Source organism: Platalea leucorodia, assembly GCF_965183815.1.
Source record: "Platalea leucorodia genome assembly, chromosome: 4".
NCBI classification, from domain to species: domain Eukaryota; kingdom Metazoa; phylum Chordata; class Aves; order Pelecaniformes; family Threskiornithidae; genus Platalea; species Platalea leucorodia.
Window position 1 is genome coordinate 86,541,629 of NC_138826.1, and position 72,089 is coordinate 86,613,717.

Here is a 72,089-nt window from a genome sequence, read left to right on the forward strand (position 1 = left end):
GACAGGGACATTTAAAAAAAAAAGGAACAGCAGACAATCTGAAGACAATTTTCCTCTAGCAATTATAGCATGAGCATTGTTTCAAGCTCAGTTAAGACTATATTTGGTCATGAGTATATCTGAAAGTGATTTCAACCATTATTATTATCAGTCACTGTGCAGTGACAAGGCCAATGTGTCAGCAGTGTGGATGGGAGAGCAGGACATTTTTTTTCCCAAGAGACGTACATCAGCGTCTCCAAGAGAGGAGAAAAGAGAGAGTGAAATATTTCTCAGACTGTTTTTATTTGATCTATTTCAGACTTTGATATACAGAAGGAATGAGTCAGTGTTTGGCTTCCTGGAACTATCGCAAGAAAAACCTTTCACTCTTATCTCAGATTATGTTCAAATTACAGCCAGACAGCAATGAAATGGAAAATCACCACAAATGAAGAAGAATGGCTTGGAAGTGAAGATATGAAGGGGAAAACTATTAAAAATGCAGAGCTTAATTATGCCTAGTCTCTCTCGCATCAACTTATTGTCCCTTAAAGTCAAACCTGGGGAGAGATCACTGCTCAGGTTAAAAAAATTTCAGTGGAAGAATGAAACATCTTGAGCAATAGAGACCCTGTTTTGAGAAGTATTTACAGATAAATTTCCGGATGACGTGACTGGAATAGATTGACAAGTTTTTATTTTCTCCAGAACTATTGCATGTTTTCTGTAGAAAGTCTGACTTTATATGACAGTTATGCATAAATTAGTGCCATACAACTATTAAATGAATAGTTATGAAACCAGAGTTTACCAAATACTGAGAATTAGTCTACATTTCTGTGACTAAAAAGCGATTTGTTTCTGATAAATATCTGAAATACATTCCTATATTCAGACCCAGCTATGCCTCCTGATTAAGCTCAGAGTAAGAACAGCATCACCTGATAGCCTGTAGGTAAGCTATATAACTTGTGTACAGGTACATAGCCTGGCAGAATGGGAACAAGAGAGAGTTACTATGCATGGGGCAACCCAGTGCCCTGGGAGTACTGAGGGAATGTGAACATCCAGACCAGGATGCAAATATAATATAATTGATTTGCCTGCTGTATAAAAGGGGAATTAGAAACCATATGAACTTTTTTATTAGCAGGGTGAAACGGTTTTGTACTGTCTTGTCTTGGCATTCATGTATTAACGCTTTGCTGGAATGACTACAATAGTAGATGCTTTCTATACGATAAACCTGGTCAACTTCTTTCCACCAAACCTGTGGCAGTATATCATAAAACAGGGTTTATGCTGCAGTCTTCTGAGGATACACAGGCATTATGGTCTCTGGGATTACAAAACTGATGACACAAGTGCACTGCTCTTTGCACACACATGCACAGGGATCTGACAAGAATAGCACAGGTCATCCTGACAGCTCACACTGTGAATAAAAGAGAATGGCCACTTTTCCTTCTTCATCTCCTTCAGGGGAATTGGAACATTTTACAAAATCTTCTGGCAGCAAGAAAATCTAGAAGCCATTATGTCCCTCTTTTCTGCCTCCCAAATGCTAGGAAACAGTTATGGAGACAGATAGCCTCTCCTTATTGTGAAACATCTCCCAGGGGAAAAGGTTGGCTGAAGGCAGTGGTCACAGCTACTATTTTGTTTTAGTCTGTCAGCTGTCTGTGGCTTTCTCTCAAATAACAAAACAAACCCCAGCCCAGAATACAACTGTTTTTCTAAAGTAAATAATTTTTTAATGTTCTAGCTTCATGAACTTAGCATTATCCTTCACAGCCTAGTTTCCAGAGTTCATTATGATTATGTCAGCATAGATGGCAAATAAGTAAGCTGAATTTTTCCATAGTAACAAATTAGCATCTAGGAAGTCTCCATTGGACTTCTGTTGTATTTTTGGAGGTATGAATTATTCTTTCAGCAGCGAAAAGATAAATTACTTCTGGGTTCCAAATTCACCCAGTCTCATCCCTTCTCCAAAATATGTTTCCACAGTCTTGCGATGAGAAATGTAAACTTTTTATGCACAAGAAACAATCTAGCAGAAATCTGTACCAGGAACATAACTTCCATGGGAAATGTCAAATTTCCATTCAAAAGATAAGTATTCTCCACTACATTTTTAATGATCTTCAAATAAAAATTATTTTAAACATGTGTGTTTGCCACTTCTGGGAAAGCCACGATAATCATGTTTGGTTGCTATTAAACCCAGTTGATTTCATTTCTAATTAAATGCCATAAGAATTTTCTGAAAAGAAACCTTAAGAATTTGAGGAACCAAATAAATAAACTATTATTAAATATATTTTTTTCCTATTCTTTTGGTAGCAGATAATAAAATATGTAGCCTCTGTATTATAAATACTCTGCTGTTATTTGAGTAAAGTATTTATGATGATGTATTCCCTCAGGTATTAATTGCAAGACTATTTGTTTTATATAAACCATTTAAATGTAAATTACAAACATTAGTTTGCTCTTTTTCAATTTTTTACTGGTAAAATGCAACCTACACTGTGAATACAATTATGATGGTAATCACTGCTACATTTCTTTTTTTCCGAGGTACAGTTCTCCTTGTTTCATATTTCTGAGGACTTATTTTTATGGCACTGCTCCTTATTTTTGTATATCCATGATATGGAGTTATCTATTTCATGTTATATGAATTCTATTTATATCTGTCAGTTTTTGTTGGATGAAGGGGCTAAAAAATTCATAAATACGCTTTAAAAAAAAAAAAAAAAAGACATAGAAAGATAGATTGATTTTCTTTTCCCAGGAGGTTTGGCAGGTCTACATTAAATCTGAAAATATTTAAAGGAATGCTGTCTGTCACTAGCATTTGATTTTCCACTGGGCACTTTCAAACACAAAACAAGTAAGAGTTCTCTTAGCTATGGGCAGATCATTTTGTATTTAGCAAGCAGAAAGCACATTGTCATTTGTTTCTGTCGTATTATTCCACTGGGTGACAAGAATAAATTCTGATGAAGCACTAAAGAAAATGAACCTAAGATATGTACTTTAGCTCTCATCAAGGAGCACTGGATTATTTTGTGAGTTGCAATAAAGTGGTGCCTATGTACAACATAAACAAAAAAGGACTGTCAAAGTAATGTGCAAAACTGGAAAAAGACAGAGTTTGGCAATTCCTGTATTCCCAGAGAGTTGTGAGTAGTCATTATCAACTTGACTTTGCTTTCTTAATCTTTCCTTCCTTCTGCCTGAGCAAGACATTGAATCAATAAATGGATTCTTAAGGAAAAACTGTGAGAATAATGGAAATATCAATATAAAATCAATACACCAACTTGGAAGGTAAAAGAAATGTTTATAGACTAATCTTAAATCCCCAGGACCAATGATACTATCACTTATTAGGCCTTTATCCTCATTACAGGAATCAATCCTCAACCAATTGAAAAAGTTACGTACCATTTCATTTTTTATAAGGGCTTTTCCTTTTACATCCAGGTAGCTTTAAAGTCTGTTGTGGTTTCTTCATCATTCACTGCATAAAGGTGGCAAATACAACTTTTAGAAAGTAAATGACAGTCAAATTTACAGATTTTACAACTTGCGATTGTAAAATTGGTTTTTGTGACAACCCTTTAAGGGCTAAAATAAAACTTTTATTCTGCCAAATATAGACCCGACATGCCTTCTTTTGCAAATTGGAATTCATGAAATCAATTAAAATATGAATAGGTATTACAAACTGAAATTGGTTTGCATTTTGAGCAAGGAAGCCTACACGAATACAGGAATACTGCAATAGCTCTCTTAGAAAATATACTCTAACATTTAAAAAATGTGTCATTTCCCACATGATTAACAGAAGCTAGACTCCAAGAATGCATACATACCCTGGCATCCTGTGTTAGATTTAGAACAAATGCTATGCACAAACAAAAATCTTTCCCCAAAATTGCGCTCTGCCTAAACAATAGTTAGCAATACTGATCTTAACAAATATGTCTCCCTGAACAGTATACGACTCAAAGTTTCTAAGATTTTGCAGACAGTGAAGCTGGACAGAGATGCAGTGATATGGGCAAATGACTTCATAACCCATGAAGAAAATCATCCACCTGAAGTCTGATCATGTTTGTACTGGTAGCACAGGTTAGAGTCCTCAGAGGCAAGGGGAAGAGGCAGGAGAGTATGGGAGTCATTAGATGCTGCTTTGTAATGGGGCAGAAAAGTGTGCAGAGCCTGTTTCCACTTGCTAAAATCTACAAAATGTTATGTTCACATGATGGAAGATGGAGAACTGTCCATCTTATGCTTTAAAAAAGCCCAGTCTGCTCATTCTGCTCAATGCTACAGGGGATACATTGTCAGAATGTCATATATTTTGAAGTAATTTTTGTGGGATATCTGAAAAGCCAAGGACATGTAGTGAGCAACCCAGACTCAGACTATGTGGACTTAATCTGCATTTAACGCAAGAGGAATTCAAGGATGCTGCGAAGGTCGACTGCGGTTTGGAAGACATGAAACAAGCAGATTAAGAGGAAGAAACTATTGGCTTGCAATGTTGAAAACAAGATATGGGAGAAGCGGGCGGTGCGTGTGAACTATTGTTATGAACGAATCAGAATATTGCTAGTAGCGCATGAACAGCATATTGCCAAACATAGTTAACCAATTAGCGATAAGTTTATGCATGATTAGGAAGGCAAGAAACTATATTAACTAAGCTGTGTATGTAATAAACCGACATTTTGCTTGATCATATTGATCGTGCGCTGTGTCCGTGACTTCCGCGTCAGCAAATTTTAACTTTCTCATAGGGCTTTTATTTACCCTCAGAACAAGAGGACACAATTTGACACAGGTAAAATATACTCTAAACTATATTTAAATAGGACTTCTTTTTCTTGCAACCGCGAGGACATGGTCCTGTAACCACAAAGGATGTGCAAAGAAGTAGGTTGTCAAACATCATTGCATCAGGAAAGGGAAGGCTCATTTCTCTCTGCTTGCAAATGAGAATTTTCAAAGCCCTAAAATACAGATTTTGTTTTGATTAGACGGATATAAACCATGCTATTGTCACGAGAAAAATAAGAATATGTTTTTATATTAGAGAAGGCCATTTTTTTGTTTGTTTTCTTTTGTTACAAGGAATTGCTAAGATACATCAATAAATGAATCTCTGTTGTTATTCATTGTAATACAATAGTGCCACAGAACCTGAGAGATACTGCAGGTCCATAATACTAGGCATGAAGAGAGCATATATTGACTTCTCCAGCCTCAGGAACTCACTGTCTTAAAATAAAGCAGAGAAAAAGGTGACATGGAAATTCAGGGAGGTGAAGGGACTCTGTTTTGGCCCAGCAGCAGGCTGATGACAAAGGCAGGAGTAGTGCATAATGGATTAATCTGAACAATGTCAATGAAATTTTTACATTTCTGGAATCAATGTTAATACAAGAAAGTCATGCTCACTGATTTATTGTTTGAAAAGAAGGCATGACTGTTTTAACTTTCCTCCAGAGATTCAATGATTACCATAATTTCTTTTATTTGCTAGATATGTTAGCAAGACATTTTTAATGAATGTTTTTATTTTACATTTTCTGTAGTTCTCAAGACTAGAAAATATTTTATTATAGAATTATGAGTCAGTATTATGTCTCACTGCAACTGCTGACATTACTCTATCTGACAAAACTCCTAAGGATATGCGTTTGTGAGATCAAGCAGTTGAACTTTTAGCCCGACGTGTATGGATCAGACCTATTTGTCCTCCACCCTTATTCCTCATTTTTTCTTTTTGTCTTTTCCTATAGAAATCTCTCATCAAAACTTAAATACAAAAGAAATATAGGTGTGAATAATCCTTTCTCCTTTCAGTTCCCCATGTGTTAGAGAGGAAATGACCAGAGTTCTGATTATGGTGTGTAATAATCCTTTGTGCCTCTAATGTCTCTGCCGAAAAGCTTCCTTAGCAAGAGACTAGGGTTAAAGAAGCACATTTTATTTCATCAGAAGTAACGTTATTAGCAGTACCGTCACAGAACTTATATGTAGGTAGGCAATTTCCTAATACCCTTCCCTCCGAGGCAAGTATTTTGCATGCCTCACATCCCGGTGCCTGGTTTCCTGGAATGGGAGATTATCTCATAAAGAATCACTCACGGTTGGCAATTTGCAGTAAGTCTGTAAAAGTTCAAAAGGCCAAACTCAAATTTGAATAGTAGGAAGTCACATATTTTTGATGCACTGTGAGTACATTAAGCTAAAATGTCCAAGTAGGATATCTTTCCTACTCCTTTTCTGCTCTCCCAGAAAGGACCCTGAAAGCAAAATTTTATGTTAAAAACATTACGTTCTTGAAAGAAAGTAATAGAAGTTACCTTTCAAGCCCAGTATCAGGAATGTAATTCTGAGACAAAATCTGCTAAGTAACTTCAAACTTGGAAAGCACAAAACGTGTTTCATGCAGTGGACAAAATAAGCACTTTCTCCCTTAAAAAAACGCACAAAATCACACTATTTTTGTCACTCAGGCATTTAATTAGAATTTCAAAAATAGATTAATTGTAATTGAAAATGTAATAAACTATAGTTTGGGATTTTTTTTCTAGGGAAATCTAAATTAGCATAGTTAATGAAATTACTTTACTTTTTTGCTTTGTCAGTAAACTAAATCCCTTCCACAGCTTTCCATTTGAAAAAAAAAAACAAATAATCTGCTAAAGCAAATGATCTGCTTTTTCACCCAGGGATTACAAAAGCTATTAAGGCAAATTCCAGTGAACTACATCAACAGTATTTTAAAATGAACTTTTAACACCTTACAAATGTTATTTTGTTGGAAAAAATGACACCAGTTTCTGTAAATGCCAGAGAGATTTAAACTGTGGTGAGCTAGAGTCAGTGGTTTTATGAGTGTATTATCTTCTGGATACTGATTTGGTGAAGATTTTAAAACCATTCTCTCTCACTAAGCTCACAAAGTAATGCTAAGAATGCCTGTGAGCTCATTTGAAGCTGATATGTAGTGCAATAAGGAAAACTAATATATTTTCTGTTAACTGTCAAACTAACATGAATCAACTAAGCCACTCTGGACGTGTTTGAGGAATGTGGAAGCAGCCTGTAAAGATCAAACAGGAGTTTGCTTCTAAAGATACAGTACCGGGCAAATACATGTGAACCGGTTCTTGTACAATTCTCTGTTCGACGCCAATAGCTCATCAAGGAAGATTCTCCCTCCCCATCAGTTCTTCAGTGTGTCGAAAGTGAAGTTGTCCATTGTTGTGGCTACATTGGAGCAAAACATCATTGTTACAGTGTGTGTGGGTGTGAGACTGTGCAAAATGTGGAGGGATTCTAGGTGTTTTTCTCGATTCCTCAAACATTCAACAAAATCTAACTTCAAAATATTGAACAGGGTATAGAGAGTAAAAAAAATACTTAAACATTTCAGAAGGCACAAAATGTACAGCTAACTAAAAAAAGAGCTCAGTTAGCATTTCTTTTTCTAAAAGATTTTGATTTCATTTTCAAAAATCCATAAAACTGTATGTTTCAAAAAATGCATTCAGACTGGTCTTGGATCAAAGCATTTTGTTTCAACAGAATCAAAGCATTATATAACATTGAACGTAAGAATAATTTAAAAAATAACATTAAAATGTTTTGTTCGCTTAATGTCAAGATAGGATGAATATTTTGTGTCCCTCTCTTTTTTCCTTCTAAGTGACTTCTTTGAAAAAATTAACATGATTCCAGAAAGCTTATTTATTTTCACATCAATAGGAAAATGTCATCAAAGATTTTCTGACCAAGTCTAGGAGACATAATTGAAAATATGATTTTTAAAAATATGAAGATAACATTAATTTCACTGCAGATGTCTCTCCTTTTTTTTTTGTGGCCAGTTTAGCAATCAATTTTACTCAAATTTCTATCCTTCCTTACTTTTAATAGAGCTTTTGTTTTTTCTTAGCTGACCATGCTATTTATTCTCCTTATAATACTACAGTTGTTACCCTTGCACATTTTTTTTTTTTTCGGGGTAGTCTGAGTACAGGAAAAAATCAACATGTTTATGCAACATATTATATACATCTTTCATGTATAGAAGAGGTCAAGATATTATCAAATCCCTTTTCTTTTGATAGATTTTCTGATTTAGTAGTTACAGTAAGACATTTGTCACCTCTTTAAATGAAAGTACACAGTCTTATTGGTTAACACATTTGCATTTAAATTATTTGCTAATACAGACAATACATTACTGTGAAAATTTCTGGTTTTAAACTAAGTCTTATCATGAAATCTGACATTTTTATGGTAGATCTATCAAATGACAAATGATTGACATGAAAAATGTGTGCTGTTATTTGAATTGTAATCATTTCATCTTAATCTTACTTTATTAAAAACAAACAAAAAAACTTATTAGGTTAGATATTGTACATGGAGAGTCTATTTCAAATCAGACTGCTGGGAATCCTATTTGAATATTTCCAGCAGAGAACATCATTTTCTAAATTAGTAAGAAACAAAGATTTTTTTAATGTATTCAGAACAAACGAAACAAAAACAGAATTCCAACTGGATTTATCATCAGAAACACAACTCTGTGACTGAGTAGCTGTGGGGTAGATAACAGCACATTTCTAAATGAATTAGCAGGAAACATTACTTTATTTGATGCTTCAAGTAAGCTTTTTTTAAAAGATAGATTCATTTGCTTTGAATATTTTAAACTTCACATCACTAACATTTTGACATTGTGGGTTTTTTTAGAATTTAAAGTGTCTGAAGGCTTTAGTTTAAAGGCAGAGCTCTAGCTTTATTTTTTTATTTCATAATTCAAATTACTTTTATAAAGATAAGCAGTAATATTGTTATTTTACATGAAAATTGCGAAAAAGTCTAGAAGTGCCAAAGGTAAGAGATGTCTAGGGATTAGGCATGTGTTATTGGTTATGGAGGAACTGCTAACATTTTTACAATGAAAATGTGGGGACCATGTCTGTTTTCAGTGGCATATGGCTTATTTATAAAAAGAAAATATGATTTGTGGTGAAATACACACAAGTTTATTATTGACTCTTATTTATCTACTTTTATGTCTTCTAGTATTGTAAAATCATCTCATTTCCCAATCATTATGACTTTAATATCACAATTAAATGGAAGGATAGGAAACATTAATATTGTAAAATTTAATATATTCATATATAGGAGACTGCTGCAAAGAACTTTAGGCTTTCATTTGTAAAAGATCTGCTTATATAATTTTTAAACTCTGCCTATAAATGCTTGGCCTTAAACTTACACAGACCGTATGTAGTAAAAAAATAAAATGAACCCAGATCTTCTTCAGTTACCAAACTTAAAAGAAGTCAATTCTCTTTACCTTGTGCTTTCATATGTTCATAAAATAATGCCTTTTTTAAAAAAAGTTGAGAATTTAATCAAACTTGGAGAAACTATGGGAAAAGAAATTAAGAAAGAACATGTGTGTATCCTATCTTGTGAATAGAAACCTGTATCCTTTAGTTGGTGATAAAAAGTCCATTATTTGTAGTCAAACTACAGCCCTAGCTGCTCACTCAGCAAAGGCTCAGAAGTGTGATCAGGAACCTTTTCTAACTGGTTGAGCTGATTTTATGGAAAATCTGAATTTTGACAGTCTCTCTGAACATTCACACTTACATTTGTTCATCTCTGACATCCTGTACATCTTTATTGTGCCCTGGTGATGTACATGAAAAGATTAATAATCTGCTTTTTTGATAGACTCTGCCAATATTGTTTAATGCTAACACAGTGCTTTTGAAGAAGTTACCGAGAGTGCGATTAAAATCAAACTTTAGTTGAGACACCCAGCTTATTCTCATTCTGATCTCATAAGTTTTCATTCACATGTGACACATTGCCAGCTTACAGTTCTTGTAATAAGAACTTGTAATAAAAGGTAGCCCAATGGGAAGATAAAAGCCAAGATGAAAAGAGCTTATTGCTTGAAATGAATTCAACATGGGACTGGTGGCTTTTAGCAAGATAAGTAGCTGAGACTGCTCAATGACAGCAATCTCTTATTTATTTACAGTAAAATCCTATTTATCTGAAGGTCTCAGTGCACAGCTTAAATTCATAGTTAACCAGAAGGACTTGGCACACAGATCTGATCATCAAGATTGCTCTGTATATTTCAAAGTGTGACAGTTAAAGAATTCATCTTTCCTGCACAACTGGTAAAGAAGAGGACACGAACTCTCACAAAGCTCAACCTGGTAGGTCCCAGAAGCTGCTCTTCCCCAAGGCTAGAGTCAGTACTCAATACAGTCAATTTTCAAATAGTGAAGTGCACAGATAAATCCTGGCATAGTCATGCCCCCTAATAGCACTACATAAGAAACTTAGAAAGACTAAATAAAAGGATACTTCATTCAAATGAAATTGCAAGGAAAACCTTGTACATAGAACATAAATATCCATGCTTCACTACAATGTATCAAGCTCTATTAAGACAGTGCCCTGTAAATCTTTCTGCTGCTTTATTTCCCCTCCAGGTAGCCACCTGTTGTAAGTCTCTCAGCCTACATTTTCCCCTCTGTTGTGACTTTTCTGCCTTTGTCTCTGTGATTCATGGCAACTTCGCTACCATTCGGGCATCTAAATGCAGTACTACAATTAAGATTGCATCTTTAACATTTCTATTAAAATAGTGTTCAAGATTTTCTCTGTTTCTCTAAAGCATCTATACACCTTTCAGTACTGACAAATAGCTATGACTCAGGTATCCATTCATATACCCCTGAAAGTAAAGCAAACATTAGACTGTCCTGTTAATGTCTAGGGCTGAATTCAAGCTAATAAACTGAAAAGAATAGTATTTATAAATCAAAATCTGGATAGAAGAGTTGTCCTCACAAATATGGTTTTGCCAGCTGCCAGGACTAAGGAGGATTGTGGCTGTGGCAGACATTCTGCAAGGTGCTGTATATAGCTGCTTTGCACCTTTGGTGGAGTGATGCTTGCAGAGATGTCTGGAGTAGGCTGATGCTTTCAGTGATCTTGCCTGTCACAATGGAGGGTCTGAAAATACCACCCTCCATGGAAACAAACTAAAGGTGATCTGAGACAAGCCATGACTGCAGCAGTCCTTTGGCTTAAGACTAGATAGCTGTATCTACCAGCATTGGTTTTACCTTATATGAACACAATATTCCTTATTCTTTTAAATCCTACAAGAAATCATGCTGTGTTAAACTCTTTTCTCTCCTGTACTATTTCACTGTTCCTGTCTGTGGTTAGTTTACTACAGCTAAATCTTCAAGCTACAAGAACATCACAATCTGAGATGGTGATTTTTCTGTGAACAACCAGATTAACTGAACATATTGTTCAATGCAGTATTGAAAGTATGCTATCCTTAATTTCTTAAAAGAATTGAGAACCACTGTAAAAGGTTAGAAACTGTTTTGAATAAACTAATTAACAATGGCCAAGTCAGATCCTGGCCTTGTACAACTTCTGCAAACAATCTGGTACAAACTTCTGCAAAGTGTGAAATGCTTTTTGAAGCACAACTTTAGCAGTTTCATGGATTCTTCCCTCAAAACTTCTGTAAAGAAATCTGGCTTAGAAGGAAAGAATAGCATCTGTATTAAGAAGAGAAAAAATAGTCTTCGAAATCCACCTCTAAAACAGAGCTCAAAATCTCCATCACACTTGCTGTCATGATTTAATAATATGAACAGAGACTTCAGTCTTGGTATGTGGTAAAACCAGCAGGCTTATCATTCTTCCTCATTTTGGGGCTATGTGGATGCAGGACTTCTCAACGACAGTCAAGTAGCACTGAGGGATCCAGAGCCTTCAGGATCAAATCCACTTACAGGGTTGGGATGTAAGGTGTTACTCTTACACCATTTTGACATTGGGTTAGTACACAGCATCAACAGGCAAAGTTTTTTTTATCTACTCTGAATCCTTAATACTTCACATTTTAGATGTACAGAAAATGGAAATCAAGTCAGGCTACCAAGAGGACAGAACAAACATGTAGGGATAGAAATTAGACACATCAAAACTTAAGAGAGAGGAGAATGGTAAGAGACGTCAGAGATTCTGAAAATTCATTCCAGTATGTTAGTCATGAAAAGAAGAGCAGAGGTGCTAGTCTTTTACTCCATGCTTTGGAAATATGTTGCCATATGATATTGAGATGTCTGGTGGTGTTTACCAACCTTTTTGCATCTGCCTTTACTGAAAAATCATCACATGAAAGTAGATCATATCAATCAAGCAAGTAAAAGGCTATTGCAAAAAGTAAAGGAATAATCTGTTCCCTACATATTGTGGTAGGTATGACAGGTAGTAGTGGGAACTTTAACTGTAGCAGGAAGGATTCAAGTTAGGAAGCAGAAAAAGCCTTGAAACACTAGTATGGATAATGAGGGACTGGATTAATTTGCCTGGGGAAATTGCGGAGTCTTCATCTCTGGACCTTTTTTAGGACAGCTCAGGCAATCATTTGTCAAGAATAGTTCATGATGATAGGAATAACAACTGTCACAATCTGACTCTGCCCTGGGGCAGAAGGAAAGTCAAGATGATGCTCTTGAGGCTCCTTCAGTTCTTATTTTTCTATGACTTTTATAGTTTACTCTTATTCAGAGAGTTAATAAACAAGATTGTAGCTACTGGCTTTTTCTTACATTCATACCTGCAATCTCCAGAATTCCTGATTGCCTTTGGGAAGAATTATATGGCTATTGTAGCTACGTCAATAATTTTTACATCATCTGTGGGACAAGTTAGCATTTGTAAACAAATATATTGTGAGACAAATTGAAATCAGTCTTTCCTTTGACTTCAAGAGCAGCTCAATTGCATCATGTAGATTCAGGCAACTAAGTTGGCAGCTGGTCTCCCAAGGCTCCCTTTCTAGTCAGTGCATAGACAAGCACTTTCAGGGAGCAACTGAGAGCATGAGACTAATTTATGTGCTCTGAAGACTAGTCAAATAACTGAGCAGGTTAAGTAAATTGAAACCAGTAGTTGGACAGTGTTAATACTCTCCTTCCATACCTTCATAATGCTTAAATTACCAAGCAAGTGGCTCTCATAAATAACCAATATTTAAAGAGAAGATATGAAAATATATTCTGGAAAAAAGAGCAAGAAATTAATCGCATTCACAGAGTTTATAGATTTTGCTGCAGTCTCTTCTCCCATTTCTGTGCAATAAATAATATCAGGACAAACTAATTGTTTTCCCTAACAACTCAATGTGAAAAATCTCTAAAATAGGCTGGTTATGTAAATATCTAGTCAAGAGTAAAAGAAAGCAAACCTATTCTATTTTGCCTCCCACTCAGACTGGTAGTAAAAATAAGATAGTGTTAAAAAAATATGTTTTAGGACTTTTTAGAAGTGTTTTGTAAGAAGAATAAAGTAAACCCACTCAGCATAATTTCTTTGAAGGCTTTTTTGCAATATAAATTCCCATTTTTAAGTGACAGAGTTAGAAAAAAATTAAAGAACACAGAATAAGGCGTATCTAGCCTTCAACTTCCCGGTATGCATCAATTAAAATTATCCTAGGAATAAGAGTTCTCTTGTTTCCATCCATAAGGTTCAATATTCTTTTCTTATCTAACAAGGTCTAGCTGAGTAACTCCTTGACAGTGAGGGAATGAGTGACAAAATAACATTTTCTTCTTATTATCCACCAAAACAATCACTTAGAAGACTGTCAGGTAGCATTCTGCACATGGAGGAACTGTGTAAAGAGTAAGGATCAGGTTGTGACTGAACGGCACAAGAAAGAACCCAGGGCTGCCTTGTTTGTTTGTTTTTCACAGGATAAGTGTATCATCATTTGATCAAATTTTAAAATGGTTATTTATATTCCATCTCACTATTTCAACAGGACATCACATTTCATTGAAACCTTTATTCAGCACAGCCTCACTACACCTCTGAGTAACCAGTGCCCCACTGAACAGTAAAAATTGACAGAGTTTAATAGAAAAAAAAAAATGTTTGCTACGTATAAATAATGGGAAAGCCCACACAATTCTCAGGGACTACAGTTGGAACTGGGATATTTAGAACTACTAAGTACAGCCATGAGACAGTTTTGACCCATTTAATTAAAAGGATATGTGCCATATTAATACCGTCATTACTGTGTAAATTAATCTAAACATCCATATTTATTCTGTCATAAATACTCCTTTAAATATACAATTCATATAGATGTAAAAAGATTTTAGCTTGCAGTATGAAATGCAGTAATAAAACTGCAATATTGGTTTTTTGTCAACCAGACTGTGAAGTCTTTGTCACAATGGCAAAAGTATCTTCAATAGGTTTTCCCTTTGGGGTCTCCCTGGTGCTAAGGGGGCTCAGAGTCACTTCCACAGGCACCAGAATACAAAGTGCTGCTTATTGAGGGTTTTATTGCACCCTACTGCTACTGCAAGGGAAGGACTGCTTCTCCCCAAGATCTCTCATAAAAGGATATCACTTCTGGACTGCTGAGAGGAATGTTTAACACTGCCCATGCTAGTGCCCTGCAGAGTTATGGAGGTTAACAACTTCCAAAGCTTAGATAATGCTGCAGGAATTGGTGCTGAATAAATAATTCATGTCTGCTTTTTCATGATTAAAAAAAAAGAAAAACTTCTGTAGCTTGAGTCAATTTGAAGCTACTGTTAAAGTATTTGATTTTATCATAAATGTCATTTTTGCCCATTTATTTCTTTTGGCAGCAGGGCCTCTTCCAGAGGCTTGAGAGCAGTATAATGGAAAGTTAATAAACTGATCAGTACATTGTTTTCATTCTTTCCGGATGTTTCCTTCATTATGCCATACACATTACTTCCTAAGCAGAAAGCTGCAAAGAGTGCAAATTTTAATACCTCTTACAAGACAAGATGTACAGTTCAGAAAACAGCATGCATCCTTGTTTGTCTGGAAGAAAATAGTTTCCATGATGTTTATTCTGGCTAGAATGGGATATAGATCAATAGACACACCCCCAGGAAAAAAAAAAAAAAAAGTCATAGGAAGGACTTCAAAGAAACCAGATACAGAAAATCTCATGATATGTGCTTTTTATTGTAGATGGGACAGCTACTTTACTGACTACTACTTCCTGACATCCACAGGTATCCAGCAAATGCATTTGGTTAGTGCTGCTTACTATTGTATTGCTACCACTAGCTGTTTTAATCACAGCATGCTAGACAGAAGCAACGTTAATAAGCACTCTGTAAAATCTCATTGTGTCTGAATTTAGAGTGTAGTTGCTGTTTTATAGGGTCTGGATGTGAAACTGTAAATGATGTTCGCTACTGAATGATGGAAAAAAGGATTATACAAGAACATTCAAACCTTTAGTAATGAATTGAAGAGCCTGGGGCTCATTTGCTACAACAATTAATAAAAACAAAAGCACGAATAAGCTTTATTTCCTGCCTTTGTGCTATGTTATGTAACCCATTTTCTATTTAGAAATTAGGCCATGAGAAGTTACTATATTTCGAAGTAGTGCAGCTAGCATTTGCACATGAATATAGAAACACCAGCTATACTAACCTATTAGTACAGAGGTTACTTCAAAAGTCCTGTTATTATCTTCTTGTATGGTTGTCATAATGTTTCTTGATATAAATATATGGGATGAGTAAAACCATTTTAAGAAGATTGTGAAAGAGTTTTTCTCCTTTCAAAGTTTGCTTATCCTGAAATGCGCAGCTTTAAGCCAGGTACCTATTTTCTCACATGAAATCTTTAAATAGTCTATGTTTGTCACCTTCCTATTTTATTGAGGCTTTTCTGTGCAGCCCTGGATTTTTGGTTTAACCTCTTAGAGTGAAACCTGCAGCCTTATCATTTCATTTCATTCAGGAATATAGAAGCCATCATTCTACAGAGCTGGCAGCTTTTCTGCTTCAGAGCTCATGTAATTTTGTTGGGTTCTCTAATAGGTTTATATTTCATATATGCGGAATACACCCTTTATGCTTGTGTTACTCCTCAGAGAACTTACAGATGAAAATAGTTTATTGCATAAGGAATAGTGACTGTATTGGCCATTAACCTCAATAAGTTGCACAGACTATAGTGAGGCATATAAAATACTCACAGCAGTGAGATCTGAATCAGTACAAGATGTTTATTCAAGCTGAAGTATTGTTTCTAGAAAGCAGCCCACAGGTATCTGTAAAATTCTATGCTACCATCTTCTCCAGCCAGGTAATTTGTGTTCTTCTATGTACAATATTTGAATGTCATGCCTCAGGCAGCTTATTTTCTTACGATAGTTTCATCTTCTCCTACAAAAATAGTACTGAAAAAAAATGTTATGCAAAATACCTGCTGTGCTATAATTAACTTATAAATGAATTTTTGTCCATTAGTATTGTACTTACAACTTTAAATGCAATCATAATAAAATAACTAGTGGGATATACATTATACTGTTTATATGAAAAACAATTATCTAAAAATTAAACCCATTTAACATTCATTTTGCATGTTAGAACATACTTAACTTTTTATTTTTTAAAACTTTTTAAAACTATATTAGATTTTCAAAACAAGAAAAAGAACGCTTCCATGATCAACTTCCAAGCCTTTGATTGAATGCAAATATCAGTTTATCTTTTTCTAAAATTTTATGTAAATATATGCAACTCCAAAATGTTTTGGAAAATTGAATTATCTGCTTAGAGCCCAGTGATACAAATGCTCTGTGCTGCTAGGTACTCTTCCAAATCAGGCAGAATTGGACTTTTTATAGATAATACTTTAAAAAAAAATTACTATCTGAAAATATCATTGTGTAGATTATAAATTCAAACATTCAGAATTTTGGAACTGACAGTTTAAGACAGTTAAATTCACTCTCTCTTTTTTGTACATTTGCATGATAACGCAGGCAACTTCCCTGGTAATACACGTCCTGGTTTCGGCTGGGATAGAGTAAATTTTCTTCCTAGGAGCCCTGTATAGTGCTGTGTTTTGGATTTAGTATGAGAATAATGTTGATAACACACTGATGTTTTGGTTCTTGCTGAGTAGAGTTTACACTGGTCAAGGACTTTTCAGCTTCCCGTGCTCTGCCAGGTGCACAAGAAGCTGGGAGGGGGCACAGCCAGGACGGCTGGCCCAGACGGCCATGGGATGGGGGAGAGCAAGGAATATTCATTACAAATCCCTTTGTGGGAGAGAATGAGTCTTGGGCTAGCCTGGTCTAAAGATGGAAAGACGGGGATATAAGCTTGTTCCTAAGGCTCGCAGGATTCAGATCCTGGGAAACAAGGAGTTTGAAAACCAAGGCCCCAACCCAGCACTGCAGGAATTTAAACACAGGCTGGATTGGGCTGTGGGCCTTAAATCTTGAACTGGCCACAGCATACAGTGGGACGTCCTCATACAAATACCTCACCCACCTCCAAGAGTGGTGATGTGTCTCAGTGGCACTTCACAGCTTCACAGGTAAAACAGCAGGCTTAGTAGGCTCTTTGTCAGTTTTGTTGGTCTGTTAGTTTTTCCCCATTTTCAGTTTTCTGTCAGAGCTCCATAACATCCAACTCCTTTTGGATTTAGATCTTAAAATGTGGACAGACTCAACTGGAATTCTCTGATGAAACTGGTCTGCACGGGAAAAAAATCTAAATTATAAAAACTTTAATTTTTCAGAGAAACGTGTTAGTTTCTTCTGACAAAACACCACAGAAGACAGCTTTCTGATAGAAACCTGCTGATTGCTTGCCTGCTGTTGGGGAGCTCAGACTCCCCACCTGTGGCTCTGATGTAACCCCGTCCCACGAGAGCTCTGGATCACACAGAACACATGCTTTGCCACAGAGACTGGCAATCAGCTTTGAATGAGTTGAAAGGAGTTTTGGAGCTGAGGGAACAGAGTTCAAAACCTACTATCTAAATGGAAGAAGCTGTGCAAACATGCAGGTGTATCACACAGTGTGTGACTGTTTGAAACCCAGTGTGCAGCTCTGAGAACTGAAATACTTTTTGATGCTCTTTAAAAGCCTACGTCTGGACTCTTCTCTCTTGTAGGCTTCCTACCATGGACAGAGCACTTCAGAGCTTCAGATCCCCATCCCAAGTCATCTGGCTCCCAGCTTCCACGCACTGGCTGTCCAACAGCCTGTATGGGCTCCCATAAAAGAAACAACTGGACTATAGGCTGTCGCTCTCAGGATCCCAGGATCCAGTATATTTCAGAGACTTTCTGTGAAGCACGTTGGCTATTGCTAAAACAAAGCATTTTTGTTTCTTTTTACACTTGTCTTTCCTACAAGAAAAATAAAAAATGTGGCTTGTTTGGAATTATAACTTTTTTGCGCCTTCTCAGAATAGCCATTTTTTCCATGAGGCAGATATTTGAACATGTTTTGGATATTTGTGGGTAAGAAATGGATATTTGACCCTGTTTGTTTGTTTGTTTGTTTCCCTTCATATGTAAAACATTTTTATTTACCACATATCTCTAATGAGGGAGAAGGTGATACTGTTCAGCTCATTTTATGAATTGGAAACTGGAATAAAGGGAATAGAGGCAAAATTGTAGACTATACTTAAGAGTAAATTTGAATACTTTATATATAAGCAGAGGTCTTATTGACCTGATTTGCAAAGCTTGACCTAAAATCTTCTGAGCATCAAACATCAGATTTGAGCAGTCAGAAACCAAGGAATAAGTAGTGAGAATTTCAGTTAATGTGACCTTCTCATTACTTCTTTGAAAGGCAGAAGTACAATTCAATTTTACAAAGTAGCAGTGAATCACCATAACCATGAAACCATTTTAGCCCAATTTTCTAAGAAATGTTTGTGCTCATGTCTGTGCCCATGCATTTGCATCTGTCCATTCATTGAACTTATTGATCAGTTTAAACAAAGACTTGATAGGAAAGTAGAGATTTCAGAAATAACCAAGGTAGTTATTAACCTACAGTTACAGTTAATAGTTAACTACAAGTTTTCAAAAAAACGGATGCTAGGAAAGGGTACTGGACCTTAGGAAGGAAGAGGGAAAACTAAAACATGAGCTTATTTGTTTTTCAGTTTCAGAGTGTCTGCATGGCAGGGGAATTTTGAACCAAAAAACATGATACAAATGCACTAGAACTTGTTAGCATTAATAGTGCTGTTTCTGTTTGTGTGACACTGTCTGTTAAATCACTTATCTCACAAATTTTGCAGCAGAAGAGATAGAGTTCCCATGAAAGCCTCTTGCAGTGTATGACCTGATTTATTACTAGTTCAGTCTGCACTGTGAACTGAATGGGGCCTGGGTGATGGAGGGAAAAAAAGAAAAAAGTGTTGTGTTTATGTATTAAAAATACGGGTAATGAAAATGAGCATATCAATGGGTTCTGTTAGTACCTTGTCTTGGTTACTGCATCTCTCCAAGTGCGTGTATTTGTGTGTGTGTGTGTGTGTGTGTGCATGAGTACACATGTGTATATTTTATTCCAGAGAAAGCACAGTAACAGGCAGGGATGACACTTACCTTAGGGATAATGGAGCACCTCCCCAAGAGAAGCTTATAACACCCACTAAAATCTCAGTCTTTTTACACCTGCCTTAAATGCAAAGCACACATATGCCAGCACCAAGCCTAAGGCCGCAGCACACTGGGGCAGGAAATACTCCCTGCCTGTGCTGCAGTCCTCAGTGGAGATGCTCATTGGCTAAAGGGCATTACGCCTTCCACTATGTTGTGGCTTAATCCAGCAGGCAGCTGAACACCACACAGTCATTCACTCTCTCCCCTGCAGTGTGATGGGGGAGAGAGTCGAAAAAAAAGGTAAAACTCGTAGGTTGAGGTAAAGACAATTTAATAGGACAGAAAAGGAAGGGAAAATGACAATAATGGTGAAAGAATATACAAAACAAGTGACACACAGTGCAATTGCTCACCACCTGCTGACTGATGCCCAGCTAGTTCCTCAGCAGTGGCTGTGTGTCCCCAGCCAACTCCCCCCAGTTTTTTTGTTCAGCATGACGTCATATGGTATGGAATATCCCTTTGGTCAGTTGGGGTCATCTGTCCTGGCTGTGCCCCCTCCCAGCTTCTTGTGCACCTCCAGCCTCCTCACTGACAGGGCAGTATGAGAAGCTGAAAAGTCCTTGACTCAGTGTAAGCCCTGCTCAGTAGCAACTAAAACATCAGTGTGTTACCAACATTATTCTCACTCTAAATCCAAAACATAGTACTATACCAGTTACTAGGAAGAAAATTAACTATCTCAACCAAAACCAGGAAACACTAACAACTGGAAAAATATTGATTTCATGCTTTGATGCTGCAGTCTCTTCCCCCAGGCATTACCAGTCTTGTTGGAATATTGATATCATCCCTACTGTCACTGATAAAGTCAGTGGGAGCTGTAGGGATGAGCTGCTGGCACTGTTGCACTGTGGTTCCACACCTATTTGTTAGTCAGAGAAGATCTTGGCAGCTCAGGAATGATGGTCTCTGTTCCCTGCTATACAAGGGACTGGACTCATTCCTGTAAGTGAAAGCTTCAAATAATGCCCTGCTTTGCCTCTGCAGCCCTCAGATGGAGAATGTTCATTTGCTCCTGGAGATGCAGTCTTCGTATCAGTGCAGGCTACAAAGCAAAGGAACATGTCAAGGAAAACTGCAGAGAATTGACTAGCAGACTAATAACTCCCCTCTGTAGTTCTGAGGAGATCATTTTAAGGGCTTGTAATTTAACCAAATATGAACAAATTTTTCAAGTATGAGAAAAAAAGAAACTCCTGAGATGGAAGCAAATTGTTTTCCAAAGTTCATGTTCACAGCTCTGAAGTACTGCAGCTTCTCACCTACAGGCTGCAACAATCAAAAATGGTTTATACACCAGGTTTCACACTGACAATACCTAATAGATGTACTTTTGCAAATAAATGAAGTTCAACAAAGGTATTGAGCATATCTGGTTAAGTCCTCTATGGTACCAACTTGGCAAAGTCATAACTCATTGAAAACAGGGCTTCATTATAGAAGTTTTGGGCAATTTCTACTGCACTAGGTTTATCCTGATGGCATGTGGGTACAGTCACATACTCCAGACAGACATGTAAGGAAAATAAATTTTGCTTGTGTGGATGCATTTAATCTATAGTGTTTATGCTAACAAGGATCACTCCTGAGGCTAAGGATTGCAGGATTTTAACATTATTCATACCTACCATAGGTAAAAATACGTGCCTCAAAATATTTGCATATAAAATCAACTGCTTGTAAAGAAGGGAACAACTATATCATACAATACAACACATGGCTGATTCACTAAATGTGTCAACAAAACACAGAGGACTCAAAGAAATTTTTGGCCAGTGTAACTCCAGAACTGGAAAGGAAAAAGATGTGTCAGGAGCTAGGGTGAGACAATACATGCTATTGTGGTTGGACTGCTTTCAGGATCTGAGATAGTCTCTTGCTCACTCAAAAAACAGTTTAGCAAGTATTACACTGTGCTCTACTGCCCAGTGTAAATGTGTGCTCAGAGAACTAGTGAACTAAAGTAAAAATTTAAAGAGCTGCAAGAGGGACATATGTAGCTTACAGACACCACAAAAGCTATCATCTTTTTTTTACATGTGTTACCAGTTGACACATGAGAAAGAGGTGAAGATTGACAACTACAGCGGAAGAAGTGCAATGAAGTCAAAGAAGAAATTAAGTTATGCCTAATTTATGTTGGTTTCTTTGAAAAGTAATTTGCAATTATGAACAGTAACATATAATGGACGGGTATCACTGCCACATATGACAGATTATCTGTTTGATCCTGTTATTAACAATGACCTACAGAAATTTTGTTTGTCCAACTGGATTCTGCTCTGTGTAAATATATATATATCTGTGATTCCTAAGAGACTAAGTTGCCATTTACCATTTGAAATGCCATAGTTTGAATTTGTAATGAACACACAAATCCAACTCACAGAGCTCACCCTTCTGAAATCAGATGAGGCCTTGATTTAAAGCATTTCTCATGAAGCATATATGAGAACAATTGTAGTAGCTTTGCTTTGAAAAGACTTTCCTCAAGCAAAGAGACCTCCATTCTGGAACACAGTCGAGATGAGTTCGGTTCATTTCAGCCTAGGCAACCTTAAACCTTAAATATCTCTCTCTTCAATTGCAAGGTATCTGAGGAATTATAGTTCTTTAAACTTATATCCTTACCAATACTTTATTGATAAGATCAGTAGAGGATCTGCATTGTTCAGAGAATCTGACATGTCTCTTGTGCTATGAGGTCATAGCTTAAATGAGAAATTACTTAGCAGCTTGACACCTTGCAAATTGAAATAAAAAAAAAAAAAAAAAACAAGGGGAAAGCAAAATGTAAAAGGAGATGGAGGAATGCAATAGTGAAAAATCTGCCAGTAAAATGTCAACATCACACAACTCTGCCTCAGTTTTTGCCTCCTTCAGAGCTGAGATCAGATCCTTGTTTCAGTATTTCAGTATGAGAACTCTAGTGTAAACCGCACTAAATTGCACAAAGCTTTGCTGTATTCAAGTAATGGCATTGTTAGATCTGGTCCTTATCTTTATGAACTTCCTTCTGCATGTGGACCTCTTAATTTCTGTGGAACTGCTCACAAGAATGAGTAGCCTCCTGTATAAGTAAAGTCTCCATCACCTGGCCTTAAAATTGTAGCCATTTGTCATGTAAATATTTGTAATAGCTCTGCTTGCAAAAACGACAGTAAAACTTCTAGGATGAAACTTACTTTTATGCAACCGATTGCAAAATTGTAAGATTTCATACTATAGCTTATTACAATAATTTCATGGCATCCAATTTACTGGAACTATATAACTTTACAATTTATGCTCTTTTCTAAAATAGTTTTTATAAAATAGTTAGGTCTTATACAGTCCAGGAGACATTTTCTATGTTATGAATATCAAAATCGCAATTAATATTAAACAAAAATGTCTCCAATAGCATAATATACAACTGCTTTAATCCATTTATCAGGGAATGAGTCTGTGCAAATGAGACTTTCTTTATATAATCATATACATAGCAAATTGTCTTAGAACTATTAGCGTAGTCTTTAGGAACTCTCAAGTGTATATTTAACATTTGAGATTCATTGTATGTTGGCATTTGCACAACTGTTGTCTCTAAAAGCAAGTAATGTGAATCATCACAACAATGATTCCTTAGAGAATGCTTCTTTCTACCATGATGTATTCTACTTTTCTGTAAAATTTGGAAATTAAACTATTATTGGTAATTGGGTTTAAACTCTTCTAAACTTAGAAATTATTTCCATATGTGCAGTTGGAACACACCTGCACCCAGAACACTGCTTTCAATTAACAAAATCATCTGTTTTCAATAATTACATGCATGATCATAGCATATGTGAGTTCCTGAATCACATTCACTTTCTGTAAATGTTACATTTACATGTTAACTTACACCTTTTTTAAACAAGTGTACTAGATAAAATTTCCCATATTCATGATTTCTTAAATTAGCTTTCACAGAATTTCTACACTTATTGAGGAGATACGTAACATATGTCATATTGATCCCAACAGATTTTAAGGGCAGGCTTGTGGCACTTAATCCAGAAAAGGCCAATGCAAATACACAGCAACTCAAGATGTGCTTCTGGAAGCAAAATACTTCATAATAAATAGTTTGAAAAGGGAGACACAATACATGTGATGGTGTATTTACCTCATCTGTCTAAAGGTGGCCAGCTATGCCATCTTCACATATAGATAAAAAAGAAATCAAATAAGGAATGGTCCCACACTCTTCTCTCTTACTCTTTTAATTCTTTTTCAGAGAGGAAAATTTCATAGGAAGATGAAATATCTCGTTCACTGATTGATACTGTTAGAAAACCAGACAGGTTTTCAGGCTCAGAGTTCCACTACCAGATCATAAATAAATAAATAGATACGTAAATAAATAAATATTCTAATTATTGTCACTGTTCAGCCTGGCTTCTTTTGATTTCATGTTGCATGGTCACCAATCCAGATATACCTTCCTATTAGGCATAATCTTTAGACCACCATGGCTGTAACAACAGTACAAACATAAAAAAGGAAAATATTTAATTTTTCTAGTTCTGGATGGCTTATACAACTCCAAAAAATAGTCAGTATCAACAAACCCATAAGTACCTGGTCAGTGAAATTTCATACGTTAGGTTGCAGAAATTGAGTTTAAAATATAATCTTACACCTCTTAAATATACTAGCTAGCTTTTTAAAATACTGTAATAATCTCAATATGATAGAGAAAAAACAGCATGGCTTCTAAAGGAATAGAAAACAATTAATCTATTCCACCAGAATCCTTGATTTCAGGAGAACAAGACTATTTCATTTATTTCTCTGGATTTTCAAAAAGACTTTGATAATAAGTGTATCAAAAGGCAAAGCATAAATATGATGCTGTACTTGCATCTGAAGAGTTTGAATTTTATGGTATGAAAATATACCAAGAAAGTAATGGGATAGCATCAAAACACACATCTTTTTAAGTGACTTCAGAAAGACAGAGCTCCTAAAGGTAATTATTTTAATTTTGAAGATTTTTGTTCCATTAAATCCTAACTTTAATGTATTGTACCCCTAAACAATAGAGGTTTAGAGTTTGTATTTTAATAAAGCATTGCACAAAAATATAGGATAGTCTATAGAATGAGAAAAGAATCCCCACTGCATTTCACATTTGAAGAATGAGGATCTGCCTAGTTACCATAAGGACTCTCTTGAGACACTTGTACGTATGATGCACCACACTGGGACCATGGCAAGTTACAGGATTTATATATGAATAGACCTGAAGACTAAAAGTGACTGATGTGATCATCCTGTCTGACCTCCTATACCCCAAGTGGCAAACATTCTCAGAAATAGAATTAGTGCCAGAACTTGAAACATATTTCATCTCAAAATCCACAGACACCTGAAGATTTTGGGGACTTAAGAAGCAACAGAGAAAGTACATGGAAGATCTCAGAAGTTTCTCTCCAGACAATGGGAAAGAAAAACATATTGAAGTTGAATCTTTGGTTAGGTAAACAGTATTCCAAGGACATTGTCTTTCATAGAATCATAGAAAAGACAGTACTTATGGTTCTGGTACAACACAAAACTTTTAGATAATCCTCTTTCAAATACCTAAGTTAAAAAAAAATCCAAAAGGTAGAGAGGCACAAATTCTAAATTTTCCTTGATCCAACAGCGTTTGCCTGTTTTGAACAGTTGTTCATCTCAAACCCTTTAATCCTCTTCCTCTTAAAAGAAACAGGGCATAAACTCAAAGTGGAAAACATTTCCTGGAACATGAAGGGTCAACCACATAATCACTGACATCAAACAGAGTTAGACTGAACCTTTAAACACGGAGACACCATGTTAGCTTCATAATCTAATTTTGAATCCTTCTGGATGAAAGTAATTATCTTTATTATTGAATATTATCCATTTAGAGTGTGTCCTCTAGGGTGTTGCACTAATTGACTTTTCTATAACTGCAACTGTATTTTTATGCATTATCAGTCATATTAATAAATAAGCATTATAATTACAATGGTTCCAGCTGGGACTACTTTAGTTAAAGGTCATGTTTTGTTCAAAAAGTATGTAGTTTAAATGTTGTCAGGTTTAGAATTAAGAGGATAAAATGCAATTAAACTTCCTTTTATCTCAACTGTTCTCCCTGAAATTATTCCAGGATGACTATAGTCAAAAGCATAAGTAAACTCACCTTCTGAAGTTAGGTTTCACATGTTCTGTGTTGAAGTCTTCTGAAAGAAGAAGAGAGAAAGAAAAAAAGAAGTCATGCAGTCCTTCATGACTAAACATGACATTTTAGACAGAAAGAGAAAGTAAATTGGAACAATTGTAAACGTTTTCTATTGAACAGACCAAAATTCTTGAGTGATTTTCAGTGCAGACTACACGAGCACAGCTGATCCCTGATTTTCTTGCTCTTTCCCATCTTTATTAAGTTTTAATTACCTGTTTACCTCAAACTAACTTTTAGGCTTCCAGAGAATGCATTCTGTTTTCAAGAAATTGACACTTCAGCAGTAGCCATTATATCGGGAACCTCAGCACTGGAATCTATAATACCAAAAGATTATTTCAAACTGATATGTTGGCCCAGTATGGGATTACCTTCATATTCTAATGGCAGTTTAGAAGATGAAGTCACTAAATAAATCACCAAACTGGGAAAGAAAAGCCAAAACAACTTTTACTGCTTTATTCAAATCTACACAATATTATGATAATTGCAGTAAATTGAAATAATTATTTTATAATAGGAATTTAAAAAAACCCACCAAGAGCAAGATGAGTATATCACAGTATTTAAGGCATTGGCAGGGTTGTATAAAGGGTTTATTCTACTTTTTCCAAGTCTTTCTTCATCACTTAGGGCAAATGCCCCAAGGTGGATGGGACCTAGCAAAATTCCTGAAAACATTATAGCCTGGATATGTATGATTAGAGAGCTGTCAGAGAGGACACAGCTACAATACAGTGTCAGAGACTCTGCCAGACATCAGCTTTCTGAATATGGATCTGGTTGAGCTAATGAGTTTTAGAGATTCTGGCCAAAAGCCTGTGAAAAGTACTGTATGTCTGTTTAAAACATTTATTTCTGCGAAACCTACAGTTTGAGAATGAAACATATGAGTTCTGAGAGTATGAATGGAAAATAAGGTCTTCCAACTACAGTCAAAGCCAAGCTGGATATGCTGTAGGAACACAGAATCTGCTAAAGTGCAGGGCAAATGAATTTTCTTTCCTATTTATAATTGATGTACTGAATTTAATTGTCCTGTGTATTTCACTAATCATAGAGCAATCTGCTTCATATTGGTTTGTCTGACACCAATATGGCTGTAACTTCCACACATTGTTTAATAAAGTTGCTGATTTTCACTCATTCGAGAGCCTCTTTTTGTCACTGTATTTTTAATTTACTGTGATTACTACTCCACTAAAAAGTCATGACTGTATATAAGTACTAAAATATGAGACAATGGGATCCAATAATCAGCTGCTACCTCTAATGTTGCTCTGATTTTAGACACTAAGCTATATCCTTTATTTACACAAATGTTTGATTTCAACCTCATGAGCCCTATTCTCTGACCAGTAGAGGATACTCTCCCTCTTCTTAAGTCCCCTGCAAAGTCACACAAAAGGCAGGAAAATCTTAATTATTCTAGGATCTTTTCCTTTGTAAAGAGATTTCTACATAGGGTCAGAAAAAGAGGGTGGAGGAGGTGACAAATCCCCCCGCCCCAGTCGTGAGGAATAGCATACACTGTTCACTAACGGATAGACCAGGGATACTAGAGATGAAGTGTTTTCATATTTGTTGGGAAATTCTCAAGAACCTGTTCTGAAGACTGCTTTTGCCAATCAACCTCCCCATAAAAGTCACAGCAGAAAACACAAACCACTAAAGCAGTCCATAACATACCTTTGAGAATGCTTGAAAAAACGTATTGTGTGCCTTTTATGCATCCAACCAGGAGCATCACTATATTAAAATAAAACAGTTACTTTTACTGTGATCCCATTAATTGCAATATCTTTCAACAATGTTGTGTTGGAAACAATGCCATCAAATGGCCTAATCAGCTCATCCTCCCACTGGGAGAAGTGCATGTAATTCATGCAGGTATAAATGAAGCTGCATCCTGTTAACCAGAGGAGATACAAGTGCTTGGAGACATTGGGTTCTGTACAAAAAATAACTCCAAAATACATGGTCCATCTTACACTATTTATTTTGCTATAAGTTTGTCGTATTTTGAAGAAGAAAATGTAACATTAATGAGGGCAGAGTTATCTTGCTTTGGTTCCCTTACAGGGTCCCCTCTTTTCCTGATCTTGAGAGAAGAATCTTTAGGATGCCAAAATAAGAAGTGGTTCTAGTGACAGGCTGATTGCATCCTGGTTGCACTGAAAAGCACTTACCTTTGATTTCCACTGGAAGTGGCCTGCAGTGTGGCAACTCCATTGCTCCTGAAGAAAAATCCATCTGCTATTTCTTCTGGTCCATAACAAAGAAAAGCAGACATGAATTTGTCTGCTGTAATATCCCTATTGGATGGAAATATTTAAAAAGCTTTGCACACTGAATGAAACTAAGAAAAAGCGTGTCTCTGTCAGCAAGTTTCACTTCTCAGAAGTAAACTTGCAAGGCTAAGCATTTTGGGTCACAGTACATAACTGAAAAAACTGAAATGAGAGATATGCTTGAGCATTAGCAAAAGGTAAGAGTGATGTTAAGTGTAATAAGTTTGAAACACCAGGAACACACAATTGTTCTGAAATCCCATTATGGAGATGTATTATTATTAGGTTCTGCTGTTGCCTCAGTAAGGGAAAGCATATAAAATACAAATCAGTGGGCACAAGGGTTGGGATGAAATCTTAAGATGCCGTTTTTCTAAACAAGCTCACAAATCACTTCCTTTGCTTGGGAAGGCAGATGCACCATTTTGAAGACCCCCAAGAAAGAGGATGTAGAACACATGTCTTGCTGTTTTAGACTTCACAATCTAACTGGAGAAACTTACTTTGTGCCAATAGGCATTGCGAACAACTCACTCAACTTCTCTGCCAATATGGTAATTTGCATAACATTACCCATAATGCTTCACATTGTGCCTTTGCTTTGAAAACATTTAATTGAGCCTTGCTGAGCTGCATTAATGTGTCTGTTTAAATTGAGCAAATCTAATTAGCTCGCATGAAAGTTATGCCACCTCTGGTGCAGCAAAGCTAATGCAATTAAAGTCAGCCAGATGTATTGAGTATTGTAAACATGCAGTCTGACTGGTGGAGAATAGTTCAGTATTCATCAGAGACTGGACAGTTTTGTAACACATTAACAACAGCTGCACTCTCTCCAGTGTACAAGTATATATTATGCTGTGTATATGACTATTTTAAAATGCCAAGGATTTTGCATTCTACAACAGTACATGTTATAAGATAAGAACAATCTCATCTACATCTCTGCAAACCCAAGTCCACTATTTTTTTAAAGAGGTCACTAGTTTTACATATAACATTGCTACAAAATGAATATTTACTAAACATTACATAGAGAAAGACTATTTATACTGGAAATAATTTCTAAAGTCCTTGACTATTTATGTGCCTTTATGAACTGGATTTCTGAAAAAGCTGGAACAGGACAGTAATTAGAGTAACTGAGGAAACTCCAAGATGCTCTTTGAAAACAATCAGAAGATGCTTAGTAAGGTAAAAAAGTATTTTATTGGAATGATTAATTATTTTCACTACAGATTCCTTGGATCAGATACCATGTTCTAGTTAACTGCTATCTATAAACAAGACAGTGCTTGAGATGCTCAGATGATTTCTTATTCTTATACGGATTTGTTTTCAATACCGATCGTAGTTCTGGTTTTGTAGATGTTCCGCAAAGAAAGTATTAATAATTCCTCAAGGTCAAAGGTTCTCCTGCCAATAAGGCAATTTGCATAACACTTCAAATCGTGCTTTTCCTTTGAAAACATCACTTAGCAGAGATGCAGAGTTGGCTGTGCATCTTCTGTGCAGTCATTCATTGTTTCTGTTTTGCATTCCCTTCCTAGAATCCCAAGATGACTGAAAAAAAAATTTACTTTTCCCCTGCTAATTGATAAACTTCTTCTTCCTCATTTATTCAATTAAGCTATAATTGCTGCCAATGGTAATCAAATCTGGTGTTTCACACTGTGGAAAAGGCATTCGGTAGAAAATAAGATAGGTTGTGTTCTCTTTATTCTTAGTTCTTGAACTTACCACTTTCTAATATTTCAACGTTCCTATCTGTAAAAAGGACATAGTAGTACCTAAAGAAATTATGATTTTGGTTTCCCTGTCCAAGAAAGTCTCAGAGGCATAAATACTATAGAATGAAAGAAACATGTATAATTGAGTTATTCAGAAGTAGTAGGTTAATCATAGATTAGAAAAATAACTATTCACAAAGCATCTTGGGTACATATATTAAAAATCATCATTTTTTGAGAATAGGAATAAAAACTATAAAAATAGGGCAATTTAATGAGGAATTTAATTTTTGAAAACTAATAACCTTTACACTTAAGGAAGCAAATAATCTTAAACATGTTCAAGAAAAAGTTTCCTATATTTAGCTGTGTGCCTCAAATTCTAGACTTTTTGTTGTTGAAGGATTTCTAAAGGTGACAAGGTAGCAAAACCCCATTTAAATGTTTCTTTACTGGACTTCTAGATTTTTCTATAGACTCTTCAATATAGAGACGGAAAGGACTTGATGAAAGGATGGCTTAACACATCTTTTCTTTCCATTCTGTTTTTCCTGTCTGATGTCTCGAGTCACTGAAATAAGTGACAACAGCTTAGAAGCCACTCTAAATGCTTTGTCCAATGATCCACTGTTTTGTTACGCCACACTGATATGCCCTCCCTCAACATACAGCCACTTTAAGGAGCGTCTGGGGTATCAGTACAGTCTTTCCACCATTCCTGTTCTGAGAATGTTGTACAGTTACTTCCCTACCACCTCTCTTCTCCCAGGCCAGGTCATGGAAGTGGGCTTGCAAGTGGTATAAGGGTAGCAAGAAGTGGATTCCTTGAATCAAATTGTCGAAGGAGCAATGAGTTACACATTGTTTGGCTAAAGGAAGAATACAGGGGGGATGGATTTTTTGGTTTTTTGTTTGTTGTTTGTTTGTTTCAGCTGCTGGACACAATACAGATTCCTCTGATGTTCTTCATCTTAATTTTATAAAAATACCATGCTGCTGGGCACTAACAGACCTTCATTACCACAAATTATTAACTGGTTTGGCTGTCTCTTAAAAGTCACCATTTTAAGAAATGTCAAAATGCCTGACATTTCATAGAATCATAGAATCATAAAATAGTTTGGGTTGGAAGGGACCTTTAAAGGTCATTTCGTCCAACCCCCACTGCAATGACCAGGGACATCTTCAACTAGATCACTGGATTTAGTGATGATAACTAGATTTTTTGTCAGTGGAGACAAAAGACTATCTCCAAAAGTGGAAGAGTAAAGATCATAGCATGTGGGCCTTGCTCATCCACCACTCTGGCAGCAATATGATATACCTTTCATTTATGCAGGAGTGCATGTCACAAAATACTAGTGCCATTTCTCAGCTGAGGTTTGCATCAGGAAGTGAATGTCTGTTGAACTGCTGGGCAAGTTGGTTCGGTGTCCTGTCACTGATTTGTCTTTCACTGAAAAACACATCTTTTCCAGAATCTATACCTCCATGGTGCTTGTACCACTGGGATGATGGTGAGTTTTTTTAAAGCTATGGGTTTGAGGGGGATACCTGTTATCCAGAAAAATTAACTGGTTTGGTACTTGAAAGCAGAAATGGAAAAATAAATGCAGGGTGAGAAAGAAGCAGTTTTCTGAGTAAAATAAACCAGCTTCTCACCTATCACAGTGACTTGTTTATCCTAAAGAAACATCGTCTTAAGGAAATTCAAGCTGGGGGAGGAAAGGGGGAAAATGCTATACACAGAGGAATAGAGTCATTGAACTGAGTGTTAGTTAAATAACAAAAACAGTTATTTTGAACTACGCAGAATGCACCTCAAAAAACGAGACAAAAGAACAGTTGCAACTTGTCATCTACTGCTGCTGGTTCAGCCCTGCCGCAGGTTCTTTAACGCCTTCAGAAACGCCTGTACTCAGACATAAAGGGGTCTTTTTTCATGAGGAACAAGGGATACTCTGTACCAGCTAAATGAAGCCCTATTTCAGCCTGCGAACAGGTAGCATGTAGCAAACAAAGGAGATACTGAAAGATTCAAGATCATTAAAAGAACTACGAAAAACCTGTAAGTAACCAAAACATAAAGACTTCTCTCACTTAATGTGTCCTTTCTTTTCAAAAGAGGCAGTATCCTATCTACTTGGTAATTAGTAATCCACACATCACATTAGCTAGTCATAACTCCAGAGAATTTATTACCTCCAGCCTTTTAAACATGGAAAGGATTGAGACCTGTCAAGCCACATAAATTAAAAAAAAAAAAAAAAATCCAGAGCCAGATATTTAAGAATCATTTACAAAGCATTCTGTAAATCTTACTGATGGCACAGCTGAGACAGGGAAAGGGATGGGACCATTCGGTTTGTTAGTCTGTATAATCCAATTTACCCAAAAGAGAAACATAAAGGGTTCCCCGCTATATTTCAGCAGTGAGCTCTTGGGTTTGACATGTTGATATCCAACTAATGGCTAGCTGACAATAACAACTGCGCTGAAACATCCACATGAAGTCCTAGTCCAGAGAATTTCAACTGCAGGTTTTGTCCCTGATTGAGTCGGTTCCAGGCTGTGGGGAGTTTGCCCATGTGGGCAGAGGAGGGAGCTGCCCTTCCTCCTTGCCACCTCTTCTCTGGCTTCGTTCATTAAAGCAAAACCGGTGAATCTTCCCTTTCTGGCAGAATCTTTGGAGAGGTAAAAGGTCCTACTGCACTCCACCATCAACCACTGTTTCCTTGGATTGTTTGTTTTAGAAAAACTCTGATGTCATCCCATAAAGGAATGGGAAAGAGTATTTTTGGTTTAAAAATCCTCACTGAATGCAGTTTTAAGAGCTCACATTAGCTTTGACATAGAAATTGATAAACAGCAATATAGCAGGCTAATAGATACAGCATTATGACTATTCTTTTACACCACTACTAGAGAGAGGAAAAAAAAGCACAAAAAATTTACTGTTTTATAAAAAGTTGTCAGAAGGAGACAAGTCTGGTGAGACTCCGAAGAGCTTAGAATTATCAAAAGAAATACCTTTTTCTTGAAAAGCATAGACTAGCTATATGCATACATAGGGGAGAAATAATGAAGGTCTTTTGGTAAGGCTTCTAAACAGTTGCCAACAACCTGACAGTATAATACAGCAGAAAATGCTGTAGCATTGGTAGAGTTTACATACAGAAGCACTTCAGACTGGACTGAGAAACTGTAATCAAAGTGATCTGGCATTTAGTAATCCCCCAAAAATAAAGGAGAACCAAGGACCTAAACACATCTAGACATTTTTAGAGATGAAAGGAAACTTTGGTATAACAATAAAGAACTATGTTGTAAGAGGATTATAGTGGGACACAAAGGTGAAATTCGGGCTCTGAATTAAATTCTTGACTGTGAGATAGTAAAGGAAGTCTATCCTTGAGCTTGAGGAGCTATCACCTTTTTTTGCCAGGTTAATTGCATCCTCAACATAATGTTTAGTTCTTTTCCTCATCTTTATTTTGCTGTATTTCTAGCATATATACATATGTCCAAACACATGTGTAAGTTTATTAATATAAGCATATGTAAGCACAAACTGAGTTCCAGATTTAGCTTTAGGAAAACACTTGCTGCAATACTTCATACCACTTTCACCTGATAAATAGCCTCAAATACTCTTCCTGCTGGCTAATTTCAGTCTTTGGATGAAAATATTTGGTACTCCAGTACAACAGAGATCACATAGGCAAAGAGTTACACTAAGTGAAACTTTCTTTATTAGGGAAAGCAATTGCAGAAAACTAAGAAAGCCCTGTGTAATTAACATCTAACAATAAATTTTATCTACTTCCGCCAGCAGCAAAGGAATCCCTCTTGCTTATCCTGCACAGGAATTGATTAAAACTGAGATTGCTCCAGAACTTAAGCCTTAACAAAGACCTATCCAATATAGAAAATAATTTAATATCATCATTATTTGATAATATATCCACAGAGGACATACTCGTTTTACATATTATGGCTGTGCAAATTGTTTTTGAGTCATTTTGCTATGCAATTCCAATTAGAAGATTGCTAGTTTATAAACGAATCAGGGTGTCAAGCCAGCCTGTCACACTGATTATAAACAAAATATAGAAGGTAAATTGATTAAGCATTAGTTATAAAAGCAGAGCAGCATACAAGGTACAAGATCAGACAGCAGAATACAACACAAATGTAATGATCAGGGCCACAGGACTTCAGGTGGAAAGTAGGAGCAATGATATTGGAAGGAAGAGCAATGATATTGGTTAGCAGAAACTGGAGGAATAACGTGACTGAAAAAGAGCACAAACTGAGGGAATAACATGGATAACATACAACAAACTCACGTCTCTTTTATTTGCAGCAAGTTCTTAATCTTTGAAAATAAACTGAAAATTGTTGGTTTACTAAAATCAATTTGTAAGCCAGCCTTGGGGAAAGGTGCACATGCCATTACAGAAGATTTACTTTTGCAAGATATATCAGATCCTGGCAACCACATTAGTTATTAGGATAACACATGAAGTTATTTACACAACACTTCCTCTAGAGAAAGCGAGAGTGCGTACTAAATGCAGGTAACAGGCAGCTTTTCCTAGAAGATGCAAAATTTGGTGTGAACTTTATATCTAGTCCAAGGCAATAATCCAAGTGAGAACAATGTTGAAGCTTGCTGGGAATGTTTTGACAGAAGGTCCTTTTTGTAAAATAAACAAATAAAATAAAACAAAATACCCACTGACCAGTTTGGACCAAAATGTTATGGAAAAAGGTGAGCTATTAGAATTAGTCTCTTTGCAAAAGCTTTTTGGTGTTACTATCAAGAAAATCACATATTTAAAAACCTAGATTTTTAAAACATACATAAGGCTTAAAAAAATTTATGAAAGGCATTTGGAAAGTGAAATACTGCTTTAAGTGATCCAAAATACATTTACTTCCATCCCCCAAACTACAGCATCAAGATTTTTATTTCACTTTCAGAATGGAGGAAAAGAGCTCCAAAAATCTGTCTCAGGACAGCTTTTTACAGCAGTTCTGGCTTAGATGTAACCTCAACTACTTTTACCACAATTTCAAATAAGCTACATCTAGATCTTTGGTATCCTTTATAAGGCTTATAGAAGCTATTCATCATTGTTTTAACTCTTTTGTGCAAGGAAGCTCTCTCTGTAGCCTTTTCCCCCATTCTAGTAAGAGTATTCATGGTTTTGTTAAAAAGGAATACTCCCAGAGAAACTGAGCACCACAACCATATAGGTGTAATTTCTGAGCTTTTTCTGCCCTGACAACTCCTGATCATCACAAGCCACACAATATCTAGAAAAATAATTGCTCAACAGACTGAACAAATATTTTTCAAAAATACCTTAGGTCTTCAGAATATGAAAAAGACTTTTAAAACAAACAGCTCCATTCTATATGCCTTTCCTTACATAAAACACAACTGGTAAGAGGTCTAACCACTCCTTAGCCAGCAGTTACTTAAAACAGCATTTTCCTCATCTAAGCTTCTAAGTATCCCTACCTGCATGTTTAATACACTAAACAAAGTCTCTACTCTCATTTTCATAGTCCCTTTCCAATCAGCGGGACTGCTTGGGGGCTCCCAGGTGCATCCTATAAAAGAAACAACATATAACGGCTTTGAATTTAATGGCATCTTTTTTTTTTTTTTTCTTTTGACAAGCACAGCAAAAATCTGCTTTAAAGCAAGAGACAAGAAAAAATTCTATTTTTTTCCTATGTTACTAGTAATTCTGACTTCTCCATTTGTGAAATGCTGTTCTTGAATCTATATCATTTCTTTAACAGTACATTAAATATAGATGCAGGTCTCTCCTGGATCTCTCTTTGCTTTATGAGGAACACATAGATGCTTGAAAGCTCCCTTAACAGGGTAATTATTGCCCGGTGTAATTTACTGGCTAGTATAATGCTCTGAGAGGTATTAGAAAAAGAAAGAACTCACAGCATCTGAGACTAGGCAATATGTGCCTTTAAACAACACTGAGTGGATTATGTGTGGCAGGAGAGACAAAATAGATATACAAGTTTCAGGCAAGATTTATCAAACATCTATATAAAACTAAGTTTTGTTTTTGCTTTATTCTCCATTTTGTGTGCTATTTCCCTGTTGATGCACTGTATTGCAGGAGTATGCTGGCTGTAACAGGATCAGTTTTTTCCCAGTGTAACTTTCAGGAGAAAGAGTGTAGGAAAACTTTTAATGAGAGAGCTGAGAATGGCTCTTGTTTCTGAATGTCCCTCAACAACCAGTGCCTGTGCAAGAGACATTTCACTGGCTCTACATAAACCCAGCTACAGAGACTGGAGACTTTCAAATAAGATGTGGGGTTTTGCATGTCAGAGAGTAGATGCTCTCTGTGAGCTATCTAGTGGTTTATGAGAGAAAACTCTGAAGGGGAGGGATGAGGCAGAAACTTTAATTGTCAGAAAAATCAGCCTCTGCCTTAGACTGTTAAAAGAGATCTACCTCAGGGTAGAAGTCAAGGCTACATCCTTCCAAAGACTTATGGACATGTAGTGCTTTTAAAAGCAGCAATGACTGTGATTCAGAAACTTCCTTTACAAGCCTTGCCTTGGGTCAATTAGGAAGCTCAAAATACCTGCAGTGGGACTTCTGAAGGGATGTATGGGGAAGTGGGATCTCAGTAAGCTGAAGCATCAGATCCAAGGTTTATGATGACCACTGAGACTTGTGCCCTTAGAAAGGAGAAGAGATGCAGGGACTGAAACCTAAAATGTGTCTGAGAGGCTCAGAAATTACTATTGATCCTGATATCCAGGTAGCTCATTAGCATGGAGGCTTTGCAGTTGGCTGTACTCCTTCTGTAAAATGGTGCAAAGGCACCTGAGAGAGCAAAGGCATATATTGGTCCTATAAGGTAAGCCTACCTGGCCCAATACTAGGTGAGCTGAGTTATAAGTTTGGGTTGTGAGGCCTAAGTATTGAGGGAATAAACCCAAGCTTATCAGCAGGACTTGTTCTCTCACATAAACTTCATACTGCCAAACTGCATCTGGACTTCCCTGATTTATGCCTTATCAGCTTGAGTCTCTTTGTACTTCCTGGGATTCCCAGTCCTGCAGTTAGGGCTGGGATAAGAAAGAAGCCATGTCTACAGGAGTAATATCTGGGAGATGAAAGGCTGAAAGTCATTGCATCAATAAGGTGCTGGCCTAAGATTCATTAGCTCCAGAAAATTGCTTGACACAGCTCAGAACTACATTACATTACCAAATGATGGTGCCAGAGTGCTGTGCCCAGATAAGGGATGATGCACTAGTCAGAGATGTGCCATGCTGCAGGAAGAGCATAGTTATTTATGTGAGCTAACACACAGAGGTGCAATCACTTTTGAAATCAGCGCAAAATCTTTCTTCCTGCTGAGCTCAATTTTGAAATCTAGTGTGTTCATTAAACATAAAAATTGTGCAGCCCTCATATCTGGGCACCGTGCTATAAGCTTTCATCTGAAATGACCTCCAGCTCAGAGAAGGCCTGCAATTTCACCTCCTACAAATTAATTCTACACAAACCCAGTATGATACATGAATCATGTAAAATCTTTCTGTAGTATTTTGAAGGCCTAGGGTGACACCTGGTCAGAGGATGAAAAAAATAACCTGATATTTGCAGCCCAGATTTATTGAATGTAGTTTTTAAAGAGGTTGCATTTATCAAACACTGTTGAATGGATACATGTTGTCTGGAGCTTTCCAATGAATTTCTAGTTGCCTATAGGTTTTTGGTCCAGATCTTAAGTCCTATCTAAAAAACAGGGAGAAAGGTGGAGAAACGGTCTTTGGAAGACTTCTCCTCCAAAGAATCCTTGGAGAAAAGCCCAAAAGGTAGCTTCACAATGATACCTTCAGGAAGTGCATGCTTAACCAGGGGAAATATTGGTGATCTAAATAGCTGTATATTCTGGTGTTTCTTTGGGTGCAACAAAGGCTACCGCAGCAGCAGTTTGGCATGCTGCTTTACACAAACTTTATACCATCCCCAAAGTGCTACTCAACAAGGACAGATGTCTGCCTTTGTATTTTAACAGATGATCAATCAAAGATGTAGGGCAGCCACACTTATAACAAGAGACTTTTAAAAGTCTTGGATATTCTTCAGATATGCTATAATCCTTCAGACACAGTGAAGTCCTGCCAACAGGGATCACTGCAGTAGTTATACTTAAAGAACTTGGAAGTGCAGATGTATTTTTGGAGGAAAAAAAAAGGAATTCTGCTGCAGGTTCAGTGCTGTTGTACTTGAATCCCAGTTACCTCACTTTCCAGGGTATGTTAAGCATGAGTAGAATTTTATCCAAAGCCTCCAGCTGAGACACTTAGTATCTGACTGTTGGGGACAGCTGAAGACATGGACTGATGAATGCCAATCAGTTTATAGACAATCATTTACCTGGATGAATAATCTAATGATGAATAAACGAATAAGCATCACATTTGGGGAAACTGTGACCCTCTTTGAAAGAGTTTGAGAACAAGGAAATAAAAAGACGATTTTCTGGAGTGAAATGTCTGTTTTGCAGCTTGTCCAGCTCTCAGCCAGCCTCTGTGACGATTCAACTTTAAGCAATCAGTTCCGAGTTATTCATAACGTTGTCAGGACAAACCTCCATTATAAATGATTTACTTTATCTTTTTTTCTACTGATAAACTAAACAGGGCTAATGCATCAGGCCTGAGCCCTGCCCTGTGATTGTTCAAATTATTAGTATAATCCTAGGCATGGTTTTGAATTGTGTTGACTGGGACTTGTCCAGGCAAAACCTAGGTGTGGTTTGGAGATTAGTGTAGACCAAGAACCTTTCCCATTACACAGATTAGGTATAGTCAGCCTATGTCGAGGGACAAGCAAGTATAACTGCAGAGATGTAGCTGTGACATAACAGTGGACCTCTGTGCCAGAAAACAGTCCTTGCCAGAAAACAGTTTAAATACTACATAAATTAATGTATATAGCAGTAATCTGCAAAATTCCCTGAGATGCTTGTCTTGCTTTCCTGTGCAGAAATACAGCTTGTACTAACACAAAGTTGAAGGTCACTTAGACAAACTTAATTTTCATCAAATCTATAAGAAGCTTTGTGAAAAATGTACAGTTGCGGGTCAGGAACCTTTTCCATAATCGCTGTGCTCAACTGGGTGTCCCAGCCCTCCAGCAGTATAAACTGTTGGGTATCCTTCCAAAGCAGAGATCTGGAGATACATTTTCCTTTAATCCCAAAGGAGACACTTAGAGAGTTGTAAAGGGAATCAGATAGCAGTTAGGAAAAATAATGCTTCAGCCACACTACTCTGTCTGAGACAGTTAGTTCATTAATTTTTCCCAGGCTGCTTTCTCAAGGAGAAAGATCATAGACTTGCATCTTCACAAGAAAAGCTGAGATTCTCCTTTGCCACTTTCATCCTTTCAATGAGTAAACCACGAATTTCAAAAACTGATTTTGACCATGGAAGATATGAACACTTTTAAGAATAATCAAGTTCTCTTTAGTCTGGCTCAGCCATAATCAACTGATGTCAAATTGCTTCTTTGAATAGCACACAACACAATTAGGACAGGAATAACTATGTACTTACTACCTGTTAGCAAATTCTGACTTCTTCATAGTGAACTTTATATTTAGATTTTATATATAGACCCTATTGTTTCCTCTATGTCAAATAAGTCTATGTATTTAAGGAAGCAGTCTATTTCACATTTATGATAAACTACTTCACAGCAAGACACATCAAAGTGCTGCAGGATGTCGCTTTAGTAATTTTATTTAATGAGATTAGCATACTTGATACTCAGACCCTTGGCTTGTTTGAGGGATGTCTGTCTATCTGAGTACAGAAATACAACGGTCCCTGCCATGTTTTTTATTAAATTGAGAGAAGAAAAATATGGGCATTGGAGTAGTCCTCAAACAGTTTTGCTTCTTGAAATCTCTCGGATTTCTTTGAGAAATCTTCTAGGAACTTTTTATTTTTCTCCAAGCTTGAACATCTTTGCATAGTGAGAAGCCAAGAATCTTGATGAAATTCACAATTGTGCTGCAGTCCTTTTTCAAACTACTTGTTTTTGTAAGTGACTAAAGGGACATATTTTTTGCTGCCAGTAGTAAAATCCAAATAAGAATGAAAATGCATTTCCCTTGATAATTTAAAGTTTATTTCTGCTAATTTTATTTTTACAGGAAGAGTTGTATTAGCTTTGCTAGTATATTTGGGCTAAGGTATAGCTTCATTTTGCAAATCTGGAATCTCTCCATCATTACCAGTGAAGTCTAGCATCATTTTAGCATGTAATGTGGTTTAATAGTCTGGAGGTACAGTTTCAGAGAAAATAGTGCTAAACTATTTTCTGTGTTTTGACTTTGGTTCTGTTTTAGAGAGGGGTTACTATACCTATTAATAATCTAAACTAGCATTAAATCAGATTTTTTTTTTTTACTTTGATCACTGATCAGTCCTCTGAAAAAGATCCTTAACAGTCAAATACCCATTGCCCAAGGAACAATTTTTCATGAGATTAGGGTCCAATTGCATGCAAAAAATCCATGTAATCAAGCAAAAAGGCTTTAGTCCTAAGTGTCTGATTGAACTATTGTGTGGCAGATAATGCTGTTTGATAACCTGCTGAATTTATGCCAAGTAGTTTAAGCTTTCTTCTCATTAGCTGTAGCATCTTTTTCAAGTGTTGTAAATTACAGAATGTTTTAAAAAATTGGGAATGGCAGAAGGAATCAGTCAAATGTTTAGGTATGGGGACTGAACTCATCACCTGGATCTGGCCACTTTCAATGATTTGGGACATAGTAGTGACAAATACCAACAGAAATCCAGTGTCATTTTTCTTGAACATGAGAGAGATGAATCATGCAATGTGGCCTCACAAATGCACACGTGCATGTGAGTGTGTGCATAGGGGAGCTGGAGAAAATAATTAAGGTTTTGACTGATGATGATTTAAAAATAGGTTTTTCTTTAATTTTTTTACACAATAAGTCTCTTGAACATCTTAATGATACATCAACTTGAAATTACTACAACTTCTCTTCATTGATAAGAATTAGCACAACTCTAATTTTTACAGTTACAACTTAATAGCAATGGATCTGATGATTGCTATTTTTTTCTGTTCCCAACATATAGTGATAAAAAGCTTCCAGAAAGGCCTTGAAAGGGTAGTTCAGTGGTAGTAGAGGGCAAGGACTGGAGAATACCTAAACCAGATAAACTCAGATTATATTTGTATTATATAATGTAACAGAAATGGTCAGGAAATCAAATTTCAGTCCTCTGAATATCATCTATATTCAAATAATTTCTTCCAACTCAAACCACATCAAGAGATCCTAGACAGATTCATATTCATAGTGCCGAAAATCCACTTTGGTTTAGAATTATGCCTGGTTTTTGGCTTTGCTAATGTTTTTAGCTGACTGGTTTGGAAACGCGACCTCTGGCTACTCAATATTTTCCATTGCAAAGCTACCAAACCTTGAACTACAGCAGGGAAATTCACCAGGCATTGGTGGACAATCTCATTGTAAAGGAAAAATGAGAAAATTTTAGCCAGTGGCAGTAGATTTCCTTCTAGTCTCCAAAGTCTAAGCTCACTGACCTGTTCCAGTCCCCTGAGCCCAAGGTATAGTAATTTTGTGCCAAATATGTTGTCTGCTGCCACCTGGAAATTCAATCTGAACAGAAAAATAACTTTACCACTCGTCCAGGATTTCTAGATGGCTCAGAGAAGTGACAACTGTGCATGAACAGTCAAGGTGTTCTGGACTCATGGCCAAGGCACAGAGTGACTCAACTGCATGCAGACAGTGAGACAGATGCTTGCAGAACAGATCAGAGGACTGTGCATGTCCTCCCTGTCAGAGCTGCAGATGCACAGCAGTGGCTGTGTGCCCTGGACACACTGAACTTGTGTTACAGGGCACAAGCACCCATATTCCCAGCTGAGATTTCCCAGCAAAGAAAAGGGCAAGAGGGGCAAAGGAACCTGATGAGATAGCTCACTTAGGAATCAAGACTACGTGATCCAGGTGGGCAAGCTGTATGGAGAAACGGCAAGATTTCTGGCATATCTCCAGTGCTAGCCCAGTTTAGCCACACTTCAGCATATGCTCTTTCACAAGCTGGTTAAAAGTGAGCTTTTTCTACAGAAAGTTTCTGTTCTGGAACTTTTACAGGAAAACCAGTTTCTGTCCAGGTGGAAGTGATAGCATCTCTCTGATTGCTCCCTATCTGCTCCTTTCTCAACTGGTGTTAGTATTTGCCTGGTATGGTATGCCTCCTAAAAGATATTCAGTGACAAGACAACAGGCAATAGAACAAACACAGACCTGTACTGAATTTAAGTATTCGTTCTGATGTACACATGATGGTGTGTTTTGCCTCTCAGTCTCATCCCACTTCTGTTCACCTTTGTAGGACTTGTATTCACACCTTTCTCTGCAGTGGCTTCTTTCTTCTTTCACAACTCTGCACTAGATGGATGAAGGACTAGAAGTGGACAAGATGTGAAAGTGTATTCTCCACCCTCAGCTGACTATCTTGGCAATCAGTCCATGTATATATGGGCAAATCCCTGACTTAACTTGTACTTGACATATGACCCTGTCCCACTGTCACACAAGGACTGAGAGTCTTGTGAATGTGGGTTTCCAGATTTCTGAGAGCTCTTCAACTTTGGAAAAGTTTTCACTCCAAAATTGTTTAATGTTTTGATATATGCTACAATGATTGAGTAATATTTAGTATGTCCAGTAGTCTGATAGAAGGCTGAATAAATAACAGCAATTCCATTATGTTTTATGAATCAATCCTGTACTCTGACCAAAATAGATAAATTAATTAAATAGAATCATTCTTCCACAAGCTCATATTGATTACTGCTAGTTCTATTACCAGACTTAATTTAATGATGCTTTATTTTTTATTGCTTTCAAATGGCAATTTTGTTTCAAATTTACTCAGACTTTCCAAAGATACATGTATGTACCATACATGTAGAGAAATCACTCTTGTGCATAAGCATTTTGTGCAAGTGGGAAGAATCATAAGGAAAACCTTTGTTGTTGTTCTTTCTTAGGCAACTCTTAAGAACAGAAACACCACGTACTTAAGTGGAGGCAGGGCCCATTTCTAGAATTCCCAGATTAATTAAATCCAGCACTTTAGTAGATAATGGAATCAAATGATGAACTGAACAGATCTGCTTAAGCATGTGCTTAAACGTTGTGCTGAACTGGATATTCAGCTTCCAGCTTCTTAAAACTTCCCAGAATTAAACCCCATATTTTCTACTTATAAGTACAGGATAAAATACCAGGTTATATTCACAAGTAAGGACAAAGCTGCTTCTCAAGTCAATAAGCCAAATTTTGATTGCAGGTATATCTCAGAGAGCCCATAGTCACTCCTACGACATCTTATTTTGCACAAGTGGAAATGAGAGCCCAGACTAGCCCAGGAGAATCCATGTGTACTTACATAGGAGCAGAACTCACATTTTTTCTTTGAAATGATGAAAAGCAATGTCAGAAAGTGAGTACACGAGACCAAGAAAATCAAATCAAGTCTTTATATTTCTCAATTATCAGCTAAACAGGAAGAAGTTAATCTTGGAGGGTATACTTCATTTTTAATACCTATTAAAATTGAAAGAGAAATATAATGTTGACATACTTAAATATGCTGTGGGGGTTTTTTGGCTTTTCTAAAGATGTTCATTGATTTTCTGTAGCTATACATGCATGTCATGGATAATTCTTAAGATGTTTATGTCTTCAGCCATCTTAAGTATAATCTTAAAGTGGTATGTAGAAGCTAGCTGAAGAACCTAGGTGAGGAACAGCATTGAAATGCTTGAATCTTTAAGGTTCAACTAACCATAGAAATGTTGCTAAAGCCAACATATTCAGCCTCAGGAATTGTATAGCATGGAATGAATAAATATCTCAATGTCTCTACAACTACTAAGAAATACTTGCAATGCATTCATAACACAAATGTAACTTTGTCTATCCAGTGTAGCTCTTCGTATTTCCATCTGCCCTTACTATAATTCTTCCCTTCTAATAAAGAAGAAAATCAGTTTGGATCTGGTTGAAATAAATATTTACTTTTGAAATCTAAAATAAAAAGTGTTGTTAACTTTAAAGGATCAGTATTAAGGCTTCTAAAGACCACAGCTGAGGTCAAGGGAGGTGATCCTTCTTCCCCTCCGTGCAGCACTGGTGAGGCATATCTGGAGTGCTGGGTCCACTCCTGGGTTCCCCAGTACAAGAGAGACAGGGAAATACTGGAGTAGGTCCAGCAAAGAGCCACGAAGTAGATTAAGGGACTGTAGCATCTGACATAGGAGGAGAGACTGTAAGGGTGGGCCCTGTTCAGCCTGGAGAAAAGGCATCTCAGGGGGATCTTGTCAATATTTAAAAATATCTGATAGAGGCCAGTAAAGGAGGTGGAGTCAGACTTTTCTCACTGGTGACCACTGACAGGACAAGAGGCAATGGGCACAAATTGAAATACAGGAAATTCCACTTAACATAAGAAAACAACTTCATGGTATTTTTTATTATTATTTAGTAGTAGTAGTAGTAGTAGTAGTAGTAGTAGTAGTAGTAGTAGTAGTAGTATCAGTATTTTTTACTGTAATAAGTGTCAAGCAGAGGGGTTGCCCAGAGATTTTGTGGAGTCTCCATTCTCTGAGATACTCAAAACCTGACTGGGCATGGCCCTCAGCAACTGGCTTTAGCTGATCCTGCTTTGAACAGGGGGTTGGACTAGACCATCCCCAGAAGCCCCTCCAAACCCCAGTCATTCTGCGATTCTGTGAACAAAAGTTTGTGTTTTTGGGCCCAGATCCTCCATCAAGATGCAGCTGTCTAACCAGGATCAGGATTACAACATACACATTCTCATTCTGCTACAGCCTTCTGCAACTGAACTGAACTGGTGCCTGACCAGACATGAAAAAGCCAGATCAACAACATTTTCAAACATGAGATGAGGGAAAGTTATAAAATGGCTAATAATTCCAGTTTCCTTAATTACTTTCTGAGAAAAATTTTTCACTTTTTTATTATTATCACTTCCTCTGCTTCCTAAATTTGTCTGTGTTCTAGGAGGAGATGTATCTACATCTTCTTCCCCTTTTTCTTACATATTTTGTTCTTCAGACAGCAGTGCTGAAAGAGATTTTGTCCCTAAAGTACTGTGAGCTTTCTTTGGAGAGACACTCAGCCCTATTTGGAGTGAAAGTCAAGTGGTTTAACTGTAGTATCACAGACTCAGAAGATCTTTGTGAAGTCTCAAGGACCATTACAAATGGCCGGGGCTAACAGTGTGACACATATTTCTTCGGTCTGTTGTGGCTTAATTGAAACCATGGGACAAATCAGACATCCGAGAATAGGATCTGTATATACCACCAGATCTCATGTCTAATAGTGTCTAAGTACTAGTGCTTTCATACGAAATCATAGAGGTGTATGGCAATGCCACTTCCACAACCATTAACCTTGTCTTAGAGTGGGCTACTTACAATCTTCTTTTAAAGGTGTCTAGCTGGCACTCCTACCTCCCAAAAAAGACAAAGAGCCTTTTATCCTTTTGCCCTGAAGATGAAACTCCACAGTGCATTACTCCTTTTCTCCACTAGCACAGAGCTTAGCCCACATATCCAAATAATCAAGGGGAATATGAGGGTACCACTTAAATGTAACTGAAATCAATCAGGGCTTGGATGTGGTGTAAAACAGACTGTTGTGACAAAAGTTACAAATCTTCACATTTTACTTAGGCACCCAAATTTAGCCTTTGTCTTCTTATGAATCCAGTAGTCAATAATGAAAATAACAATATAGAAGTAAGGATTACTCCTACTGCTTTATTATAGTAATATGTGACAATGTTGCATCCACAGTATTCTTTCCAGATGTACTCATGAGCATGTTTATAAATGTTGGTTTAGGAGTAACTTTTCAAATATTTAAGCAGATGGAGCATCTGCTTCTATCAAGTCTATAAAGAGGGTGGGGTGTTAATAAAGACTTCATTATTGGCACAGCAAATGTGAGAAAGATTACTGTTGCTTGTAAAAGCAGTAAACACTGTGAGAGGTGCAGTCTGCATACAGATGGCTAAACCTTTCCAAAGGTCTCTGCTTCTCTCATCATTAGACTGTATTAGCAGCCTAGAAAACCGGAGCTCTCTATTAAAGAGACAGGAGCAAGGCAGGGTAAAATGCTGGAAGAAAAGCCACATGGCAGCAATCATGGTGAATAACTCTAGCTGTAGAATTTCATTAAATGAAATTAACTTTACAGTCACAATAAACTGTGGAAAACAAAAATGGAAATAGTAAAGGTTATGTTCTTTCTGGAGAGAAAAACTTAGTTGTTTCAAGTTTAGAGGGAATCACGTAGGCATTTGAAAGTGTCTGCAAATGTACTATTAAGCCCTGAAGTTCAGCTACAATGAACCATGAAAGAGGAGTAGAAATCTACATATAGGTGTAATGTAAGGTGTAATCGTATTAAAATTACATGAGATCTATGAATCTACATGTGAGGGTGCATGTGCACAGCTGCAAGTCCCAGGAGGGGAAGATTCAAGAACATCAGTCTTTATTACTACGGAATGTGACATGTATTAGTTTACTATACCTCTTATATTATTAGCTTGCTATTCACTTTGCCACTGTTGGCCTCTCCTGCACTAAATGTAATGATTGCAATGAGAATATTGCCAGCACTTCTCTTGTCTCCTTGTAGCCCCAACAATTGCAATCTCTTACGTGAACTGCTATTTAATCGCAGTGCTTTCTCTCCTCACAGAGAGTTGTGTTCAACATATTTTTAGAACTCCTAATAAAAAATTATCACCCTCAAAGGCTTAGACATCTAAATTGGGATAGCAGTGGTTCCTGGATTCCACCCCCAGCCCTGCTGGGCTGTTCAGAAAAACAGCATGAAATCATTGTTCTCTAAATACATAAGACACAGCATGGTCATTTTGTTGTTCATTTAAATATTCACCAAAATGTTGTTATTAATATTAGTATGGTTTGCATAGCAATAACGATTAGTTTTGAGTAATTTCTCTCCTCAGAACAAAGTCTTCTGTTTACATCTGAAACATGCATACAAGGGGAAAGGGAGGTTTTGGTCATGAGGGGAGAAGGACAGGGAGCATTTTCCAGCCAGAGTTCTTATTTATAAACACTCTGATTTCTACACCTAAAACAATGAATAAACTAATCAAGGTTGTAGCACCATTTGAGTTACCTGTAATCCTGGTGGCATTCCCTATGGAGCAGTTCCTTAAAGCAAAGGACCAAGTCTCTCCAGGAGCTTCACATTAAAGTGTGTGTATATGTGTATATGTAGCTCTCTCTGTCTCTCTCTCTTTTTATATGCATACATGTGAAGCCTGACAACAATCAAACAATATCTTACAAGTTGGTGATGATATGCTACCTGGGAGTGACTATTCTGTCACTGAATTTAACCTTGTTCAGGCTGCTACGTTAACCCTTGGTATTCCCTAGCACTGCTTTTGTTTTTTCCCTGCTAGTATGTGACCACCCTTTTCCTAGCCTAATATGAACACATACAGTTAAATACTTAACAGTCCCCTCTCCCATCCTACCTGCCCTGCTCTCCTCTAGCTTTTTTGTTTTTTCCATATCCCCTCCCAAATGATTTCTTCCCTCCCTCTAAACTCACATAGTGTACACCCTTATAATACCACTCCCATCTCCTGTTTATCTCCAAACCCAGAACTCCTGTAAAAAAATTTTTTGTATTGTGTTCATTCTTCCTCTGGCTACTGTTTTCCCTTGAATAATAAAATCTCTTCTAGTCTTGAAGATTTGGATTCTAAATTATTTGGGTCAGGAATTATCTCTTATTCTATGATCATACCTATAACAAGGTAATTTCATATTGATATAGTCTTTGTACACTACCAAAATAAAATGAATAAATCAGTGACATTTTATGATACTATTTTTAAGTCTTGTTATGCCTTAGAATGGATGCTACATTTTTTTCCCCTTCACTTATGGCTTCAGAATCAGCATTCTCTTTATAACCAAAAACTGAGACTGGAATTTAGATATTTCATATCCTGTGTGGGGACAGCCTTTTTGATTATTCATCTGATAACTCTATCTTTCTCTTAGCACACTGTTACTATCAACCTTTCACTTTGCCATAAACAGCATAAAATGAACATAACAATACATTCCATTCTGTTGGGTTTAATTATTATTAAGCAAGGGATTGTTGACTGGCCTTCCTCTCCTCCACTTTTCAGAATGAACAACAACAGAAAAGGTAATCTTTTCCCAGGCAATCAGTTTCATTATTCTCAAATAGATTAACTAGGAGAAGGACTCAGTGAAACAAGCTGTGACACTGATTATGGAACAGTAAGGCTTGAAAGATTCCTGAGAGACATGGCCAAATATAAATATGTATATGAAGCAAAAATGAGGGTAAGCCAAAAAATATTTTAAGGATGAGTAAGGGAAACACCAAAGGGGCACATCAAATAGAAAGCTCTTGTGTTCACTCAAGCAAATCAAAATCTGAATGTGAGGACAGTGAAACCATAGAGGGAATGACATCATGCCACTCTCCACTACATCAGCAGTTTACTGAATCTTTTCATTCTTTTTGTACTAGTATGCTCCCAGGTAGATTTCACATACGAATCCATGTGTTTTAGAAGAAACTGAGGGGAGTATGTGTCAGGGAATACATACTACATTCTTAAATGATAAAGGAAAAAAAGTAGGACTGGGAAGCCTTTAGGCAGAGCACAAGAAACAAGAATAGCTTTAAAGAAATGATGTTTCCTTTGGGTTAAGAAAGTTCTTCATTCATTGTAAAAGAAAGCAATCTTTCCTATTACTGTGAATTTGTGGATGAGCAGTGTGGTCATAGAGAATCATCAGTCAGACAGGTTGTCTTGGTGACTTGCAGTGCTATTTTAAAAGTTTATCCACAGATTGCCAGCATCAGTAATGCTCCTGAAAGAATAACTGGCTTAGAAAGCATGAGGATCATCAGAAGCTCCAAATATTACATAAGTTAATTAGCATCCTGTTATAAAGAAACTCTTAATTGCCCTTTTTTTTTTTAACGTGGGTCATAAAAATAGAATATGAAGATATGTAAAATCTGTGACAACCCCTGGGAGATGCAGCCATGCAGTGACTCTAATTATTACTAAGGCAAGCCACACAATATAAAACAATGGTGAAGAAGATGGGAGGGAATAGTACACCTTATTTAACAACTCTGTCATCCAGACTTCTTAGAAGACAATAAAGGTGGTGGGCTGCCTCAGCTGCCTGAAGCTCCATCTCCTCAGAAGTGTCCCATGCAGAATTATTTGGATGTTCATGGGCAGTTTGTCAAAGAGAACTTTGAGGAACCCTTCTAAGATACTGGCCTCCAAGAGGTCCTACAGCATCTTTGGGTCTCCTTACTTCCAGTCACCACAGCAATGACGGTAACTAGGGAACATCTCAACCATGCGAATTCAGTGACTATCTATTTTTTCTCAGACAGTTACCTTGCATCACTGCCAAGCAAAAAAGGTAGAGTAATATGGCAGAAGATTCTATAAACAGGTGGAAAAAAAGGGATAACTTACTGAGGTGAAGAACAAACTCACAGCAGAAACATTTACAAAATAAAATAGAAAATTTAAAGTAAAAGTTACCATCACAAGTCCACTCATGTGGCTTTGATACCTGGTTGCTGAGCAACATGTTCATTCGTAACAATCACTGAGCTTGATTAAATATGGTTTGTCTCTTTGCTGGAGGTGACATAAAGATTTCTCAGTCTGTAATCAAGAGACAGCCAAACTTTGAAAAATACACAATAAACCAGCAGGCTGCACCTGAAATCCAATTTATTTCATACTCTCTGACAATAATTTCTATAGCTAAGTGCTAGAGGTTTGGTCAATCTTACTTCCTTACTTCATGCTTTGCAACTCAATTATGCTGCTATGTAGGGAAATTATAATTACAGCACTTGAGAAGCACTTTGTGTTTCCAAAGTTCTATTTAATAGCTAGTCACTAAATAGTGATATAGCTTGACCCCTCTGGCTGTATATCCTGGCAAGGCTACACTCAAGGGACAATTCTGGAGGTTAACAGCCTTCACGGTCTGTCCTGGACTGTGCCACAGATTTCCTGAATGAGTCTTGTGAGATAACTTAGGTGCAAATTTTGCTGATCCTAGTCACACTCAGTCTAAAAATATAACAAACCATATGAGGAACGGCTGAAGTCACTTGGTCTGTTCAGCCTGAAGAAGAGGAGACTGAGAGGAGACCTCATTTCAGCCTACAGCTTCCTCACAAGGGGAAGAGGAGGGGCAGGCGCTGATCTCTTCTCCCTGGCCACCAATGATGGAACCCGAGGGAACAGCAGGAAGATATGCCAGGGGAGGTTTAGGTTATTAGGAAAAGGTTCTTCACCCAGAGGGTGGTGGAGCACTGGAATAGGCTCCCCAGGGAGGCAGTTATGGTGCCAGGCCTGACAATATTCAAGAAGCATTTGGACAACGCCCTCAGACATATGGTGTGAATTTTAGGGTTGTCCTATGCAGGGACAGGAGTTGGACTCGACGATCCTTGTGGATCCCTTTCAAATCAGGACATTCTATGATTCTATGAACTTACAACTACTTCAGTAGGATTTCGTTGGTCCAGCAGACTAACACTGTACTCTGTGAATAGCCTTAGTGAGGAATCCTCATGGTGAACAGAGTAGCAGAGCGATAATAGACAGACAAACTGAAAGAACAAAAAAATTGTCATTGGACATTAATATATTTTTTACTTCAAATGAGTAGTGAACAGAGTAAAAACATATTTTTCAAGACTTTTCAGCCTGAAAGTATTTCGTTGAAATCTTGAAACATTCACAGAGCTAGTTCGATAGTAATTAACTCTGGAAAACCTTCTGCATGGATATTATCTTCTTATAGCACCAAAACAGAAGACACATAATAGTTAGGGTACAGATAGAAAAGATTCAATGTTAGCTGTATGATCTGGCCTCTTGGTTAATGTTTGCAAGCTACGTATGGTACAGTAAGAAAGAGATTTATCTGTTATCAGTATCTGTAAGTCAAACCAATGAGTCATGTTCCTTTGTCCTCACTACTGAAAAGAAAACACAGTATCTATACATATTCTCAAAAACACTTTGATGTTTAAACTATCAGCAAAACTCTTTTCTTTTTCCATATGTTAAGTGCCTTAGAATATTTCTAATGTTGTCTGAGGAAAGTCTACAAAATTGTGGGACCCCTTGTACTCACATTAAAGATTGGGAAAGGCCTCTTCCTAAGAGAAACAATGTATTGTCAGTTATTCCTATGAAAATAGCAAAGCCCTCTTGTAGGTGGGATATAAAGGTAGAATTTCTAACAGCGCTGGCCAGTCTATCATGTCTGATAATATTTTTAATACATTAATATATGGAGTTTTTTAATTTTGAGAAGTTTAAAGGTACAGTTGATCAGCCCAATGTTTTTTATTTATGCTAAGACACTCTCCAATGCAAGACCCTTTGTTGCATTTTCAGTTGTCCTTCTGGAAACTGTGAAAAATGTGGGAGATATCAATGTGACTGTTATACCTCTCTTTATGATTATTATTCTGCTATTTCTTATGAGAAAATAATAAGTTAACTCGGAACTGGATGAGTTTGTATTTCCAGACAAAGTTAGAAGATGGCTTTTGGTAACACTCATTATCAAAATGTACGGGGATAATATAGCTTTCAGACTGTGCACATTATACCTCTGAATATACCTTCACACCCATAGAAAAGGGTGTGAAGAAAAGATCAGAAAAGATAACTTCTGAAAAACTCAGCTCCTACAAATACTAGGAAGAGAGTATCTCCAGAGAAAAGCAGACTGCTTTGCCATCCTGACTGTTGCAATATCTAGAATAAATCAGACTGATCTGGAAAGTAATTTTAAGATGTGTGAAGTCTTTTTGTTGTTTTACCCCTTTTCTGTCCAGTTCCTATGTTCTTAGAGGAAAAGAAATTCTTATTTAAGAGCAATTTGTCCTGTATTACTGCAAGGACCTAGCAAGCAAATCTCCCTTCTGAAGTGAGATTTCTGACTGTCACTAAAGCAGATAGGGTTTTCTGAAAAAACATGACCAGCAAAGATGGTCACAGTGCTATGAAGATCCAAACTTTGGATGGCGTGAACAAAACTGTGGGTTTTCACCCCAAAGGAAATGAAGGAAGAACCTATGAAAAAGTGAATGATATTTAACAAGGTGTCGTGGTTTAACCCCAGCCAGCAACTAAGCACCACGCAGCCGCTCGCTCACTCCCCACCAGTGGGATGGGGGGAGAATCAGAAGGGCAAAAGGGAGAAAACTCGTGGGTTGAGATAAGAACAGTTTAATAATTGAAATAAAATAAATTAGAACAGTTAAATAGGCAAAGCAAAAAAAAAAACCATGCACGCAAACAAAACAAAACAAGGAATTCATTCACTACTTCCCATCGGCAGGCAGGTGTTCAACCGTCCCCAGGAAAGCAGGGCTCCATCACGCGTAATGGTTACTTGGGAAGACAAACGCCATCATTCCCAATGTCCCCCCTTCCTTCTTCTTCCCCCAGCTTATATACTGAGCATGATGTCATATGGTATGGAATAGCCCTTGGGCCAGTCTGGGTCAGCCCTCCCCCCGGCTGTGCCCCCTCCCAGCTTCTTGTGCTCCCGGCGGAGCAGGGGAAGCTGAAAAGTCTTTGACCAGTGGGAGCGCCACTTAGCACCTATTTAGAGACAGCTTAGCACTACTTAGCAAGAACCAAAGCATCAGTGTATCATCGACATTGTTCTCATCCTAAACCCAAAACACAGCCCCATACCGGCTACCAAGACAAAAATTAACTCTATCCCAGCTGAAACCAGGACACAAGGCAAGCCTAAAGTGGTCACAGAAGTAATGAAAGTGGTTGTTAGACCTTGCTTTGTACAAGCACAAAAATGATGTGGCAGGACAGTGAAGAATCATGCCCTCCCTCTGGAGATATGTGGAAGAAAGACCTTGAATCATGAAACATAAAATGCAAAGTACTCAAAGGACCAAATGAGCCTAGCAGCAGCTTGCACTACACCAATGAAGCTAATGTTACCACTCAGTACTCTGGAGTTGATAGTCCTGTAGTCCTCCTTTTGCTGCCATTGGTACATTCATATTGTAATAATTTCTACTTTGCTGATGCTCCATTATTAGAACTGTAGAATCATAGAACAGCCCAGGTTGGAAGGGACCTCGAAAGATCATCTGGTCCCGCCTTTCATGGGAAAGGGAGCTTAGATGAGATTATCTACTACCCACACTGTCCAATCGTATCTTGAAAACTCCAGTAACGGGGACTCTACACTCTTCCAGTGACTGATTGTTCTTACTGTAAATTAATCCTTTTTTATATCAAGATGAAACCTCTATCCTGTGCAAATTGTACCCATTGCTCCTTGTCTTCTCCATGTAGCTCTTTGTGAAGAGTGAGCCTCCATCCTCCTTGTAGCCACCCTTTAAGTATTGGAATACTGTGATAAGGTCTCCCTAAGCTTTCTCTTCTTCAGGGAGAAAAGACCTAACTTCTTCAATCTTTCCCCATAGGGCAGGATCTCCAGCCCTTTGATCATCTTCTTGGCCCTCCTTTGGACCCTTTCCAGTCTGTCCGCATCTTTCTTGAATTGTGGGGACCAGAACTGGTCACAATACTCCAGGTGCAGCCTGACAAGCGCTGAGTAGAGTGGGATGATCACATCTCTGTCTCGGCTAATAATGCCCCTGTGGATGCAGCCCAGTATCCAATTTGCCTTTGCTGCTGCAGCAGCACACTGCTGACTCATATTCAGCTTGTTGTCCACCAGGTCCCCCAGGTCCCTTTCAGCAAGGCTTCTCCCCTCATAGATCCTAGCCTGTACTAAGATAATTAGGTTACTTTTTCTCAGGTGCAGGACTTCTCTTTGTTAATCTTCATACTGTTCTTGCTAGCCCACTCTTCCAGCCTGTTCAGGTCTCTCTGTAAGATGGATCCCCCTTCTGATATGTCCACCTCACCACCCAGTTTGGTGTCATCAGCAAACTTATTGATGCTGCTTTCAATCCCATCATCGAGATCATTTATGAAGATGTTGAACGTTGATCACCATGACCTGTTAGCCAGTTTCCTACCCCTCTTGCAGACCACCCATCCAGTCTGTATCTTGACAGTTTGTCTAGGAGAAGTTTTATACTTCTAGGAGAAATATTACAGTTTTATAAATCTCAGCTTTCTTTGCACACTGGGTATTAGGTAGTATATACTGCCAAGGCTAATGATTGCACTCATAACTAAAGTGAACTTGAAAAACTAATTGCTATTTAAAGCTGTCATTGAGATTTGCTCCTATAGTTTTCCAAGTGAGGTGCTGCATTTTTTTTTTCCTCCCTGGAGAATTTTTTCAAATGCAGGAAAGGCACACACATATCTTAGTTTGCCATATGCTTTAATGTTCACTAAAATTAGTTTGGAACAAAAACTGGCTAGAAAACACAATTTCTAGTGTGTCTGCAGAGTAATATTGCTGCTTGTAATGAACAAAATCTAATCTTTCCAATCAGTTTACATTCTGTTGTTTGGTATGACACATACGGTAAACTGATGCAACCTTAAATAAATACCAGTAGTAATAACAAGGGGAAAAGATCCATAGGAGAAGTGACACATTATAGCATGGTTCTGCCTTACTGTTAATTTGAGATGCTGATTCAGCATTAGGCACTAGTGTAAATAAACCATGTGACTAGCCAAACAGGGCAGATTTGAGCATAATGGCAACTGAATATTACAGAAATGAAGTGCAAACCAAGTTCACATCCAGAGCCAAAGTGAATATAAACACACAGCAGTTTCTCTTAAGCAGTAATGTTGTTAACTAATGCCTTAGAAAAAGTTGTGCTTGTATAGATCTCCTCAGTTCTGGGGTGGGTTAAGCATGATCAGTTTGGGATCTTCATTTCTTCCATACTGCACAGCAGTTTAGACAAAATTAAACACATGCTATGCAGAGGTAGGTACTGTTGTGTGATGCCATTAGCACAATTTGGATTCTAGTCATGTAGGTGTCCTTACACAACTTGTTATTTTCTTATTCTTAGATGTTCAATAAACTACTTGTTAGACCACTTTAGAAATACAAGGTTATATTTGATGATACACTGCTCAAAATACAACATTTTCGCATGAGAAATGAGTGTATAAAGATGCTTGGATGACAGCTCTGTGTCAAACTCTTGGACTGTGGTTTCTAAATTTGCACTTGAGAAAAAAATTGTTGGAGCCTTGCTTTCAGATCATTGGTAAGCTTAAAGTGTATATTAAAATAGGCATGACTTGGAGTATTACCTTGGAGTGGTTTTCCCTACACAAGTTAGACATATTAGAAGTAAAGTTAATAATGATCCAGGAAACTTGGAAGTAGTTCCAAGCGGTTAATTTAAACACTTATTGTCTGACAAATTAGCTATAAAAACTTTCAAAAGAAAAACTATTTGGAGAAATTCACATCTAGAAAATTCATTGCTCTGGTCTTCTGTGTGTAGTAGCATGCAATATCATACAGGTTTCACATTTGATTCCTAAATTCCATTGCATGTCCTACCTATATAGATGTCCAATGAGATTTCTAACTGTAGGTAAAAGGCACAATGATATTCAAATTCATGGGAGATCTTGGACATAGGAGATGTTCTGCAGACTTACAGTAAATTCTTAAATCCCCCCCCCAATCCACTCTTGATATAATAGCTGGAAAATGCAGATTAACTTCTCATGAATGTTATATTGTGCTCAGACTAAACAGTTAAAACATAAAGGAAAATAGCCACAAGATACCAAATGAAAAACGTATGGGAACCTAAGTATATTAAGTGCACCTAACACTTACTTCAAAATAAAACCAATTTTTTTTTTCTGTCGACCTATCAATTTAAATACAAGATTCCTTGGATCCAAATTACATTCTGCAACAAGAAATAATTATGTGATGATAAATTCTGAAGAACATCGATACTTTTGGATAACCACAAGTACATGTGGGCTACTATTGAACAACATTTTATGTTCAATAAACATCTTAATTTAAGCATGTTATTCAAATTTATTGACCTTGTTACAAATTTTAATACATTGCAAAATTATGTATTGGCAAAGCATAATTTCATGTGGAAGCTGTCCTGAGGGAACCCTGTGAGCTTTTTCTAGATTAAGGAAGCTGAACATTTTTACCACAAGAAATGTCTATATCTCTTCTTTTTTTTTTTTTTTTTCAGCAAGCAGGGCTGTTACTTAGCAAAGTTATTTAGCAGTGAAATAGCTAATGTAATATAAACTATTGTTCTGTTTTTGTGGGAATACACTACTGAGTGAAAATGCAGTTGTTCAAACTGCTGCAGAACAACTATTTCAAGCTAACTCTAGACCTGAAAAACAATTCTACTGAAGTTTCTACTTGTCAATCAATGCTGATCATTCAGATATAAAAAAAAAATTATTTTCTGAAGTCAATTCTAATCCAGAAAAGGAGGTGATGTATATCCTGCCAGTTGTAGATATTTATATTTTGACCTTTGATTAAACCTCAGATTGACACAAGTCCACAGCACCTCCAATGCTTCCCCACAAGACGACAGGACCCGTCAGTGAACAGGGCATATTCCTTCTCATTTTCAGGTAGTTTATTATACGGTGGGGCCTCCTCAGCACGCATCACCTCATCCTCTGGTGATATTCCAAAATCTTTGCCTTCTGGCCAGTCCATGATCACCTCCAAGATTCCTGGGTGACTGGGGTTTCCTGTTTGAGCCCATTGTGTGATTAGTGTGACCCACTTACTCCATGTAGCATCAGTTGCATGATGTATACAGGGGATCCTCCCTTTGAACATCCAGCCCAGCACTGGCAGGCAGGGTGCCAGGAGGAGCTGTGCTTCAGTACCAACCACTTCTGAAGCAGCTCGAGCCCCTTCATATGCTCCCAATATCTCTTTTTCAATTGGAGTATAGCAGGCCTCAGATCCTCTGTATCCCCGACTCCAAAACCCTAGGGCTCGACCTAGTGCTTTCTGACAGAGGCTCCAGGTAGGGCTGTTCTCCCCAGCTGCAGTGTACAGCACATTTTTTTACATCTTGTCCTGCCCGGACTGGCCCAAGGGCTACTGCATGAACTATCTCCTGTTTAATTTGTTCAAAGGCTTGTTGTTGCTCAGGTCCCCATTTGAAATTGTTCTTCTTCCGGGTCACTTGAGAGAGAGGGCTTACAATCAGACTGTAATTTAGAATATGCATTCTCCAAAAATCCACAATGTGCAAGAAAGCTTGTGTTTCCTTTTTGCTGGTTGGTGGAGACATGGCTGTTATTTTGTTTATTACATCCATTAGGATATGATGATGTCCATCTTGCCATTTTATTCCTAAAATCTGGATCTCCTGTGCAGGTCCCTTGACCTCACTTTGTTTTACGGAAAAGCCAGCCGCCAGAAGACTTTGGACTATTTTCTTCCCTTTCTCAAAAACCTCTTCTGCTGTGTTGCCCCGTACGATGATGTCATCAATGCATTGCAGGTGTTCCGGAGCCTCATGCTGTTCCAGTGCAGTCTGGATCAGTCCACGGCGAATGGTGGGGCTGTGTTTCCAGCCCTGGGGCAGTCAATTCCAGGTGTACTGGCCGCCCTTCCAAGTGAAAGCAAACTGTGGCCTGCACTCTGCTGCCAAAGGGATTGAGAAAAACGCATTAGCGATATCAGTTGTGGCATACCACTTGGCTGCCTTTGACTCCACTTCATATTGAAGTTCTAGCATGTCCGGCATGGCAGCACTCCGTGGGGGTGTGACTTCGTTCAGGCCCCGATAGTCTACTGTTAGCCTTCACTCTCCATTAGACTTTTGCACTGGCCATATGGGGCTGTTAAAAGGTGAGTGAGTCTTGCTAATCACTCCTTGGCTCTCCAGTCGATGAATCAGCTTATGGATGGGAATCAGGGCGTCTCTGTTGGTGCGATATTGCTGCCTGTGCACCGTTGCGGTAGCGATTGGCACCCGTTGTTCTTTGACCCTCAGCAACCCCATAACAGAAGTGTCCTTTGAGAGACTGGGCAGGGTAGACAGCTGTTTAATTTCCTCCGTCTCCAAGGCAGCTAGACCAAAATCCCACTGGTGCCCTTTTGGGTCCTTGAAATACCCTCTCCTAAGGTAATCTATGCCAAGGATGCACAGAGCCTCTGGGCCAGTCACAATGGGGTGGCTTCTGCCACTCATTCCCGGTTAAGCTCACTTCTGCCTCCAATACAGTCAGCTGTTGGGATCCCCCTGTCACTCCAGAAATACAGATGGGTTTTGCCCCTTTATAGCTTGATGGCATTAGGGTACCCTGTGCACCGGTGTCTACTAAAGCCTTATATTCCTGTAGGTCTGATGTGCCAGGCCATCAAATCCACACAGTCCAGTAAACTTGGTTGTCCCTTTCGTCCACCTAGCTGGAGGCAAGTCCTGGTCATAGCATTCGTTACTCACGTCTTGTAAATGTGAATCAAAAGTCCCTTTATTAAGATCAGAAGCAAAATCAGCCCTTCTACTCTGGCTGGGGAACTGCTTCCTGGAAACTGGAGCAGCAATTTTCCTGGAAGACCCACCTTTTGTAATTGTTTTTCCTTGCAACTCACGTACCTGTGCCTCTAGGGTCAAGGTAGATTTTCCATCCCACTTCCTCATGTCCTCCCTCTCTGTCATGCAGATAAAACCACAGGGTGGCCTGTGGTGTGCATCCACTATATCTTCTCTCTTGAGCAGAAGGACGCTTACTCCTAATGGCTGAGATACTGGTCCATACAGGTGAGGAGTAGGACATATCCTCTTTGAGTTTCTGGAACTCCCAGGACAGGTTTTCCACAGCTGAGACGCAGGCCTGTAGGGAGGAAGAGAGACTTTCTTCATATTGCCAGAGTTGGCCAGCCATTTCATCCACTGTTGGTCCCTCTTCACCTTTCTAGGTCATTATTGCTGAGTTCACGTAAGATGATGGTGCGCTCCGTACAAACTTCCACTACATGGATTGTGTGTGCTGGACTTCAAAGAGTCAGCTAAGAAAGTGATTAATTTCTTTCTATATAAACACACAAAGAATTAAACAATGACTAAGACATCTAGATAAAGTAATCTGAAAGCTTTCATTAATAAAATTTACAGTATTTTTCATAACCATTTTTAATTAGTATTTCATCAGTGTAAGACAGGAAACTCAGAGTCCTAGAAAATTATCTAATGTTCTGCTTTGTGATTTTGTCACTCGTTTCATGAAAAATATGAAAGGTATGTTCTGAAATTCTCTTGAAAAGGAACTAAATTGGCAATTGATTTTCAAAAGTTCCCTACAGCCAGGCTGTAAAGTCAACATTGTGACTCTCTGTTTGCAGGTAGTAAGAAGAAAAGAAAGGAAAAAGGAAAGGAAAAAGGAAAAGGAAAGGAAAGGAAAAAGGGAAGAGAAAGAAAAAGGGAAGGGAAAGAAAAAGGGAAGGGAAGGGAAGGGAAAGAAAAAGGGAAGGGAAGGGAAAGAAAAAGGGAAGGGAAGGGAAGGGAAAGAAAAAAGGGAAGGGAAGGGAAGGGAAGGGAAGGGAAGGGAAGGGAAGGGAAGGGAAGGGAAGGGAAGGGAAGGGAAGGGAAGGGAAGGGAAGGGAAGGGAAGGGAAGGGAAGGGAAGGGAAGGGAAGGGAAGGGAAGGGAAGGGAAGGGAAGGGAAGGGAAGGGAAGGGAAGGGAAGGGAAGGGAAGGGAAGGGAAGGGAAGGGAAGGGGAAAGGAAAGATGATTAAAAATATTATGAGTAAGACAGGTGAATTGTTACAGGGAGAAACCTTATCTGATGTTATCATAACCACAGAAAAGTATGATCAAGTTTAGACACATAAAAGAAAATCAGATAATTTCAAAAAATTAGATTCCATGCTTATTGCCATATATTTGATGATAGCTCAACCTCTTTCTCAGTCCAACAGATGGTGTTAGTGCAGTCACCTCTTATTTCACTAAGATATTATTATGAGGAACTGAGACTTCATATCACTGATGAAGAATATTTTTCCATACTCAGTTACTGCTATCCTCTATTCAAAAGGTCAGTTTTCCTGTTTCCGTTCTGCTCTTGAAATTTAAGTGTTATTCAGAAGAAGACTAATCAGTGTTAACATATGATATGTGTAGTAATTTTTATCTTTGCTTCCAGAAATGGAAAGCCAATTGATTTTGGAAGCTATGTTTGACACATGGCTATGTACTTCGATCACTGAACTGAACAGCATAGCAGTCAAAAATAGAAAGATTTGTCTAGACAAGGGGGATTACTTTTAAGTGAGAACAATTAGCATTATTCCATTGTATGAGTTGTCAGATTATTCCATTGTATGAATTGTCAGGTATAAACCACTCCTGAAAAGAGAGTGGAGAAATTTCTCTCTGCTGTTTCAGACACTTATTTTAGAATAGAGTGGATCTCCATCTTGAGGAAAATTCCTTTGCCTTCAATATTGAGTAAAAAGGGACCAGCTGTGACTAGAGAGATAATTTTTAGATGGCTAGCATCAGATGGGATAAATCCTACCCAATAATTAATCACTTCCCACAGTGAGACTTCTTCTATATTAAGCATTAAATACTGTGAATAGTATTCCAAACTCATTTATGTTGTTTCCAGATTTTATGCTCAATTAAATGAATGACATTATATTTATTGCAAACCAACTTGAAGCCATTATGTTTTACATCTGGGGACAAATTCTAAAAATCCCATAATTCCTCTCTTCCAGACCAGGACCCATCTGTTTCTGGATAGCCAGAGTCTTTCTAAAACTCCTAAGCCACCATCTGAGATAAGGTTACCATATGTCTAGATTTTCCATGACACTTTGTCTTTTCCATCTGGAAGTTTTACTGTTCAAGATTTTGAACATTTCTATTATTTGTCCAGGAATTCTGGGCATATAGCTGCTCAGTAACAGCTAACTATTTCCTTCTGAAAAATCCTAGTTTGAAATATGGCAGCCCTAATTAAGGGAAAACCATCTGTCGTTGCTGTAGTGCTTAGATTTGAGCATAGCTAGATATATTTATCTGGACAGCTGCAAGTTTGCAATTGCTGCACTAATCAATAGCTTTTGGCTGCAATTTTTGCAGCAGCAGCAGTTACGTTTACATTTTCTTTCCCAGCTGCAGCTGCACCAACAAAAGAATGAAAAGAGAGGAACAGTGAGGAAGCAGAGCATCCGGAGGTGCTGATTCACAAGGGACTTTCTTTGGGATCTCTTCACTTCATGCTTAAGTGCATGAGGCTCAGGGAAAAAGGGCTGATCAACGGCTACAGACTTCAAGATGACAATGGGAACAGCAAACTGCACCACTGTACAAGGCTCCTCTGAGTTACAGAGCCAGCTCACTGGTGTGAGAATTCATTGCCCATTCACCAGAATGTGACTGTTGCCATACTGAGCCTCCCAACTATAGCTTGACACTGGTACTTGCTGCCCAATTTGGCAGAGACAAATCAGCTGTTGATGTTGTTACAGCGGAAATGAATAAACCTATTAAAAATGTTCTGTTGCTGCAAACTGTAAAACTCTAAACCTCAAAAATCTAGTAGTGTTTTTGCACATGGGAATGGAGTTACCTAATTGCATTGGGAAAACTGCAGGGATCCACATATCTATCATTTTTCAGTGCAAGGCTTGAATTTATAACTGGAAACTTGCTGGAAGAAATTCTTTGCTAATGTACACTGAGAGAGTATATGGAAATGGTATTTCTTTAGGAGCACTAATTTGTTTTCCTTTTTGAAGAAAGACTAATTTGCCACCACATACAGCAACACAGATATTGATGATGAAACTTCTACTCTTATTCAGAAGTTTGCTAACCTGCCTTTCCTATGGTTTATGAAGTCTGTTAGTGGATTACAGGATAGAACAAGTGCCTAAATATTTGTATGACAGTAGAATATCCACTTCTCCTCTGATTGTATTTATATCTGCTATATCTGAGAACCTGCCAAGTTATGGGACCTTCTCTTTAACCATTTCCTGGTTGTAGCCCAGCTGGTCATCCATTCCACCAAAAGGAGGGAGCTGGGAGACGTGGGAGATTGTAGAGACTGTAAGAATCCTTTCTTCCTCTCATCTTGTCCTAAGTCCAGGTGGAGCAATCCCAGGCAACAGCCACTAATTCCTTTGACCTTCACGGAAGAAGGTGACCTGTTGTGATCTTCTACTCTATGTCCTCAAGTCTTTCTGCATTTATGACCACTTCATCCTTCTCATTCCAGCTCCTCTTTTTTTTTCCATTCGTCATCTGCCATAATCATTTGGATATTCCTTGGTTTTCTGTTGCTCCCTGCAATGGGCTGATGCCTGTCTTTAGGGGGGAAAGCAACAAGGACACAGCTGTAAACAGGAGCATAAAGGAAGTGTTAAAAGAAGACACACACATGTAATTGTCTATCCACAGCTCAATGCATTCCCAGTGTCCAGCCTTCTTCAGTTCAGAGAACTTTCTGTGCTGAATGTGTATAAAAATATTGGGTAACTCTTTTATAGGTTAATGCCCAGTCTCCTCATGAGCCAGTGTGAATATCTGGCACCCTAAAAACTAATTTTGTTAAGGAATTACACAGGTTTAATGTTTTATTTTTGTTTGTTCTGAATCTGGGTACTGCTCACTTCATTTGATGGCCACTATTTCTTGTACTGTCAGAAAAGATGATACAGAGATCCCTATACACACTCTTTATTCAACTCATGATTTTGTAGATTCCTATTACATCCTCCTTGGATGTCATCATTCTCACATGTGATTTCATGCACTTTGAACTGAAAAAAGATTAATTAAAAATTATTCAAGATTTATCACCACAGGGAAAATGCATGGGGCACAGGGGAGACATGCATCTCATGTCTGTGCCACTTGGCCTCAGGGTCAGAGAACAGTCCCTGGTCTTACTTTCCTTACTCATTTCTTTGATTCATTAATCACTCTTTACGTGGCTATTGAGGGATCCTGAGGAAAGGAATGTTTTGGCACCATTTTGTGTTTGGTTACTAGGATCAAGAAGTTCAGTCTTGTCATTTTCTGAACCAGGCAAGAAGAAGCTACAAGCGTTCAAGTAAAGAGTTTTCAGTCGGCCACATTCCCTGCAGTCCATAAATTGGGATTTGTCATCCTGGGGGCAGATGCAGTGAGGGAGGAAAGAGAAAGAAATAGAAGACAAGAAGTTGTGCTGACTGAATGTGCTTTCCATCTGGGACACATCTCTTCACCGCTTCTATCAGCTACTGGTGCATCTGCTTGTCCACTTGTATAGGAAAGCCTCACTCTACCACTGCACCCCTTTTCTTGCCTGCTCTTCTTCCTCTAATCTCTGAGAAATTGTGAGGCGTTCTCTCTTCTCTCTTGTCCTGTGCTCCTCTTGCTTCTCAATGAAAATCTTTCTCTCGTGGAACAGCTTCCCTCATTCCCAGAGGCTTTCTGAAGTTCTCCAAATGCTCCCGACTTGCCTCTGTCTGAGAAGACCTATGCTTGTTAAGTAAGAAAATAAACAGGCAGTTGTTACTACTGGTTCAGTTTCTATGGAGGAAAATGATTAGAACACTTTTGCAAGGTTGGAGTGATATTTTCAGAGCATCTTTCTCTTGTCTTGGGAGACCTGAGTAATGGAGTGTCCTTTTCTTCCCTGTCTGCTATGTGATCTGGGCAATGGGGAACTTCCTTAGCACAGAGAGATTATAATAACTGGGGAAACGGGTGATCACTGTAAAGGATACATTGAATTGCTGCTGTGCTTTACTCCATTTAACATCCAAAAAACAGCATGATCCTGGGAGACCGGGGCAAGCATTCCTGTTAAGAATGCCTGTGACTTTACGTGGTGGGTGTTGAGGTGAAACAGAAGCTGCAGGCAGAACTTTTTTAAACCTATGCAACAGCCTTATCACTAGTGTAAACATATGGGTCCAAAGTAATTTACAGCCTGATGCAGATAATAGATAACTTGGGCTAGATCCTCAGCTGCTACAAAACCTAATGGAGTTAGTCTAATTGCACTTTCTGAGCTATATGCTGCTGAGTAATATACAATTTTTTATGTTTAGAAGCCAGAATCCATGTTAATGAAGTATTATAGAGATGTACAAAGAGGGGAGTGTTGTGGTTTAAACCCAGCCAGCAACTAAGCACCACATAGCCACTTGCTCACTCTGCTCTCTGCCCCCAGTGGGATGGGGGAGAGAATTGGAAGGGTAAAAGTGAGAAAACTCCTGGGTTGAGATAAGAACAGTTTAATAATTGAGGTAAAATAAAATAGAATGGTAGGAATAGTAGTAGTAGTAGTAGTAGTAGTAGTAGTAGTAGTAGTAGTAGTAGTAATAATAATAATAATAATAATAATAATAATAATAATAATATACAAAGCAAGTGATAGATGATACAATTGCTTACCACCCGCCAACTGATGCTCAGCTCGTTGCCGAGCAGCGATCACTGCCCCTGGCCAACTCCCCCGGTTTATATACTGAGCATGACGTCATATGCTATGGAATAGCCCTTTGGCCAGTCTGGGTCAGCTGTCCTGGCTGTGCCCCCTCCCAGCTTCTCACTGGCAGGGCAGGGGAAGCTGAAAAGTCCTTGGCTAGTGTAAGCACTATCTAGCAACAACTAAAACATCAGTGTGTTATCAACATTATTCTCATCCTAAATCCAAAACACAGCACTATACCAGCTACTAGGAAGAAAATTAACTCTATCCCAGCTGAAACCAGGACAGGGAAACAATGCAATTTTGCATTAAATAACAAGAGATATATCTTGCAGAAAACTAAGAAACCAACAGCCGGTTTCTTGCATAAATGGGTACACTATACTGTCTAGAGGTCTAGACACTGTGACATTCAGTTATCATTTTTCCTGGTCAGAATATGTCAGATCAAGTGTCCTACCATCCCTCAAAATCCAACAAAATATGAACCTGCACATCTACTTCTGTCACATATAACACAAAACTGAAAATAATTTGCTTTTATCTTTTTTTTTTACATGTCAAAAAACTTAATCTTTCTAGAGGTTATAGACCATATAATGTATTTCTAAGTCTTTACAATGTGTTTTGTAGATAGTTAGTCAATACAAATACCTGACAATTATCAGTCATAAGTTTCTCAAGGGCTCCTTTACCTTTAAATCACTGTAGTGATGCTCTCATAAAATATAGCTTGTTTATTATTACTCTTTTAGATGTGCTGTAGCTGTCACACCATTACAATTACCTTCTATCTATGCCATCTGGAAAAAGGGAGAACTTATCTTCTTTGTACTGTATGGAAGATAATTACCAGTGATATTCTGTATCATAACTGAAGGAGGATTTTTACATTATATCTTGATTGCTGTGTAATTGCACAAGACAAAAGTATTTAACAATGAATATTACAAGAACTTATATATGCTATTATTATGATGTTGCTTTAAATTTCAGAAATTAATTCTTCCATCTGGACAATCACATAATATTTCTGAAACCTTAATAAAGCTTTACCAAAAAATAAAATATTTTTATCACCCAGATATGATGCACAGATTCACAGCAACCTGAGGAAACAAAGAATTGTTTGGCAAAACAGTTCTATCATGTCCTTTTTAACATGATAATAAAAAAAGGTAATCAGCAATAATAGTCAAATCCCACTAGATTTGAAACCTTATTTAGCTCAGATTAGCAGCGGAAATTTCAGATCTTTATCTGAATTTAGTCAATCTATTCAAATATGATGAGTAATGATAATAAACCCCTCCAGTCTGCAGGTCAGTCAGCTTGGGCAGGCTCTTAAACATGCACAGAATCTCTCTGAGAACAGTGGGGTTCCTCCCAGGATTAAAGGTCTGACCACATGCATTTTACTGCAGGAAGTGTTACCTCATGAATTACGCAGTTATCCCTCTTAACCAGAAAAACTTGAAAACAAGTTCTTTTGCAGCATTTTGCTCCTTGTCCTAATCTCAAAACTAGAAGAAAAGGAGAATGCAAACATGAGGATGAATAATGGGAGGCAGCAGACATAGCCAAACCTTGCATACACTCAAGAAGAACCAAGATGTCTCAACCTGAATTGAAAGTGTGGAGAATTCCTTGACTCATGACCAGAAAAAAAATGGGTTTCAAAAGCCTATGTGAAAAAATGTCACTGAAAGGGGATTTCACATTTGCCATTATAGCATAAGGGAGGAGGATCTACATATAAAACCAGAATAAACTACTGACTGGAAAATTGTAAAAATATCCTTGCCATCCTTCAATCATAATTTATTGCCATAAAAGGAAACAAGTTCCATATTTCTGCATGATAAGAAGAGTGACAAATATAAATACCTATGTTTGTGTAGAAATTCAAAATTAATCAAATTTTAATGCCTGCAGGGAAAAGAGAATCTACAATGCAGTGCAAACAATGTCAAAGAAACAGGAACAGTCATGGATCAAAGTTCTGATAAAAAAAATTGCCCCTGGGAAATTCAGATATTTTTTCACGATGGTTTTACATCTTTATACAATGTAAAGACCCACTCTTCATTGGGTATGTGCTCTGTGGCAGCAAAATAAATATCTTCCCATCCCTAGTCATTATCTAGTATGGAGATTAAAAAAGAACAGCAAAGCAAACATCTGCCAGAAGACACTCTCATTTAAAAGATTAACTCTAATATAAAATTACTTTATCTTGTCTTGCAACTATTTGGAAACTCATTAAATTTACAACAGTCACTTCATATGGAAATTACTTCTCTCCCCTGAAGAGACTGTTAACTGTAGTCACGTATTTCATGGTCCATGATTATATGAACTTGCCCTGTTTCAGCAAAGAGCTTGAAATCTGTATAACATTAATGAAATGACAAGGCCTAAGTATGGAGCTCAGAGTGTCTTTCTTGCCTTTACTTCATGTCTGCCTACAGAGAGGCTGACAATGCACGTATTGCCTTGCTAATTGAGCATTAGATTAAGTGGACTGGTGTATTTGTTGGCTGGATTTTAGCAAATAAGTGAAAGAAGTAATTGCCATCATAAGCACAGCAACAAATCCGCTTTACATTTTAATTTAATGTGTTTGTATGGGATCTTAATCCTTAGAACAGTTACACCCTACTGCAGCTAGCTATAAATGTGAGGCATAAAGTATCCTTCTAATAGCGTGTCATCAGCATCTGCATTTTCAGCTTGGAAAAAATTGTTTTGGAAAGGTTGATGCATTTGGAAATATTATGGTCAATATTTTGTAAGCTGATCAAATACTGTATTTTCCAGGAAGAAAACTGCAATGCCATTGGTCTTTATAAAAGTTGTTAGAGAAGAAGACCAGTGAATTTTAAATAATTGCTGCAATGAAAGATAGTCATATATTTAGTAAGTAAAACTATCCACTTGTAAGCAGCTTTAGGAACCAATATAATCTAATATTTCTGTTTAGTTTTTGCCTATCAAACCTATTAAAATAAACACAAACAAATCCTTGAACTTGAACATGTTTCTTCAGAGTATTATTACCTTATAAGTACATAATGTTTTCACTAGTGGAATAAGATTCTTAACCTAGTGGTTAAAAACTGTACTTATTTTCTGAGAAATGTACTTATTTTTTGAGGCAATCCATTGGTCTGTATGTCAGGACCTGGGGCTCACTGACAGGGCTGCATGTCCCTTAGGCAGCCTGGCCGGGCAGCCCCACTTGTGAGTCAAGGAGCTCAGGGCAGGCTCAGCCTGGGACCCCAGTCCTGCACCCAGCCCAGGCCCCGCAGAGCCCAGTGGGGCTCCCTGGATCGACCACAGCCCTGCTTCATGGGGCAACCCCACTCCTGCTGCTCCCTGACATCACGTTGCACAGCTTCCCACTGTAACTGCTGTTGGATGCAAAAGTTGTTTAGATCTTCTTGCACTACAAAAAGCTAAGCTCTGTCAAAGTACCATCTGGCAAGAATTTATGTTTTTCCAAAGGATAAATCTCACCTTTAAACACCAAGCTACTATATTCATTTCCATGGAAGTTAACTCATCATATAATGGTCCCCAGCTGCTCTGACAACTGCTCTAAGAAGCAGAGATGAAACTGGGAACAATACTGGTTTGCAATATAGAATTTGTAGATATAGAACTAGAAAAAGAATGAGAAGTGCAAACTCACTTTACATAATCAATGAAAGGTTTAACAGCAAAGTGTAAGAAGAATTGTACATAGAGATGTGTGAATCACTGCCAAGCAAACACACAGGTTGCTGAAACTGAGTAGACAAAGCTTTAGTATCCACTGGCTTCCTAAGCACCTTCCCAATACGGACTTGCCCTCTTTAGGATTGGACAACCCAATGCCTGGAAAGCCTTATGGTACCCAGAGTTCTGTCTCCTGAGGAACTCCCACAGCTTTTGCTCATGTGGAACTGAAGCAGGAATGTAACAGTCCAAAAGCAAAATGCCAGTCTGGACTCAAACAAATCAAATATTATATTACGCAATTCCTTTATATCAGATAGACCTGCCATGGCAAAATTGCAAACTATGACCCATGAGTATAAGGACTCTCATACTTGATCTTCATGGAGAGCTGGGTCAAGTCCTCCCAAAAAAGTGAAATCCATAAGATGTCAAAGATAAACCCCTAATTCTAACAGTTTTAAGCATCTCTTCCATTAATGCCTTCTGTAGAGAGATGCTATCATTATTTTGCTTTTTCTTTGCAGGTGGCTGCCCTTCCTTGCCATGATGGTTTTGGCCCAGTTTTCTGGTTCCCACATTACTGTATTGAAATTGTGTTCAAAAGTGTGACCCTAACTGTCCTAGATAGCTTTTAGTTGCTGAGGGGAAAGGGAGAGTTTTATTGTTGTTGCTGCTTTTAAGACCTACTTAAATGCAATTATGAAAGTGGCAGAATTTGCAGACTGTGATTGCCATGCTTCATGCAAGAACAGTGGGTAAGTCACACTATATAGGTAATTTAGGTCTCTGATAGCGTTTCATTCCTTTTACCTAAAATGAAGAGTAGCAACAGAATCATCAAGATACATGTTAATGGCAATAAACCATTGTACGCAGTCACTGTGCCGTACGCAAAATGTTGGTAAAGTGTTTTATATGTGATTTAAAAAAAACATAATATCAAGAGCCTCCTCAGATAAGATGTCAAGTTTTTGAATGAGATATGTTGCTATATATATATACTGTCAATCAGTATAATTGGCCTCAGTTAGACTTTTAGCTAAGATCAGAATGGTTATTTCTCTTCCAAGTAGAATGCATGAAATCATAATGTTGTATCACTGATTAACTTCTAAAATTTATGATTTATATCTTCTAAGCTTGTGTGGTTGAGTATCTGATTTTAAATTAGCCTGGCTATGACCAATGAGTGGATAGGCATAGTCAGACAAATCTTTTTGTTTATAAATGACCTGCCAATAAAATCTACCCCTCTCTTTCATATATGAAACATCCGTCCTCAACAATGCTTTTAATTATGATACACATTTGCACTGTTCCAATGGTTGAGTGGCACTGCACTAATATGTGTATCAGCTCAAGATCTAGGACAATATACTTTCTTACCTATTTCAGCTGTCTTGTAAACTAACCTAACATTCTATTTTTTTCCTCAAGAGATCTTCCATACAGTGGAAGCATCACATAGCATCAATGGATTGAAATATGTATATTTCAACAGTACAATGCTGCTTCTTTGGCAAAGTCTTGCAGAGCTTACTTGATGCTGACATGTTGCATCAGCAATGTTGCTATCTGGTAAGTAATTAGGAAAAGACAGAAGCATTGATCATTCAATGTAGTAAATATTTACACGCACCTAAATAAGGACCTGATTTAAGAGGCTATTATAGATGGAAACAAAATGCTGAAAAAGTATAGAGACTGACAGATGCCAATACAAACCAATAGGAACATAAGAGAAATGAACAGTGGGGAAAAGTGCACATCTGTATAGACAGGTTAATATGTACGTGCATGAACACACTTTCATACATATACACAAATATTGCTTTGAGTGGGAAAATTCAGAATACAGCAGAGGCCTACTCATTTATGCATCCTGCAACTTTATACTTATGTAAGCTGTCTATATTTATATACAGTGGAATCAGTTGTCAGAAAAAGACTGAAGATACAAGCTTACCTTGCCAGTTCTCAACGCCTAAAGATCTTGTACAGAGAAATCTCTTTTGTCGGATGAATACTTAAAGCAGATTGAACCATTGCTCAATATGCAATCAAACCAGACACTTGTAGACTTAATTATGAGTGACAACCCAAGCCAGAACTTCAGTGCTGGCTCACTTCACTCCTTCATCTGTGTACCCTCAGGGATTACAATTCTAATGCTTCTGTCACTAAGGAAATTATATGATTAAACTAGCTTTCGTAGGGAAATCAATTACTCCTCAAATTTTTAAGTTTATTTTTACATCCCAGAGCCATCTTCAGAACTTCATACTGAAATGACACATCTACAACATTATTTAATATCACTTTCATTTTTCATTTTCTTAGAAAAGATGTTTTTACTTTTCTATTCTTGCCCCTCCGTAATATCCCCAAAATAGGCACCTGGGCATTTTTACTTTATGGTTTACTTTAATGCCTCTGATAGGGCTGACATTATATTTACATTATCAATTTTTCCATATGCAGATAACAATTATTTCTGTTTCAGAAATGTCATATCCACCTGTGTACCCTACCACTCATTTTACAATTATTCTTTCAGTCATATTATCTTGTATGCGTCTACAAACATGTACATGTGTGTCTGTTTAGGTATATACAGGTATACAATAAAACTTAATTTCTTCCCTGGTCAGATTTTCTTATGCAGTTCCAATTTATCCTGTCTAATGAGACAACTTCTAGCAGCAGTCTTGTTGACAGTAAAAGTAATAGCTTTACAAAGCAGTAACCTGTTGCTGTACATTGCTATATTGAAAAATGGATGCTCTGGAGCACATCTTTTTATTGAGCGACTACACTCCATGATGGAAGATACTTGTGAGAGAAGAACATTCCTAATCGCCAAATGTTCTGATAAAGATGACCAATTAATCTTTGTCTATTAGAAATGAGGATAGGAATTAACTCCTATAAACTAGTGTGAAGACAAAGTTCAAATAAAACTTAACAATATTAAAGTTCTTTCCCACTCTTCTTTCATGCTCTGTGCAAATTACTTTACACTCATGTCAGCCTATGACTTGATGCAATTTCTGAGTTCTGGTATGTCAGTAATGCTGAGAAAAGCTAAAAACTATAAATTATCCTGGCAGTGACTATTACCTAAACCCGACTGACTAGTTGCATTTAGATTAGCTCATCTTTACTTGTTGTTATCTTTAGGGAATTTACCTTAACACAGCCAGCTCTGCGGGAAAGCCAGCTGTCAAACAGGAGACTCGGCTGCAGCTCTGCTTGCCCTAGCCACTAGTGCACAAAGAACTCACGAACATCAAGAGCTTGTAGCCTGATACGTAGCAGGTCCTAAGTGCAGACTTTTGGCTGACCACACAGGTTGTTAAGCAGCTCTTGGTTCATTGACATTATGGTCTCAGTCTTTATGTTCTAGACTGATGCAGAGTGTTTTTCTCTGGCCTTCTCAATGCCACAAACAAAACTCTTTCACTTACTTGCTGTGAGCATACTCAGAGTGTTTCACAAATCATTGGTGATGATTAAATGCTGCATATTTCTGAGCTCCAAGTGAAGTCAGTTAATGGGAAATTTAAAATCCCTTGCAATGCTCATTCACTTTTACTACTATCTTCAAAGAAAAAACCAAAAAAGAACAAGAAATTAGCTCTTTTTCAATGTGTAAGATGGGCTTTTGAGGGATTCTTTTGGTAACAATATTACTGAGGGATTAAAAAGATAGACCATCAGTCTAAAATGTCCATTAAGATCAGATGTGGTACAATCCACAGGTGAAATTCATTTCACTTGCATGAAGTCAGTAATCAAGCTGTATGCAAGAGAAGCCTGGAGGCCTCCAG